General features: G+C 48.0%; 5 protein-coding genes and 1 long non-coding RNA gene across 22 annotated transcripts in view; 4 read left to right on the top strand and 2 right to left on the bottom strand.

Moving 5' to 3' along the window:
* Nucleotides 1-2,228, top strand: part of JAGN1 (jagunal homolog 1) — a 3,467-nt gene extending 1,239 nt beyond the window's left edge. The window contains exon 2 of the mRNA XM_066245627.1: nucleotides 1,294-2,228. Coding sequence (XP_066101724.1) covers nucleotides 1,294-1,756 — 463 coding nt within the window. The 3' untranslated portion in view covers nucleotides 1,757-2,228. The remainder of the gene's footprint in view (nucleotides 1-1,293) is intronic.
* An 11,076-nt stretch (nucleotides 2,229-13,304) lies between these two features.
* On the top strand, nucleotides 13,305-30,589 carry IL17RE (interleukin 17 receptor E). 3 transcript variants are annotated; one of them, XM_066245544.1, is made up of 16 exons: nucleotides 13,305-13,523; nucleotides 13,870-13,885; nucleotides 14,454-14,576; nucleotides 17,024-17,121; nucleotides 17,374-17,533; nucleotides 17,627-17,766; nucleotides 20,875-20,943; nucleotides 21,826-21,892; nucleotides 22,876-23,051; nucleotides 23,133-23,180; nucleotides 23,262-23,307; nucleotides 23,483-23,631; nucleotides 27,917-27,979; nucleotides 28,765-28,816; nucleotides 28,895-28,993; nucleotides 29,457-30,160. In XM_066245544.1, exons 1-16 carry the CDS (start codon nucleotides 13,392-13,394, stop codon nucleotides 30,011-30,013), a joined length of 1,995 nt encoding a protein of 664 aa, XP_066101641.1. In that variant the 5' UTR covers nucleotides 13,305-13,391; the 3' UTR covers nucleotides 30,014-30,160. The 3 variants fall into 3 exon arrangements, with proteins under 3 accessions (XP_066101641.1, XP_066101639.1, XP_066101640.1); XM_066245542.1 differs by lacking the exon at nucleotides 28,765-28,816 and having other exon boundaries at nucleotides 28,905-28,993; nucleotides 29,457-30,589; XM_066245543.1 differs by lacking the exons at nucleotides 20,875-20,943; nucleotides 28,765-28,816 and having other exon boundaries at nucleotides 28,905-28,993; nucleotides 29,457-30,589.
* A 1,346-nt stretch (nucleotides 30,590-31,935) lies between these two features.
* Nucleotides 31,936-44,178, top strand: IL17RC (interleukin 17 receptor C). Of its 12 annotated transcripts, none has more exons than XM_066245552.1 (20): nucleotides 31,936-32,297; nucleotides 32,587-32,608; nucleotides 32,804-32,925; nucleotides 33,223-33,297; nucleotides 33,422-33,496; nucleotides 34,344-34,455; nucleotides 34,789-34,833; nucleotides 35,191-35,331; nucleotides 36,785-36,924; nucleotides 37,130-37,189; nucleotides 39,400-39,454; nucleotides 39,539-39,720; nucleotides 39,824-39,874; nucleotides 40,829-40,874; nucleotides 41,025-41,146; nucleotides 41,427-41,486; nucleotides 42,010-42,058; nucleotides 43,190-43,288; nucleotides 43,390-43,428; nucleotides 43,522-44,178. In XM_066245552.1, the coding sequence occupies exons 1-20, from the start codon at nucleotides 32,193-32,195 to the stop codon at nucleotides 44,148-44,150; spliced, it is 2,229 nt and encodes a 742-aa protein (XP_066101649.1). In that variant the 5' UTR covers nucleotides 31,936-32,192; the 3' UTR covers nucleotides 44,151-44,178. The 12 variants fall into 12 exon arrangements, with proteins under 12 accessions (XP_066101649.1, XP_066101645.1, XP_066101656.1 ...); XM_066245548.1 differs by having other exon boundaries at nucleotides 32,804-32,956; nucleotides 33,387-33,496; XM_066245559.1 differs by lacking the exon at nucleotides 32,804-32,925.
* LOC136314527 (uncharacterized) lies at nucleotides 42,323-43,510 on the bottom strand. The gene is made up of 2 exons (XR_010727329.1): nucleotides 43,361-43,510; nucleotides 42,323-42,755 (listed from the first exon to the last, which is right to left on the bottom strand). It is a non-coding gene; the product is annotated as an uncharacterized lncRNA (long non-coding RNA).
* Nucleotides 44,179-44,239: 61 nt separating the features above from the next.
* Nucleotides 44,240-54,755, top strand: CRELD1 (cysteine rich with EGF like domains 1). 3 transcript variants are annotated; one of them, XM_066245561.1, is made up of 11 exons: nucleotides 44,240-44,441; nucleotides 44,916-45,108; nucleotides 45,348-45,430; nucleotides 49,630-49,740; nucleotides 50,045-50,136; nucleotides 51,349-51,525; nucleotides 51,609-51,704; nucleotides 52,720-52,803; nucleotides 52,952-53,047; nucleotides 53,261-53,395; nucleotides 54,103-54,755. In XM_066245561.1, exons 2-11 carry the CDS (start codon nucleotides 44,935-44,937, stop codon nucleotides 54,315-54,317), a joined length of 1,263 nt encoding a protein of 420 aa, XP_066101658.1. In that variant the 5' UTR covers nucleotides 44,240-44,441; nucleotides 44,916-44,934; the 3' UTR covers nucleotides 54,318-54,755. The 3 variants fall into 3 exon arrangements, with proteins under 3 accessions (XP_066101658.1, XP_066101660.1, XP_066101659.1); XM_066245562.1 differs by lacking the exon at nucleotides 44,240-44,441 and adding an exon at nucleotides 44,514-44,734; XM_066245563.1 differs by lacking the exon at nucleotides 51,349-51,525.
* Nucleotides 54,756-55,273: 518 nt separating this feature from the next.
* On the bottom strand, nucleotides 55,274-64,216 carry PRRT3 (proline rich transmembrane protein 3). Of its 2 annotated transcripts, none has more exons than XM_066245546.1 (5): nucleotides 64,097-64,216; nucleotides 63,622-63,687; nucleotides 58,922-59,998; nucleotides 58,554-58,709; nucleotides 55,274-57,966 (listed from the first exon to the last, which is right to left on the bottom strand). In XM_066245546.1, the coding sequence occupies exons 3-5, from the start codon at nucleotides 59,940-59,942 to the stop codon at nucleotides 56,207-56,209; spliced, it is 2,937 nt and encodes a 978-aa protein (XP_066101643.1). In that variant the 5' UTR covers nucleotides 59,943-59,998; nucleotides 63,622-63,687; nucleotides 64,097-64,216; the 3' UTR covers nucleotides 55,274-56,206. The 2 variants fall into 2 exon arrangements, with proteins under 2 accessions (XP_066101643.1, XP_066101642.1); XM_066245545.1 differs by having other exon boundaries at nucleotides 63,622-63,776; nucleotides 64,097-64,183.
* Between the last annotated feature and the right edge of the window lie 381 nt (nucleotides 64,217-64,597).

Below are 64,597 nucleotides of genomic sequence, written 5' to 3'. Positions count from 1 at the left end.
TGACCAGGGGGCCACAGCAGATCAAGTGAACCCCTGCCCCTCCGCTCAAGCCAGCGACCCTGGGCTCAAGCTGGCAAGCCCTGCTCAAACCAGATGAGCCTGTGCTCAAGCTGGTGACCTCACGGTTTCAAACCCGGGTCCTCCGCATCCCAGTCCAATGCTCTATCCACTGTGCCACCGCCCGGTCAGGCATAATGAACACTTCTATTTATTTATTTATTTTTAATTTTAAAAAATTTTTATTTATTTATTTTTTAGAGAGGAGAGAGAGAGAAAGGGGGAGGAGCAGGAAGCATCAACTCTCTTATGTGCCTTGACCAGGCAAGCCCAGGGTTTTGAACCAGCGACCTCAGCATTCCAGGTCGATGCTTTATCCACTGTGCCACCACAGGTCAGGTCATAATGAACATTTTTAAAATAAAAACTTAAAAAATACTTTCTTTCCTTAAACCCACTCCCAGAATGTTTTTTGCATCTTTCTCTCCAGAGTTTTAAAGAATGACAAGCTCTTTGGACCCTCACTTCATTGTTATCCTTAAGACCCCTGAGTAAGGGTACCTCACAACCCAAAGAGGTATTTTTGTGCATGCCCAGAGCAGAAACTGCCCTCCAGAATGTGAAGAGGATACTTTTAGGACCTGAGAGAGTTAGAAGAGTAAGAAACAACGTCCTTCCTTCAGATGAAACAGCCTACCCTAGCTGGAGAAGTATGAGCATCCTGAGCTTGTTTCCTCACTGCCAAAACCTCCTTCCTCCAGGCTATTCTCCCAGCGTGCAGTCAGAGTCATCTTTCGAAACACAGCTCTGGGTTACTCTCCTGCCTTTAAACTGACTCTTCATAGTCATTGCAACTTTATATCCTGCTATTCCTCCTGCTATTCCCTTACTCCCTACGATATATTCCTGCCATACCACTGCCTTTCCTGGAACACAAATGCCTATGTCTTTTTGCTTGCATGCAATTATCACTGTTTGGAATGCCCATCTCCTTTACCCCCTCAGAGCCTAGCTTAAATATCACCCTCTAAATAGCCTTCTCATAGGTCCCATCCCAAACAGAAGTGATTACTGCTTCCTGTGATCCCATGTGTCTTGCAACATATATTTACTAGAGCTCTTCCAGGTTGTTTTCTGTTTATTTCTATTTATTTTTCTTCTGTTCCTTGTGCCCAGCCTCTGATCAGGAACTATATTTTATTCACATGATTTCCATTGTCCAGTATACTTGCCTGGGATGTAGTTGGTCAGAAAATTTTAAATGAAAGGTACATCTTCCTTTGCTCTGCCCCACAGTGTGACCCTCAAGTATGAAATCAAGAAGCTGATCTACGTGCATCTGGTCATATGGCTGCTGCTGATTGCCAAGATGAGTGTGGGACATCTGAGGCTCTTGTCGCACGACCAGGTGGCCATGCCCTATCAGTGGGAGTACCCATATTTGCTGAGCATTGTGCCCTCTCTCTTGGGCCTCCTCTCCTTCCCCCGCAACAACATTAGCTACTTGGTGCTCTCCATGATCAGCATGGGGCTCTTTTCCATCGCTCCCCTCATTTATGGCAGCATGGAAATGTTCCCTGCTGCACAGCAGCTCTATCGCCATGGCAAGGCCTACCGCTTCCTCTTTGGTTTTTCTGCTGTCTCCGTCATGTACTTGGTGTTGGTGCTGGTGGTACAAGTGCATGCCTGGCAGTTATACTACAGCAAGAAGCTCCTAGACTCTTGGTTCACCAGCACACAGGAGAAGAAGCGTAAATGAAGCTTGCCTGATGGACTGATCTCTGAGATGAAGCCTGGCCCTCCCATCTAGAGCAGTGAGAGGGCAGAGGAGCTGTTCTAAAAATCTTGGCAGACATGATGTTGGCAGCTAGTGCAAAATAGGCCCAACTTCTGGAAAGCTGCTACTATTGTCATCAGCTGAGGTGACAAAACTGTATTTAACTTATTGCTGGTTGGCTGGAACTGGGTGAAGGACAGCTATAAAACAAACTTCAGCTAATTTAAGTCGAAGCCCTTCAGGATTTTTCTTTTAAGACTGAAACTGTATTCTCTGTATTTCCATCCATTACCCCTTAGCCAACAAGACTGAAAGAGATGATGAGTAAGCCATGTTATACTTCAATCTCTGGGTTGTTGGGCAGATAACATTTAGGAAGCTGCTTCCCCTGCAGGCTGTGGTCTCTACTGTGAAACATTTTAAAGAGAACCTCAATAAAGTTATAACTGCCCTATCCACCCTGTGCCTTGTGTTTGGGATTTAACAGTGTGAATGGTGCATTGCTTGAGTGACCTTTAGACACGAGGGATAAGTGGAAGCTCCCTGAGAATCCTGGTAGTGGCCATAGAGAAGTGAACTGCATGTAAGGAACTTAAATCATAGTGGACACCCTGTAGCTGATTGGCAGGAACTATCATGGGCCATACATTTCATCTCTCTACCTATAAAATGGTGGGTTTTGTTTTTGTTTTTGTTTTTTTTTAAGCAAGAGAGATGGAGGGACAGACAGGAAGGGAGAGAGATGAGAAGCATCTACTCATAGTTGTGGCACCTTAGTTGTTAATTGATTGCTTTCTTATATGTGCCTTGACCAGGCAGCTGCAGCTGAGCCAATGACGTTAGGCTCAAGCCAGTGACCTTTGGGATCAAGCCAGTGACCATAGGGTCATGTCTGTGATCTCACACTCAACTGGTGACCTCGGGGTTTCAAACCCAGGTCCTCAGCATCCCAGGCTGACACTCTATCCACTGTGCCACCACCTGACCAGGCTAAAATGGTTTATTCTTATTTATCTGGCTTGGGTCGTGTAGTCTTCTTTTAGTTGTATAGTCACGTCTATTATTTATTGTTAACAGAGTGTCAGTTATGTGTCTGATTCAGTAGTCCCTCTTATCTGTGGGGGATGTGTTCCAAATGCTCAGTGGATGCCTGAAGCCACAGATAGTGCCAAACTATATATACTATCTTTTTTTCTATACATACATACCTATTATAAAGTTTAATTTATAAATTAGGCATAGTAATTTATTAGCAACGATAATAAAATAGAATAACAATATAATGTGGCCCTGGCCAGTTGGCTCAGTGATAGAGTGTCAGCCCAGCATGTGGGTGTCCTGGGTTTGATTCCCAGTCAGGGCATGCAGGAGAAGCACCCATCTGCTTCTTCACCCCTTCTCCTCTTGCTTCTCTCTTTCTCTTCTCCTCACCTCCTGTAGCCATGGCTCAGGGCGAGTTGGCCCCGGCTCTGAGAATGGCTCCATGACCTCTGCCTCAGGCACTAAAAAAGGGCTCCAATTGCAACTGAGTAAGGGCCCCAGATGGGCAGAGCATTGCCTGGTAGGAGGACTTGCCAGGTGGGTCCCAACAAGGGTCAGGGTCGTGGCCTCCCCTCCTCTCACTAAATAAATAAAAGAGTAACAATATAATGTAATAAAAGTTATATTGATGTCTCAGTGTGAGATTTTATCATGCTACTCAATAGTGCACAATTTAAACTTGAATTATTTCTGGAATTTTCCATTTAATATTTTTGGATTGTGGTCGACTGTAGGTAACTGAATCCACAGAAAGTAAAACTGGATAAGGGAAGGCTACTGTATTGCAGTATCCAAAAGAATTTTAAAAGTATCCCTGCATACAAAATGTGCAATCTAGGTGAAACATGATAGAAGTGTGAAACAACTAATGGACACAATATTTGATGGTGTGGAGCAGATAAGTTAAAGAGGTAAAAAAAAGCTCTGGCCGGTTGGCTCAGCGGTAGTGTCAGCGGGGCGTGTAGATGTCCCAGGTTTGATTCACAGCCAGGACACACAGGAGAGACCATCTGCTTCTCCACCCTTCTTCCCCCCTCTCCTTTCTGTTTCTCTCTTCCCCTCCTGCAGCCAAGGCTCCATTGGAGCAAAGTTGGCCGAGTGCACTGAGGATGGCTCCATGGCCTCTGCCTCTAGCCTCTGCTAGAATGGCTCCAGTTGCAACAAAGCAATGGCCCAGATGGGCAGAGCATCGCCTCCTAGTGGACTTGCTGGGTGGATCCTGGTCAGGCATATATGTAGGAGTCTGTTTCTCTGCCTCCCTGCTTCTCACTTCAGAAAAATACAAAAAATAAAAAAAGCCCTGGCCAGTTAGCTGAGTTAGTTGGATTATCATCCTGATACACTAAGATTGTGGGTTCATTCCTGGTCAGAGATATACATGAATCAACCCATGGATGCATAAATGGGTAGAACAACAGCTTGATGCTTCTCTCCTTTCCTTTCTCCCTCTCTAAAAAAAAACCAAACAGGTAAAAAAGAGATTTGTGAACTAAAACTTTCACACCTAAAAGTGACACACAGTAAATACTCCATGAAAGAGTGTGTCCCTTTACTATTACCATTTGATGTTCTTGTCTCTGGGTGAATGATGCGCAGATCTCTTAACTGCAGATCTCTGCCCTCTCCAGAGTTATAGTCATTCTTTTCTATAAACATTATGAACTCAGTCACTATTAGGTATACTCGCAGTACTTTCTAACTGCAAAATCTCTAGATGTCCTGATTATATCAAACTCACTGTATCTCAAACTTAATTAACACTTTGCCTTCTACCTCATACTCATTCCTTTTCCTGCACCCCTGTGTGTGAGTATATACCAAGAGCACAGCTCTGGATCATTAAGTTCATATTCCATACCATTGTTATTTTTTTTAAATTATAAACTAAAGTTTATTTAGGAAGTCACAGAGGTGGTATGAAGCAAGCTAGCTGGGCTGCATAGGCTCAGGAAACAAGTTACAGAGGCAAAAGAAGGGCCCTTGGCACTTGTGAAAGAGAAAGGCAAAGGTAATGTGCCTGGGGAAAGAGGAGGGGAAAGGGAAAGGGAAAGGGAAAGGGAAAGGGAAAGGGAAAGGGAAAGGCGAGGCATGCTCCAGAGATGGAAAGCATCAGTGCCATTATTATTTTTTTAATTATTTTTATTTAGAAATTAAATTTAATGGGGTAACATTGATCCATAAGAACACAGATTTCAGGTACACATCTCTATAGTATTTGAACTGTTGATGTATTGTGTGCCTATCACCCAAAGTCAAATCATTTTCCATAGCCATATATTTGTTCTTTACTCCCTTCCCCCTCATCACCCTCCCCCTGGTAACACTTCACTTTTGTCTGTGTCCACGAGTCTCAGTTCTATATCCCATCTATGTGTGAAATCATATAGTTCTTAGCTTTTTCTAATTTTTTTTTACATGGTACAAAGTAAGCGTCCAACATTTTATTCCTTTGCACATGGATTACCAATTTTCTGAGTACCATTTGTTGAAAAGACTGTCTTTTCTCCACTGACTGGTTTTAGCGACTGTCAAAATCATTTGACCATATATGTGAGGATTTGTTTCTAGGTTCTTTAGTTTCTCTAATTAATTTTTAAACCACCAAAATTCCTAATCTTTTTCAGAGATTTCCGAAGTGTGGTCTCAATGCAGCTGAAAGGTTGAAACTGGGGGGTTGGCCCACTGGGGAAGGGGAAAAGCCTATTTTCAGTCTTGGCAACTGGCAGGTCGGTATAAACCCCCCCACTAGGTCAGACCTAGAGAGAATTCCAGCTGGACTGCCTTATCCCATACAAGATAGCTGACAGGCTAACCCCCTTCCCAGGTCTATGAGTGGGCACTGGGGAGAGCCGAACTGAAACACAAGGCTGGTATGTTCCAAATGGAAAATTTATTTAAAACACCTGGGGCAGGCAGACTGAAACAGACCAAAGCCCTGTCGGAGGCCAGGGAGGGATTGAGCAGGGTTTATACAGGTTAGTCAGGGGTCTTGGAAAAAGTGACTGTCGTCACTGCCTCTGTAGGTACAAGGCGATATTTCTTAGTATATGGATTGGAGTGGCACCACAGCTCCTCCAAATTGCTTACATTCCGATTCAACTGTCTGTTATCAGCATCAGTTGTAAAAGGAAAACCTGGGCTATTTCCAAGGTACCCCCCCACACACACACACGGATTTGTATTGCCCTCAGGATGGTGGCTGATCTATCGGCAGCAGTCCTGCATTATCATCTCCAAGTATTCTCACTGCACACTATCTTAGTCAGCAGAACTTCTTATTGACAGGGGGAACTCAAGAGTTAGAAATTTAGCTTTAGTAAAGTAGCTTTTCCTTATAGTCAATAGGATTAATGATTAATGTAAGTAAAAGCTTTATTTCAAAAGCTGGATACACGAATAGGCCTATGTAACCTCATGAAGCTGCAAGCAACCCACCTTTGTGCCACAGGCCAAGGAGATCGACAAATACTGTACAATGGTATCTAATCCCCTGATTCTCCAAGGATGGAAGGCCCACTGACAAGATAAGATACTGGTCAGCAGATGAAGAAATGCTTTAAGATCCCTGGACTGCAACTTTATCTAATTAACTTCTCCCTAAAATCCAAACCCCTTACCTATTTTTTTCTTCTCCTTATAAAAAAGTTGGCTGAGACAAGGCGTTAAGATGGGTTTTTGAGTACAAAACCTCCATCTTCTCAGATTGCCAGCCATTTGAATAAAGCGCCCACAAAGATTCAATTCTTGTCTCTACTTATTTGGCTGAGTGGTGACAGGCAGCACAAATGCGGATATTTTTCCAGTTCTGTCATTTAATTCACATGTTGGTTTCATGTTTTCCCAGTTTGCTTAAAATTTTCCCTTTTCTACTTTTCTACTTCTTTATTGCTTACCCTTTGAATGTATTTCACAGAGGAAAGAACTAGACCAGGGATTTTCAACCAGCGTACTGGAAGAACATGTAAAACATGCAATTCCTGACTATTTAATCAGGGATACTAACCTCTTTTCCCTTAGACTGTCAAATAAAAATAAGACAACAGCCAACACAACAATAGCTGTCTGATGTGACTATTCTGTCTTGAACCATAGGTATATATAGGTCATATAATAGAGTTGCATCTTATCGGTCACATCACATAATAAGTTTGTATCTGATTAGTTAATTCTTGGTAACCAAAATACTCATATACAAGCATAGGTACTTGGGTTTTTTTAAAAAAAGATTTTATTTATTGCCTGACTGATGGTGGTGCAGTGGATAAAGCATTGACCTGGGACACTGAGGACCTTGGTTAGAAACCCCCAGGTCATCAGCTTGAGTGCATGCTTATCTGGCTTGAGTGCTGGCCTGCTTGACCGAGTCATTGCCAGTTAAGTGTGAGATCATCAAAGTGATCCCAAGATTCCTGGCTTGAGCCCAAAGTTGCTGGCTTGAGCAAGGGGGTCACTGGCTCGACTGGAACACCACAGTCAAGGCATGTATGAGAAGCAATCAATGAACAACTAAAGTGACACAACTATGAGTTAATGCTTCTCATCTCTTTCCCTTTCTGTCTCTCTGCCTCTCTCTGCCTCTCCCTCAGCAATAAATAAATAAATAAATAAATAAATAAATAAATAAATTAGAGATTTTATTTACTGATTTTAGAGAGGAGAGAGAGAGATTTAGAAAGGGCTGAGGAGGAGCAGGAAACATCAACTTGTAGTAGTTGCTTCTTGTATGTGCCTTGGGCCAGGGTTTCAAACCAGCGACCTGAGCATTCCAGGTCGATGCTTTATCCACTGCACCACCACAGGGTAGGTACCTGACTTTTTTTTTTTTTAGTGAGAGAGAGAGAGAGAGAGAGACAGAGACAGACAGACAGACAGACAGACAGACATACAGGGACAGACAGACATGAAGGGAGAGAGATGAGAAGCTTCAACTTGTAGTTGCGGCACCTTACTTGTTCATTGATTGCTTTCTCATGTGCCTTGACCTGGGGGCTTCAGCTGAGTTAGTGACACTTTGCTCAAGCCAGTGACCTTGAGCTCAATCTAGTGACCTTGGGCTTCAAGACAGCAACCTTTGGGCTCAAGCCAGTGACCTTTGGGCTTAAGCCAGTAATCATGGGGTCATGTATGATTCCATGCACAAGCTGGAGAGCCTGTACTCAAGCTGGTGAACTTCAGGTTACAAATGTGGGTCCTCAGTGTCCCAGGTCAATGCTTTATCCACTGTGCCACCACCTGATTAGGCAGTACCTGATTTTTTAAAGAAGTCTCTTTGGAGCAAAAAGAGTAGGTAATTACTATTATTTTCAAAAGTCAATCAAAATTATACTTATTTTTTTGGTCAGATCAGCAAAATATATATTCTTTGCTATGCCTCGGAATTTTAGTAATTAGTCTGTGTATCATGAGATGAAAGGGTTGAAAATTGCTGAATTAGACAAAGGCAGGGGTTGAATTTGGAGAGCAGAGAGGGGCAGATGGAAATGTGTGGGTAATGGGGTTTGAGCACCAGGTACATATTGCTAATTTTCAAATTGGGATGCAAATAATATTAGTTATTTTTATTTTTATTTTTCTTAAGTAAGAAGCAGGGAGGCAGAGAGACAGACTCCCACATGCGCCTTACCAGGATCCACCCAGTCAGCCCCCTAGGGGGCGATGCTTTGCCCAACTGGGGCCATTTCTCTGTTGATCATCAACCAAGCTACTTTAGCGCCTAAGGTGAGGCCATAGAGCCATCCTCAGTGCCAGAGGCCAAATATGCTCAAAGTAAGCCATGGCTATGGGAGGAAGAGAGATAGAGAGAGACAGAAAGAGAAAGGGAAGGGGGAGGGGTGGAGAAGCTGATGGTCGCTTCTCCTGTGTGCCCTGACAGGGAATCAAACCTGGGACTTCCACATGCTAGGCCAACGCTCTACCACTGAGCCAACTAGCCAGGGCCAGTTTTTAATTTTTTTAGGTAAGGATTTCTTTGATTATTAGAATGGCACTTTGCATTTTTGAAGTATTTTTGAAGACCTATTATGAAAATTACTGTCATGCCAAAAATGTGCCATTTGGTTTATTTTAGTTTCTGGCTTGTTAGGTTGTGGGGTTGTACTTTTCTGGGCTTTTCCAATAATTTTTTCCTGCCTCAGTGTTGTAGTGTTCCCTGAGCATTTAGTGGGAAGAGCTCTGCATTTCGGTCAGAAGATTGGGATTACAGTACCAACATACCTTCTAATCACAGGGCTAAAATCAACCCTATTTCACAGGATTTTTTTAAAGATCAAATAAGATGAAGTATTATGAAAGTGCTTTGTGAACTATGTAACACTATACAAATGTAAGGAATGGTTATTATTCCCTGGTTTGCAGAACTAGAGAGTAGGTATTGGAAGGACCCTTAGCACTAGTCCATGAGAAAGGCAGCATGGTGTAGTGAAACACGTTCTGATATTAGACTGATTTCATTTGTAATTTTTTTTTTTAGATTTTATTTATTCCTTTTGGAGAGGGGAGAAAGAAAGAGACAGAGACAGAATGGGGGGGGAGTGCAGGAAGCATCAACTCCCATATGTGCCTTAACCAAGCAAGCCCAGGGTTTTGAACCAGTGACCCCAATGTTCCAGGTCGATGCTTTATCCATTGTACCACCACAGGCCAGGCTCATTTGGAATTCTAGCCAGGCATTTTACTACCTTTTGCCTTAAGCAAGATACTTTAGCCTCTTTTCTTTTATCTGACATATGGGGATCATAGTAGCTACCTCCCAGGGTTGTTGTGAAGATTAAATAAAATAAGGCATATGAACATTTATATAGTAGGTACTTAATAAATATTGCAGGCCCTGGCCGGTTGGCTCAGCGGTAGAGCGTCGGCCTAGCATGCGGAGGACCCCGGTTCAATTCCCGGCCAGGGCACACAGGAGAAGCACCCATTTGCTTCTCCACCCCTCCACCGTGCTTTCCTCTCTGTCTCTCTCTTCCCCTCCTGCAGCCAAGGCTCCATTGGAGCAAAGATGGCCCCGGCGCTGGGCATGGCTCTGTGGCCTCTGCCTCAGGCGCTAGAGTGGCTCTGGTCGCAACATGGCGACGCCCAGGATGGGCAGAGCATTGCCCCCTGGTGGGCAGAGCTTTGCCCCTGGTGGGCGTGCCAGGTGGATCCCGGTTGGGCGCATGCGGGAGTCTGTCTGACTGTCTCTCCCTGTTTCCAGCTTCAGAAAAATGAAAAAATAAATAAATAAATAAATAAATATTGCAATCCCTTTCCTTGATGAGCAATGTTGGCCTTCCCCTCCCAGATTAGGAGTTCCTACCTCTTCATGTAGGTATAATTTCTTGCCCCAGAATTATGGAGGTTGATCCCTTCTGGAAGAGCAGAAGTGAGGGAGAGATACTTGTCCACTCTTGGTGTACACTGGTCTAATCAATTGGATCTTCCTGCCCAGGGTGCCCTAACAGTAGGCACAGTTGTCCCAATAAACTCTAGGAAGAGCTTGGAAATGCTGTTGCATAGTCTGACTAGAGTCCATGAGCGGGTAAAGCACTGTCAAGAAAACAGCTGTGTAGGGCCCCCACAGTGTACTCTGTACCTGAGCATGCACAGCGGCCTGCCAAGACCTTTTGGGCTTGGTGCCCAACGAAAGGTTATTAGAGAGTATGGAGTCTAGGTCAGCTCGAACCACAGGTGAGACAGACCTCAGCTATCTTCCATCAGGACAGGGCCTCTGTGCTGTAGGCCTCCCACACACCTCTCTTGCCTTTACTCCAGTTGGCTGCCTCCTATTCAAGCTACAGAGTTACACCTCTCTTGTTGACACTTGCTAAACAATTCCTACTCTCCTAGAAATCTGACCACTGAGAATAAACTATCATAAAGACCTACTTTCCTTTGTTCTATCTAACTATTCCAGTTTCTTGCTCCACATTGTTAACCCAACTACATGCTAAACTTAATATTTCTTGTGAACTACAGGGCCCAGAAATCTTCTGGCATCCCACAGCTCTCCCTAAACAGTGTGTTTTGGCAGAAAGAGCCTGAAAAACATGGTGATGAGTCCCAGCTCTTCATTTTTGTGTGTGGACAAGTTACTTGATCTTCCTTGTGTTTCCTACTCTGTAAAATGGTTTAATAAGACTGACCTCAAGGGTAGCAGTGGCAAAGCACATGGACCAGAGCCTGATTGTAGAAGTTTAGCAAATGTTGATCTGATCCCCTCTCCTTCCCCAGAGTGTGCTGGAATTTGTCCACTGTGTATGCATGCGCGCATGTGTGTGTGTATGACAAAGAGAGACAGAGAGAAGGCAGATAGACAGATAGACAGGAAGGGAGAGAGATGAGAAGCATCAATTCTTTGTTGCGGCTTCTTAGTCTCCTTAGTTGTTCATTGATTGCTTTCTCATATGTGCCTTGACTGGGGTAAGGTGCTGTAGCCAGTGACCTTGGGCTTCAAGCCAGTGATCTTTGTGCTTAAGCCAAGAACTATGGGGTCATGTCTATGATGCCATGTTCATGCCAGCGACCCCATACTCAAGCTGATGAGCCTGTGCTCAAGTTGGTGAGCCTGCGTTAAAGCCAGCGACCTCGGGGTTTCAAACCTGGGTCCTCCACGTTCCAGTCCAACACTCTATGCACTGTGCCGCCACCTGGTCAGGCTGTCCACTGTGCTTTTTATCTTAAATCCTTTTTAAAACAGGCTCCACAATAAGTAAACCAGCAGGACAATAATTAAAGGCAGAACTTCTCTCACCTCATCTCCCTTCCTTTCTCTTTCTTACCTTTACTCCTTTTCCTTTCTACATGTTCCTTTTTATCTCTTCCTGTTTTTTCAAATGTTGTGTGTATATATTTGTCTCCATTTATTTTCTGCTTCTCCTACAACATCTTAGCCAGGATCAGGGAGCAATTAATCAAATATTTTTACTGTGAGAGTCAGATCAGAAGATATAAAGAATCGAGAAAAGGGAAATATTAAAGAAGAAAACCAAGTTTCTCACTCTATGCCCCAGAAAAATGCATTATCTATGTAGATCTAAATCACTGTGAGCTAGGTAACAATTTAGAAGAAAGACTTCCCTAAGCAATCGTTAGTATGGCCAGACCACCCTTTTCTCCCTTCACATCTTACTGATTTGTTTGCAATGTTGGGCTCCAAGGCCAAGGACAGTGTCAAGCAGACCCTTTGGGGTTCCCAGAGCAGAGGGACATGAGGCAGTGGGAGGAGAGACCATAAGAGAATTGAACTGTGAGAGGAAGGCAGAAGTGGAGCTCCCTGAGCTAGAGACATTGACTTCGACCAAATAACATTCCTTTCTGCTTATTTCTCTTTATGAAATGAAAACAGTAATTCCCACCTGTCTTACAAGTAGTTAGGAGGATCAATTATGAAAGTGCTTTGTGAAATGTGAAACAGATAAACTGCTACCATAATTTACATGCATTCAATTACAGAGCATCTCTTACATGACATCGACCCCTAGACATTGGGGAAGCTTAAAGAGTAAGAAAGGGTCTTTATCTTCGAAGGAACTAAAAATTTAGAGGGTATTTTTAGGATAATGGGTAGGAATGGGATCTTCAGACAGTGAATCTAAAGACTTAGAAACTAGGATGGCCTAAAGAAGGTGATGGTCAGTCTACTGCAAGGTGCAGAGTGACAGTAGCAATTTCAAAATGCCTTAACCCAGTAGGTGTGCCCCAAACTTTCTTTCCATTGTGTATGTCACCAAGGTGAGGGCTGAAGCAGCACAAATGCTCCATGAGCAGGAGGAAGCTGTGGGATGATGGGGAGGGTTCCAACAAAGACTGGAGCCTCGTCAGCATCATCAGAAACCACAGGAAACCAGGTCAGTGTGTGGGGCCCACTCCCTCAGCTCCAGGGCTCTGCTATGAGTTCTGTGGCTTCCGGAGCAGACTGTACTAATTATTGGATCCTTACAGCCAGAGACCCCTTTGGCACGGAGCCCTTTGTCCAGAAAGCTGGAAATGGCCAATGGGTAGAGAAAGCTGAGCCTGTAGTTCTGAGAGTCAGGCAGGTAGGGAACCAGGATGGGGCCATGTGAGGCTTATGTGCATCCTATAATGCTTTCTTGTTGTTCTGCCCAACTCTAAAATGGTGCATCTGTCACCTGTCTCTGGCATCCAAAGCAGAATAGTGCTTAATAACTTTAATTCTCTAAGTGAGGGCATGAAGCATGTGTCCAGAGGACATCAAGTCCAAGACTAGTTAATGGGTGGTTGGATCTAGAGGATGTTGCAGGAGTAGGAGGGGTTAAGAATCGGGTGCAGCCGATCATTTTCCTAACTCTGTGCTGACCCTTTTCCTGCTATTTCTCTGACAGAACAGGAGCCTCTTGCCCTACAGTTGAGAACAGTAGGGTTTTCTGGGGGGCAAGCTCAGTCCCTCTGCCTGGAAGAGAAGGAATGTGACCAGTCCTGCTTGTTAGTATCAAGGAGGAGCTTTGGGGCTGGGCGGGGCAGGGGCAGGCTGAGGCGAGGGCTCCTGCTGGCACTGTGCTCCCTGCTGTACTACAAAGCCGGGCCGCCCACCTTCAGGCTGTGAAGCCATGTTCTGGGTGCCCTGACCCAAAGGAAGCCCATGGTGTGCCCCAGACTGGCAGCCCTGCTCTTGCCTCTCCACCTGCTACTCACTGGCCTTTCCGCCTCTATTGGGATTGGCTGCCTCTGTCTGCCCCACTGGAACGCCTGCTGTCGGCTGGCCTCCCACATGGTAAGCTGCCCTTGCTAGGTGGGGATACCTGCCTGGCACAGGCTGGCAAAGCTCCCCACTCTCCTGTTGGTCCTTTTCTACCTCCCCAAGTCCCTGTGCTCTGTTGGCAGCTTCAGTGTGTTCTGGTCTACACAGTCTCAAAGGGGTAGCCAAGTTCCTGGTGGGCTGAGGGCCTGGGCAGGGTGGAACTGGGAAGAAAAGAGCCACAGTGGATATAGGCAGTTAGCTTCTGGACCTCAGAATTAGATAATTTGGAGCAAAGACCCCAGGGGGAATGCTCTTTATGGAAATCCTTACTATTTATACTTCTCTCCTTTTTTCCCCCTACTGGGCCCTGTGCCTTCAGGATGACAGTTTTACTGGTAAGTCTCATTCCCCGCCCTGCTCCTCTGCCCCACACCCCTTTTGTTTTAGATCCCCAGTGAACATTCCATTCTAGTTTTGGTTCCTAGCCTGAGAAGTAGCATAGTATCAAGGAAAAAGCAAAGAGTTTAGAATTAGTAGAAGCCTGGATTTGTATTACCATTCTGCCACATACTCCATGTGTGGCTGCAGTCAGTGCACTTAACCCCTCTTACTCTCAGTTTCTGAGGGCTCTATCAGCATAGTAGAAGTGATTGTATGATAAAGACTGTTGCCCCTGAGCTGTGGGAAGGATTAAATGGGAAACACGTGTAAATCTCCAGGCGCCACCCCGCTAACCATCAATAATAAAACAACCTTCATATTTTCCCACACATTATCTCACTTTATCTTGACCACAGCCCCACTTTGTAAATGATAAAGTTGAGGCTTAGTGGGTTCTATAGCTTGCCCAGGTCACACAGCCAAGATTTAAGTGTCAGAGCTCAGCCTCAAATCCAACTTGATTAAGGCAGGAGAGACCTCCTTGGCCCCTACCACTTAATTTTTTTAATTCATCTTTTGCAGAAACATCTCCCCATATTCCTTGCCATACCCGATTGGCCCTCTCCATCTCCCCAAAGCCTTGGGATGCTTGGCTCTGGAACTGCCCCTGCTGTCTGTGTCTGCACTTGGTGTCAACTCCTTCAGGTATGAGAAATGGCTCTTGGGCCATTCTCAGTGGGGATGTGAATTAGGGTCATTTCCAGGGGAGGGAGACTGAAGCAACTGAGACTTATAATAGAACATATTTGTTTTATTGTTGACCTCAACAGAGCCATAGGTCATCCTAAAATAGCACAGCATGACTGATATTCATGAGTTCATTTGTATCATTTTGTGAAGGTGTTTTTCCTTTCAGCTGGTACCAATCCTTAGAATTAAAATGTTGAGTTCTAGAAATTTACTATTATTACCTTCTATTTGCAAAGTAAGATTGTTCTTACTCAACTCTGTATTTTTATTGCCTAGCTCAGTGCCAATACATACTAAATGTCAATACACTGCTTAAGAATTAGCAGTTTGAAAAAAAAAAAGAATTAGCAGTTTGTAATTTTTCACTGTTATAAATGATGCCACAATGAACATCTTTAAAATGTCCTCAGAGCCCTGGCTGGGTAACTTAGTTGGTTAAAGTGTCATCCTGATACACCAAGGTTGCAAGTTCGATCCCTGGTCAAGGCACATACAAGAATGAACCAATGAATGCATAAATAGTGAAACAACACATCAATGTTTCTCTCTCTCTCTAAAAATCAATCAATAAAAAAATTTTTTTAAAGAAATTCTCTACTTTTTCTCTACTTAAGAAATTAATCCTGAGGCCACTCTACCAAATCCAGGAGACATATCAGCTCTACCTAATACATAGAAACAAACAAAAGGAAGCAGCAGATATGCAGACAGAAAGAAACATGTCCCAAATGAAAGAACAGGAAAAATCTCCAGAAAAGGAAATAGAGGCAAGCTAACTACCAGATACAGAGTTCAAAACAATGGCTATAAGGATGCTCAAGGAGCTAAGTGAGAACTTCAACAGCATAAAAAAGGACATAGAAACCACAAAAAAGAAACAGTCAGAAATGAAGAATACACTAACTAAAATAAAGAATAATTTGCCTGGCATGTGGTGGCACAGTGATAAAGCATCAGCCTGGAATGCTGAGGTCACCAGTTTGCAACCCCAGGCTTACCCAGTCAAGGCACATACAAGAAGCAACTATGAGTTGATGCTTCCCTCTCCTCCCCGACCCCATCTCTCTCTATCTCTCTCTCTCTCTCTCTCTCTCTCTCTCTGCTTTCTAAAATCAATCAATAAAATTTTTTAAAAAAAGAATAATTTACAGGAAATCAATAACAGAGTAGCCCTGGCTGATAGCTCAGTTGGTTAAAGCATCATCCTAATACACCAAGGCTGTGGGTTTGATCCCTGGTCAGGTCACATTCAGGAGTCAACCAATGAATGCATAACTAAGTAGAACAACAAAATTGATGTTTCTCTCTAAAATCAATTTAAAAATCCAATAGAGTAGATGAAGCTGAAAAACAAATCAGCAATTTGGAATATAAGGAAGCAAAAAACACCCAATCAGAACAACAAAAATAAAGAATCCAAAAAAAAAAAAATAGTGTAAGGAACCTCTGGGACAACTTTAAGCTAAGCAACATTTGCATCATGGGGATTCTGGAAAGAGAAGAGAGAAAGAAATTAAAAACCTACTTGAAAAAACAATGACAGAAAAATTTCCTAACCTGGTAAAGGAAATAGACATACAAGTCCAAGAAGCACAGAGTTCCAAACAAGATGAATCCAAAGAGGCCCACACCAAGACACATCATGATTAAAATGCCAAAGGTTAAAGACAAAGAAAGAATCTTAAAAGAAGCAACAGAAAAGCAGTTAGTTAACTGCAAGGGAGCTCCTGTTAACTGTCAGCTGATTTCACAACAGAAATTTTGCAGGCCAGAAGAGAATGACAAGAAATATACAAAAATAAATAAAAATAAAAGAAATTAATTATTTTTTATTGTATCACAACTTTCAGGACTAAAGAGGCTTGATGTCATTACCATTCTTGATCTAAAATGACTTACTATCTGGCCCTGGCCAACTGGCTTGGTGGTAGAGTGTTGGCTCACCATGTGGAAGTCCCAGGTTTGATTCCCAACCAGGGCACACAGGAGAAGTGCCCATCTGCTTCTCCATCCTCCCCCTCTCCTTTCTCTCTATCTCTCTCTCCCCCTCCTGCAGCCAAGGTCCATTAGAGTAAAGTTGGCCCAGGCACTAAGGATGGCTCCATGGCCTCCACCTCAGGCGCTAGAATGGCTCTGGTAGCAATAGAGCAATGCCCCAGATGGGCAGAGCACTGCCCCCTGGTGGGCATGCCAGGTAGATCCCAGTCGGGTACATGTGGGAGTCTGTCTCTCTGCCTCTCTGCTTCTCACTTCAGAAAAATACAAAAAAATAAAAATAATAAAAAATAATAAATAAATAAATAAATAAATAAAATTACTTACTATCCAACATTGGGCCACCATCTCCAGGTAGGGGAGAGTCAGTGAAGAGCTGGATATTTAATGTGTCCTTCCCTGTGCAGGCCTTCAGTGGGGCTGGTTCCACCACCTGATACAGAAATACAAAAAGTCTTACATGTTCCAGTTCTGTGGGAGACACAAGATGCCAGCATCTGTTCAGGTACTCTCCTTGCCAGTTCCAGCCCTTCCCTATGCCCCACAACCCTTTCCTTTCTGGCCTCTCATTTTGATCTCCAGCCATGTGAGAGATGGAAAGTGTGTAGATAAAGTAGACTATTCTTTTATTGTAGCGAGGGAAACTGAGGCCTACATGTTGAGCAACTTGCCTGTGGTATCCCAGGTTTCAGAGGAAGAAATAGAAGCTGGAGATCCTGATTCCTGGTTTAAGGCCAACCTTGCTTTCTGCCTACAGAGGAAACTGCTGGGTCGCTGTTGCCTGTCAGAAAAGGGCCATCACATCTCCACCCTCTCCCCAGACATCTCTCATGAGAGGTTGCGCTTCAGAAGGACTCAATCTTTGATTCCAGAGGCAGTGGAAGGCCTCCTAAGACAGGACTCACAAAGACATAAAGGTAAAGATTGGGTGTGGCTGGAGATGGGCAGTCAAGTAGTGGTGCCTTTGCTAAGGCCAAGAGACAAGGTCAACAAGTCCCCCTTCTCCCTAGGGCCTGAGTTCTACTTTGATTTGCTGCCTGAGGCACGGGCTATTCGAGTGAGCATCTCCCCAGGCCCTGAGGTCAACGTGCGTCTTTGTCACCAGTGGGCACTAGAGTGCGAAGAGCTGAGCAGTCCCTTTGATGCCCAGGTATGGAGTCCCATTTCCCTGTAAAAAGCTAGATCACACAGTGCTGGAGCAAAAACAGCTTACCCATTATACATACAGGGAGACCGAGGTCCAGGGAGGGAAGATAATTCTCCAAGACCCACAAGTCCAAAGTGCTTAGCATTAAGACTTCTTTGGATTAGACAGAAAATGCAGGGTGTTTTGTCTCCTAGTAGGAGAGGAGGGAAAAGGGCATGCAGAGTTCTGGAGCAGCCATGAATGATTAACAAAGAAATGAATATGGTATTTAACCCCAATAAGAGGAGCCTCAGTGAGATTCAAGTTGCATTAAGAAACTTTTTCAGTTCCTTTAAGAAATTGTTTTCCCTGCCTGACCAGTCGGTGGCACAGTGGATAGAGCATTGGCCTGGGATGCTGAGGACCCAGGTTCGAAACCTTGAGGTCTTTGGCTTGAGCGTGGGACCATAAACATGACTCCATGGTCACTGGCTTGAGCCCAAATGTCGCTGGCTTGAGCAAGGGGTCACTGGCTCAGCTGGAGCCCACCGATTAAGGCAAATATGAGAAAGCAATCAGTGAACAACTACGGTGCTCCAACTATGAGCTGATGCTTCTCATCTCTCCCTTCTTGTCTGTCTATCCCTGTCTGCCTGTCTCTTTCTTTTTCTTTTTTCTTTTTTTTTTTGCTAAAAAAAAAAGAAATTGTTCTCCCTGAGAAACTCAAAAAGTGATCACACCTTGTACCCTTTCATTTCTCTCTTTTTGTTGCCTTCTTCAGATAATCAGATGTCCCCCATTCTCTCAGCCCATGTCCTGATACCCCACCTTAACCTCGAGTTGTCACCGAAACCCTTGTTTACAGTTAGTACAATTTACAGGAACTGATGCTGCATACCTGAGCCTCTCAGCTCTTTTGTTTTGTTTTGTTTTTACAAATACAGAGAGAGTCAGAGAGATGGACAGATAGGGACAGACAGACAGGAAGGGAGAGAGATGAGAAGCATCAATTCTTTGTTGCAGCATCTTAGTTGTTCATTGATTGCTTGTTCATTGATTGCTTTCTCATATGTGCCTTGACTAGGAAGGCTACAGCAAAGCGAGTGACCCCTTGCTCAAGCCAGTGACCTTGGGCTCAAGCCAGCAACCATGGGGTCAGGTCTATGATCCCACGCTCAAGTCAGTGACCCAGTGCTCACGCCGGATGAGCCCGTGCCCAAGCCGGCAACCTCAGGATTTTGAACCTGGGTCCTCCACATCCCAGTCCAATGCTCTATCCACTGTGCCACCGCCTGGTCAGGTTCTTGGCACCTTTTATTTATAAGAGGGTGATAAACCTGACCTATGGTGGTACAGTGGATAAAGCACTGGCCTGGAATGCTGAGGTTACTGGTTTGAAACCCTGGGCTTGCCTGGTCGAGGCACATATGGGAGTTGATGCTTCCTGTTCCTCCCCTCTTCTCTCTTTCTCAAATCAATAAATAAAATATTTAAAAAAAATAAAATTAAATGGTGATGATACCCCCCAAGATCACTGTAATGCTAGCATTTAATTGAGTTACTGCTTTAGCACCTAGCACCCACCTGGTATACTGTGGGGCTCATTGAATATATATTCCTTTCCCTGTCTCCTCCCTTCCTTGACTCCACATACAGCCTGGTGCAAAAGTAGGTTTACAGTAATGAGTAGGTGAAACATATAGTTTGTTTTGTATTTATTTATTTATTTTTACTGAGAAAGAGATAGACAGGAACAGACAGAATGGGAGAGAGATGAGAAGCATCAACTTATCATTGTGGAACTTTAGTTGTTCATCAATTGCTTTCTCATATGTGCCTTGATGGGGGGCTCCAGCTGAGCCAGCGACCCCTTGCTCAAGCCAGTGACTTTGGGCTCAAGCCAGTGACCTTGGGCTTCAAGTCAGTGACCTTTGGGCTCAAGCCAGTGATCATGGGGTTATGTCTATGATCCCATACTCAAGCTGGTGACCCTGCGCTCAAACCAAATGAGTCCATTCAAGCCGGTGACCTTGGGGTTTCAAACATGGGTCCTCAGGGTTCCAGGTCGACGCTCTATCCACTGCACTACTGGTCAGGCATAGTTTATATTTTTAAAAAATATTGATTTGAAAGAGAGAGAGAGAGAGAGAGAGAGAGAGAAATAGATACTGATTTGTTGTTCCATTCATTCATACAGAACTTTGGCATATTGGGACAATGCTCTAAACAAGTAAGGCTAACAAGCTAGGGCTAGTTTATTCTTGTATAATTATTGTATTATTTTCCATACAAACAACTATAAACCTACTTTTGCCCCACCCTGTTTTGAGACACCTAGAGAAAATGTTCAGATTATAGAACAGTGCTCCTTTGGGAGAAAAGTTTTTTTTTTGTTTTTTGTTGTTGTTGTTTTAATTTTTTGAAGCTGGAAACGGGGAGAGACAGTCAGATAGACTCCCGCATGCGCCCGACTGGGATCCACCCGGCACACCCACCAGGGGCGACGCTCTGCCTACCAGGGGGCGATGCTCTGCCCCTCCCGGGCGTCTCGTCGCTCTGCCGCAACCAGAGCCACTATAGCGCCTGGGGCAGAGGCCAAGGAGCCATCCCCAGCGCCCGGGCCATCTTTGCTCCAATGGAGCCTTGGCTGCGGGAGGGGAAGAGAGAGACAGAGAGGAAGGAAGGGGTGGGGGTGGAGAAGCAAATGGGCGCTTCTCCTATGTGCCCTGGCCGGGAATCGAACCCGGGTTCCCCGCACGCCAGGCCGACGCTCTACCGCTGAGCCAACTGGCCAGGGCCTTGTTTTTTTTTTTTTTAATAAATTTTTTTTAAATTATACCTTGCATTTTTATTTTTATTTTATTTTATTTATTCATTTTTAGAGAGGAGCAAGAGAAACAGAGAGAGAGAAGGGGGAGGAGCTGGAAGCATCAACTCCCATATGTGCCTTGACTAGGCAAGCCCAGGGTTTTGAACCGGCGACCTCAGCATGGGAGAAAAGTTTTTGATGAAAAAATTGTTTCATATAAGAGAAAAGATAAGGTGTTGGCCAACGTCCTAGCTCCCTCCTGCCCTCATCCTGAGTTCCTATGCTCTTTCTCCTATGCTCTCCCTTTACTGCTTCATCAACAGAAAACTGTGTCTTGGGGCCACACTGTAGACCTGCCTTATGAATTCTTCCTGCCCTGTCTGTGCATAGAGGTGAGTAGAGGAAAAAGTGTGGTTGTCCATGGCCCCACTCATAGGCCCCCAGATAGTGCAGTTGGCCAAACTTATCTCCAGTAAGTCAGGTTTTAAAGGACTGGGTGTTAATGAGGTGCTTGAGGAGACAGGCGCCGGCTTGACTGAGCCACACACTGAGGCAGAGATGGAAGTGTCCAGCTGAACAGGAGACATTGTTAGGTGTGATACCAACCTCAGCTCCACCCAAACCCAGCTTTCCTTGGTTCAGACCTGGCTTCAATCCACAGAGTTGGAGTAGACAGCTGCCTTCACTGTGTGTACTGCTGAGTCACAGTGAGGGCAGATGGCCATTGCAAGGTTGCATATAGCCCCACTAACCCTCATGGTATTCCTTCTTTCCATAATTCTGAAGTCTAACATTAAGACTTCTTTGGATTAGATGGAAAAGGCAGAGGGCCTTGTCACCCAGGGGGAACCTAAAGGGAAGGGACAGGCAGAGACTTGGAACACTGAGCATCTGCCAGGGTAGAAATCCATTAGGCATTTGGGCAGCCCAGACAGAGGGGCCCACACAGGGCACTAGGTACTCTGGGAAATACTGAGAGTGGACTGAGATGTAGACCTCGCAATCTGCCTTTTCTGGGGCTAGGTTCTCCTCCCCAGGGACAAGAGGATACAGCCCCTCACTAACTGATCTCATTCTCATACTCTGGAGTTCCTCCCAGTGTCAGGCACCACTTACTCTTGCTTATGTGCTGCGTTGCTGCCGTCTTCAATGCCCCGCCCGCTCAGGCAGCTTGCACCGGGACAGGGTCAACCCAGATGAGTTTCAGTGATATAGGAAATGAGTGATATAGAAAAAGCCCTTCCTGTGACCACTCCACTCCCCTGTCCCCACAGGCATCGTACCTGCAAGAGGACACCGTGAGGCGCAAAAAATGTCCCTTTGAGAGCTGGCCTGAAGCCTGTGAGTGCTGCTCATATGCACTCTTGTGCACACACAGCCTCTCTCTGTCTCTTCCATACATGTACACACACATATGTGCACACACTTCACACCTGTGTTGGAGGAAGCCCCTAGAAGGCATGCAGGCATTTCCCCTGGAGTCAGTAGGAGAAAAGGGCTACCATTTCTACTGATCAGCCTGCCAATAAATCAGTGTCAAACATTATACTAGGTACTGTGGAAGGTTCAGGAATATGAGACCAGGAGGTAGTGTCCTGAGGAGGAACCAGAAGAGCTGGGCTCTCTCACATCCCAGCTCTGACATTTATTCTTCTCTGAGCCTCAGTTTCCTCACCTGTAAAATAATGATACTTGCCCTGCCTTACTTTCCAACTGTTTAAGAATCTTGACTTCAATGTGATTTGTGAAAGAGGTTGGTGACATCTAAAGTCCACACATACTGTCCACACATACCTTATTGTCCCCACGCTGAAGAGACAAAACACTCAAACACGACAAATGAATAGCACAAAGCAGACTACAATCCAGGGCAGGGTTGCTTGGAAGGACTAGCCTGTGGGGCATGAATTTAGGAAAGGGAGAAGCCAGTGAAGGCTGTGATTAGCAAGAGAAAGTCTCAGAAGTGGTGACACCTGAGCTGAGCTCAGAAAATGAGCGGGATTTAGGGAGGAGAGAAGGGAGGGGAAGGCATTCCTGGTTCTGAGAAAAATTTTAGCAAAGATATGAAGATTTCTAGTTTGGGGAGCAGCAAAGAGCTAGCCAGAATGGAGGTGCAGGAAGGAGAGGAGACAGTGAAATAGAAAAGGTAATAAAAGGGAGCTGGAAAAGGCATGCTCATCGTTTGGGTTCCTAGACAGGCAGGAACTGTGCTGGGCACCTTCACAAACATCGTCTCCTATGCCCTATGGATGGGGGTGACAAAATGAGGCCAAAGCAGGGTTCAGGCCTCCCTAGGCCTCACTCTGCCCCTGCTGTCTTCCCAGATGGCTCAGACTTTTGGAAGTCAGTGAACTTTACTGACTACAGCCACCATAGTCAGATGATCATGGCCCTGACACTCCGCTGTCCACTGAAGCTGGAGGCCTCCCTCTGCCAGAGACAAGGCTGGCACACCCTCTGCGAAGACTTCCCCAATGCCACAGCGCAAGAGTCAGAGGGGGTGAGACAGGCCTCCCCAGGACCTGGGTGGGCAGGGCTGGGGCCCAGGGCCCTGCTCCCTAACTTCTTTCTCCCACCACAGTGGTATGTTTTAGAGAAGGTGGACTTGCACCCCCAGCTCTGCTTTAAGGTACAAGGGTGGATGAGAGGGGGTGGTTGGGGTCTGGATGGTGCCTGGAGCTTGCTGACCTGCTATTCTTGGATTTCTCAGTTCTCTTATGGAAACAGCAGCCACGTGGAATGTCCCCATCAGACTGGTGAGCCAATAAGCAACCCTGGCTGGGAACCCCTCCCACCATTTCACTCTCACCCAACTGTGACCAAGCCAAACTCTAGCCCTGGTCTGACTTCTCTGTCAACTTCAGCCCAGCTCATATCATCTCCTGCAGAAAGGGTCCCTCACATGACACCCATTTTACAACTCCCTGGCAGCCCCATCCTGGACTGTGAGCATGGAAATCCAAGCCCAGCAGCTGATCCTTCACTTCTCCACAAAGATGCATGCCACCTTCAGTGCTGCTTGGAGCCACCCAGACTTGGGGCAGGACAGCCTAGTGCCACCTGTGTACAGCATCAGCCAGGTATGGCCTAGCCAGGCCTTGACTTCCACTAGGTCCTATTGCTCAGAACATAGCAGGGAGAGGCAAGGGAAAGTCCTGACTTACATCATCTGGTTATTTATTACTTGATTAAGCTTTGGTCAGATGGTTCCTCTGCCAGTCAGCCAGGGACTTTCATGGGGCAGTTTCTTTCTTTTCTTTTCTTTTCTTTTCTTTTCTTTTCTTTTCTTTTCTTTTCTTTTCTTTTCTTTTCTTTTTTCTTTTCTTTCCTTCCTTCCTTCCTTCCTTCCTTCCTTCCTTCCTTCCTTCCTTCCTTCCTTCCTTCCTTCCTTCTCTCCTTCCTTCCCTCCCTCCCTCTCTCTCTCTCTTTCTTTTCCTTCCTTCCTTCCTTCCTTCCTTCCTTCCTTCCTTCCTTCCTTCCTTCCTTCCTTCCTTCCCTCCCTCCCTCCCTCCCTCCCTCCCTCTCTCTCTCTCTTTCTTTTCTTTTCCTTCCTTCCTTCCTTCCTTCCTTCCTTCCTTCCTTCCTTCCTTCCTTCCTTCCTTCCTTCCTTCCCTCCCTCCCTCCCTCCCTCCCTTCCTTAACTTCCTTCCTTCCTTCTTTCCTCTCTTCTTTTTCTAGTGAGAGACATACACACACACACACACACACACACAGACACACAGAGACAGGAAGGGAGAAAGATGAGAAGCATCAACTTGTAGTTGTGGCACTTTAGTTGTTCATTGATTGTTTCTCATATGTGCTTGACAGGGGGCAGGGGGACTCCAGTTGAGCCAGTGACCCCTTGCTCAAGCCAGTGACCCTGGGCTTCAAACCAGCGACCTTTGAGCTCAAGCCAGCTATAGGGTCATGCCTCTGATCCCACACTCAAGTCGGTGACCCTGCACTCAAGCTGGTGAACCCATGCTCAAGCCAGCAACCTTGGAGTTTAGAACCTGGGTCTTCAGTGTACCCAGGTCGATGCTCTATCCACTGCACCACCAGTCAAGCAGGGAAGTTTCTAATTCTTTCACTTTCTGAACTTATAAGGTTAAACAGAGACAAAAGACTGGTCCTCTCACAATAGCCCAGAAGCTCAGTAGGTTTGAGCATTATTCTGATACACCAAGGTATGGGTTCAATCCCTGATCAGCGCACATACAAAGATCAAACAATGATTGCATATATAAGCAAAACAACACACTTCCATATGCACACACATTTTTATATATAGAGAGAATACACACACACACACACACACACACACACAGGCCCTGGCCAGTCAGCCTGGCATGCAGATATCCTGGGTTTGATCCCCCAGTCAGGGCAAACATGAGAAGCGACCATCTGCTTCTCTTTCCCTCCCTCTCCATCTTCTCTCTCTCTTCCCCTCTCACAGCCAGTGGCTCAATTTGTTCTAGCCCCAAGCACTGAGGATAGCTTGGTTGATTCTAGCATTGACCTCAGACATGGGTTGCTGGTTGGATCCAAGTTGGAGCACATTCAGGAGTCTGTTTATCTCCCCTTCTTTCACTTTAAAAAAAAGAAAAAAAATATATATGTAAATTAAAACAAAAACAAAAAGACTGTCCCTCTCATGTCTAGCTGTTCTCTGGCTCACTCAAACTGCTGCCACGTTTTATTTATACTGTTGCTCTCTCGAACTCAGCTGTTCTCTACCACCATTCTCCTGCCCACCTCCACCAGGCACTTGGCAGAACTTCTCTGATTTCCTTGGGAGACAGAGACACCAGTAGCTGCAGTGCTTTCTGTAGAATACTGTAAACTACTGACAGATTTAACTCTTATGTGAACTAAAAACAATTTGACTAGCAGACTTTCTTCTCTGTATCTGATATAAGAAACCACAATCAAATATATCTTCAAAACCATAGTCCCAAGCTGACTAAGCATGAGTAGCTCTTTGCTGTTCTTTTTCTTTTTCCCTCCCCTCCCCTCTCCTCCCTCCCTTCTTTCCTCCCTCCCTCCCTCCCTTCCTTCCCTTCCTTCTTTCTCTCTCTCTTTCTTTTTTTCTTTCCTTTTCTTTCTTTCTCTTTCTTTCCTCTTTGAGGAAGAGAGAGAGAAAGGGAGAGAGATGAGAAATATCAATTCATAGTTGCATCACTTAGTTCAGGAGTTGGGAACCTATGGCTCACGAGCCAGATGTGACTCTTTTGATGGCTGCATCTGGCTCACAGACAAATATTTAATTAAAAAAATAATAATGTTAAAAATATAAAACATTCTCATGTATTACAATCCATTCATTTCCTACCGCTCATGTTCATGGTTGCGGGTGGCTGGAGCCAATCACAGCTGTCCTCCGGGACAACGCCAAATTTTTATTGGATAATGCGTAACATACACGGGTTGTTGTATGGCTCTCACGGAATTACATTTTAAAATATATGGTGTTCATGGCTCTCTCAGCCAAAAAGGTTCCTGACCCCTGCCTTAGTTGTTCACTGATTGCTTCTCATACATGCCTTGACCAGGGGGTGGGGGGTTCCAGTGGAGCCAGTGACCCCTTACTAAAGCTGGCAACCTTGGGCTCAAGCCAGTGACCTTGGGCTTTAGGCCAGTAACCTTGAGATCATGTCCATAATCCAGCACTCAAGCTGGCAATCCCATGCTCAAGCTGGCAATCCTGTGCTCAAGCTGGTGAACCTGTGCTTAAAGCAGATGAGCCCATGCTCAAGCTAGTGACCTTGGCGTTTCTTTCTTTTTCTTTCTTTTTTTTCCAAGTGAGAGGAGGAGAGATAGAGAGACAGAATCTCACATGCACCCTGCCTGGGATCCACCTGGCAACACCCATCTGGGGCTGATTCTCTGCCCAGCTGGGGCCATGCTCGCAACTGAGCTATTTTTAGCACCTGAGGCTGAGGCTCCACAGAGCCATCCTCAGCATCTGGGGCTGATGCACTCAAACCAATTGAGCCATGGCTGAGGGAGAGAAAGAGAGAGAGAGAGAGAAAGGGAGAGAAAGAGAAAGAGAAGGCAGAGAGGCAGGGGTGGAGAAGCAGATGGCTGCTTCTCCTGTGTGCCCTGACCTGAAATCAAACCTGGGACATTCACGTGCTGGACCTCAGGGTTTCAAACCTGGGACCTCAGCGTCCCAGGTTAATGCTTTATCCACTGCACCACAACTGGTCAGGCTCACTGTTCTTTCTTAAATACTCATTTGCAGCTTACTTATTTGTTTTGTATTCTCTGAGGGCTCCCAGACAAACAGGTGGTAGCAAATGCTTAAAATTTAAGATCAAGTTGTGTGTGAAAACCTGAAATTGAGAGCTAAATCCATAGTCTCATTTGTTTCTGTGAACTTCAGAAAGACCATTTTCACTGAGTTCAGTCATGATTTGAGAGCCCCTGCATTGGCACTTGCTCACAGCTGACTGGACAATGGACTCTGGGACATAGTAGGGTAGGGAGTAGGGGATGGAGGGTGTTCCCAAAGGATGGAGATTCTGACCAGCCTCTTACCTAGCATCCAGAACATAGGGCAGAGCTACATCCTGCCTATAGACAGATGGCAATTATTCTGTCCAATTCAGAATGCATTTATTGAGTTCCTACTCTGAGCTGATCCTGTCATAGGCTCTGGGAGATACAAGAAAAGTACTTGTATATAACAGTCTCTGTCCCTAGGACGCCACAGTGTAATAATAGCTACTACTATTAAAAGAATACTCACTGCACTGTGTAGTATAGTGTTCACATGCATATTTCCATGTGATGCTCAATAACCTAATAAACCAAGGATTATTACCCTCCACAGACAAATGAAAAAAAACTGAGGCTCAGGGATCAATGTGCCAAATATCACACAGTTAGGAATCACAAAGGCAATAGTTAAGCCTGACTATTAGTTGTGATCTCCTGACTTCACAACTTACAAGCTTCCCAGTGGATAACCTACCCCTTCAGATACGCGGAACAGGAGGGGGGCAGTATATTATTAGCCTCCCAGTTTTGTGAGCTGCTGGAGGACAGAGACAACATCTGTGCCTGCCTTCTTTCCTCAGGGATAGGCACAGAGGCTGGGTTTCGTACAACACCCAGAGTATATCTGTTGACAAGTACCTATTGCCTCATTAATGTGTATCTATGCAGCAGTTCCAATCTGGGAATGATCAGTGGGATCTAGGAATGAAGCCAGGGAAGTCTTCTGGTCAGGTGTGGCACTTGGCCTTAGGCCGGGGGAGGATTTGGGTGGGGAGTGTGGGGGGTAGAAAGGAGGAACAGCTTGAGCAAAGGCTTAGAGGCCTGGACAGAGCCAGAAATGCTTCCATGCGAACATTTTGTTCTTTGTTCCAACAAACTCAGGGCTCAAACCTGGTGACGCTAGACCTCATCATCCCCTTCCTGAGGCCAGGGGGTTGTGTCCTGGTAAGGAATCCTGCCCTCCCTCTTTACATGCTCCCCTAGCACTACTCCACAGGTGGCATGTGGGGCAAATCCAGTCTACAAAAATATTTGGTTTGGACAGCATGGTGTTTGAAATTGGAATCTGTTGCCACCTTTTAAATATTGGGAGATGGGGTTGGGAGGCTGAGTGAAAAAGATAAGGGGATTAAGCAAAGAAAAAAAGACTTATAGACACAGACAACAGTGTGAGGATTGCAGCAGGGGAAGGGGGCGAGATGGAGGATAGAAGAGTGATAGATGCTGATGGAGGGAAACTTGACTTTGGGTGATGAACACAGAGTGCAATATACAGATGACATATTGTAGAATTATGCACCTGAAACTGTATAATTTTATTAACCAATATCATCCAATAAATTAAATAAAAAGTTAAAATAAATGTTTTCAGTAAGCATAAAAAATACTGGGAGATATCATATTTTAAAAAGCTGATTTCTGTCTTCTCTTGAAAAATCAGAAAACCTGTTGCTCTGTGTCTACATTCAGGCCTGGGGACAACAGGGTGGAGCTCAGTGGTGTCTGATTACTTCAGCCAAGGCCTGTGCCCTCCAGGTCCTCATGGACACCCTGGCCAACTTTGAGTGGACTCTTTGAGTTTCTCACTGTTGACCTGTTCTGTGCTGGATGAAGTCCCTATCCAGTCCCCCCCCCCCGGCCCCCCTTCACCATCCTCATGCCTCATTTTACTTCCCGTGGAGGAGGAGCTATACCATGGCTCACAGGGTGGGGTGGCTATGTGCCCTTAGGTGTGGAGGTCAGATGTCCAGTTTGCTTGGAAGCACCTCTTGTGTCCTGATGGTGAGTTCTTTGTGGGGAGGATTAAGAGGGAGGTTGGGCACTGGAGAGCCCAGCTTGGCCTCACCTTGCTTGACTCAGTCTCTCATAGACACCTGGGACTATTGATTCTGGCACTGCTGGCTCTCACCATCCTATTGGGAGTAGTTCTGGTCCTAACCCTCCGGCGCCCACTGTCAGGTAAGCTCACTAGGGGGTAATTTGGGGAGTTAGACTTGCCCAGCTCCTGGGCTAGTTATCCTCATCCATACCCTGCCCAGGCTCCCTATCCCAAGAGCCATGTACCTGGCGCTGCACCCAGCTCTCTGCTACCTAAGGGGGTGCGCCTCAGGCCCCGTGGTGGGCAGAAATGATTAAGGCAGGGCAAAGGTACCTCTGTGCAGGTGACTCAATGTACCAAGTCTCCAGGGAAAGAGGCGAGTGAAACCCAGCCTGCGCTGCACCTGTCAAGCCTGGCACCCTGGCCCTCACCCCTTTATCTAAGTAGCCCCAAACCACGGTATATACTAGAGGTGCCTTGAATACTCACCCCCAGCACAGATAAGGAACTGGGTGCACCCTATGAGGTAGCCATGAGGCCTAAGTAGGAAGAGCTGGGTTATCCCTTAACCTCCACTGTGTTCATCTGTTGCTTCCTCTCTAGGCCCCGGCGGAGCGCAGCCGGTGCTGCTTCTGCACGCAGCGGACTCAGAGGCGCAGCGGCGCCTCGTGGGAGCGCTTGCGGAACTGCTGAGGGCCACGCTGGGCAGCGGGCGCGACGTGATCGTGGACCTGTGGGAGGGAACGCGCGTGGCACGCGTCGGCCCGCTGCCGTGGCTGTGGGCGGCGCGGACGCAGGTGGTGCGGGAGCAGGGCACGGTGCTGCTGCTGTGGAGCAGCGCCAGTACCAGCCCCTTCTGTGGCGTGGACCCCAGCACCGCACTCCTGAGCGCCCTGCTCCGTACCGCCCCGCGCCCGCTTCTGCTGCTCGCTTACTTCAGTCGCCTCTGCGCCAAGGGCGACATTCCCCCGCCGCTGCGCGCCCTGCCGCGCTATCGCCTGCTGCGAGACCTGCCTCGCCTGCTGCGGGCGCTGGACGCCCGGCCTTCCATCCAAGCCACCGGCTGGGGCCGCCTCGGCTCTCGGCAGTGCCTGCAGAGTCGCCTGGAACTGTGCCGCCAGCTGGAACGCGAGGCAGCCAAACTTGCCCACCAAGGCTAAGCAGAGCTCCCTGGCAATCCGGAGGTCTGGGCCGCAGGCGTAGGGGCAATGGCTGGCATCCCAAAAGAGGCTCCTACCCTGGAATTCTCTGGCTGACTCCTGAGGACTACTGCCCAAAAGCCTTATTCCCTGCCATCCAGCCCTGGAGCAGAGAACCGGCTCACTCCTAGCCCTTGCACGCGTGTGTCTAACTTCTTCCTGATGTCTGCCTGCCTCTCAGAACCCCCAGCGAGGGAGTCTCTTTACTAAGGGCTCCTCTGACTCCAGTCCTGATGGGGGAGGAGTATCTTTCCAATTATTCTCTGAAAAATTCTAGAGAGTGATCTGCACATACCCTGTTTCTCCATGTATAAGACACACCTTTTCCGAAAATTTTGGGGTCTAAAAACTGGGTGCGTCTTATACAGTGTTTGTAGAAGTGTGGCATTTCAAATGCCATAGATGGAACTGAGGATGAGGCACTATATGAGGACAGTTGATTCATCATCAGACACAGATGAGGACAAGCTAATGGATGGGCATTTTGACAGTGATGTGGAGTTGAATTTTATGATGAATAAAACTTGATTTCAATAACTATGTAATACATTTTTTTTCTTCACATTTCAGGCCCCCAAATTAAGGTGCGCCTTATACATGGGGAAATACGGTACTCCTGTGCAGGCTGGAGAGACTAGGGCAGGGGTATGGGAGGCAAGAGCCCTGGCAGTTCTGAAGGGGGTTGGCTCCAGGGAAGTGGGAGATAATTCCCTTGGGGGCCAGGGATCCTCCTTTTCCAAGACCCAGGCCTTGCCCAGATGGGGAAGGAGGGAGAACTGAACCCAGGGAAAAAGGTTTTGGCCTTGGGTGGCCAGGGCAAAGGTGGGACTGTGGACACCAAGATGGAGAAAGATGAATAAAGGCAAACATGATGCCCTGGCCAGATTTCGGTTGGTTGGGCATAGTCCCAAAGCTCTAAAGTTGCCAGCTTGATGCCAGGTCAGGGCACATACAGGAACAGATTGATGTTCCTGTTTCTCTCTCCTTTCCTCTCTCAATAAAATCAATAAGTAAAATCTTAAAAAGAGAGAGAGAGAAGCAACTATGAGCTGATCTTTCCTGCTCCTCACCCTCCCCACACCTTAAAAAAAAAAGGTGAACATGATGGATAAACTAAGAAACACAGTGAGCATCTCTAGTGTACCCAGGACACTTAGTGGGGGGAAGGGTCAGCACAGCCCTGCCTGGGGGTTGTTATCCATCAGTTTGTGACTTAAACCCTCCATGTCCACACCCACATTCCCATCCAGCATGCAGTGCCACTGGAAAGGCAAAGGAGGACCTGGAAATCTTGATCCTCAATGTACTTCTTTCATAAGAAGAGAGGGGAAAGTTAAAAAAAAAAGTGGTGTGTGTCCATCAGCACACAGCCAGCCCATGGCAAAAGCACAAATGGGACCCCTGTCTGCCTGGCTCTGAACCTAGGCTCCTTCCCCCACCCCTACCACACTTCAGCATAGGGCTGGAAGTGGTGAAAAGCCCACTTTCTGGTGCCCCTTGTCCTTGCTATTAGAAAGCCTAAGTCCCTGAGGTTCAGGGAATCTGTGTGAAGGGACCCTGGGTGCCCGTAAGAGGGGATCCAGTGGACCCAAAGATCCCAGAGTCATGTGGGAAGGAAAAATGACCCAAGATTGCTCAAGCCCTGCATGCACTTCAGCCCTCTTCCTTAAGGACTCCTGGAGTGAGTAAGAGCTTCTTTACTCAGCCAGGAGGGCCTGGAGTGAGTAAGAGCTTCTTTACTCAGCCAGGAGGGCAGGCTGCTGCCTCCCATCTCCAAGGGCCCTCCCCCTAGATGTCAGCAGGGGAGGAGAAAAGGGAGGAGGAAAGGAGGAAAAGAAGGGTGGTGAGGCCACCACCCCAGTCCAAGGCTGCTGGCTTCCAGGCCTGGTGTTGGTGGGAGGGACAGAGTAGGGAGGGAACAGCCAGCTGCCTGCCAGGAGCCAAAAACGAAAGCACTTTGGCTGGGACTGAGACTGGAGTTAAGACTCCCAGGAGAGGGAGTGTGCTAGCTAAGAGCCCTGGGACCCTGGAGGCTGGGGAGAGATTCTGGTTTCTCCTACCCAAATGCTCTGGACTGAGTGGGAACAGAGGTGGGGGCAGGGCAGGGCTTGGGGTCTGGGTGCTACCTGGCACCTGGAAGATGCCTGTGCCCTGGTTCCTGCTGTCCTTGGCACTGGGCCCAAGCCCCATGGTCTTCTCTCTGGAGAGGATTGTGGGGCCTCAGAATGCTGCTCGCTGCTCTCCGGTGAGTCTGGGGTCCCAGGAGGGTTGGAGAAGGCTCAGGGTTCAGTCTGAGGCCCATCAGGGCCCTATTCTGGCTCCTGTTGCTGCTGCCACCAGAACTGCCTTGGCTGGTCTGTCTGGTACTGATGGAGTAAGAGGAGAATGGGGAGGGGGCAAGAGCTGGGTCTGTCTTCTTCTGGGAGGGGCTTGGAATAGGGAGTTCCAGAAAGAGGTAGGCAGGTGATTTCAGGTAAGAAAAGATGGTTAGATTTAGGACCATAAATTCTGACTCTCCTTTGCCTCCTTCCCAGGGCCTTTCCTGCCACCTCAGGGGTGAGTAGTTCTACTTTTAGAGAGCCAGGAACTTCCTAGCTTGGTGGAAGGGAGGGAAACTGTTGCAGTCCCATGCCCTCATGGCCCACCCTCCTCCCTGGAAGACCCCAAGCTCTTCGGGCCTCTGGGGATATCAGGTGCAACCAAACTCTGGGTTCAGGACACTTTCAGCTCCATTCTGTCCTTCACATACAGAAGGTGACATGCTCTGCATGCCTGGGAGCATTGTGTCTGCCCTAGAACCTGTGCTGGTGCCAACACGGCTACAGACAGAACTGGTGCTGAGGTGCCATCAGGAGACTGACTGTGACCTCTGTGTGAGTGTGGCTGTCCATTTGGCTGTTCATGGTAAGCATGTCATCCATGTGCACATGTGAATGTATCTGGGATGGGCATGAGGATCGGACAGTCTGTCAGGCAGCACTGGACATCCTCAGTGTTCTTCTGGAGAATACTGGCTGAAGGACCCCCAGATCAGTTTGGCCTTTCAATCTACCCCCCAGACCCCTAGCCTGGCCCCTGCTTCTCTCCATACCCTTTCTGGAAGGAAGCCAAACCCAAAGCCAGCCCAGAGCAGAAGGCCTGACCTGGGCCTTGTCCTTGGGTCCTTCCAGGGCACTGGGAAGAGCCTGGAGATAAGGAACAATTTGGAAGAGCAACTGATCCAGAACTTGAGGAGCGTAAGAATGGTGAGGAGAACCCTGCTGGCCCAACTGCCCCCTGCCAGGGCCTTGCCTGTGGCCCTGGGCCTGACCAAACCCTGCCCTGTTGCTCACAGCCTCTCTCCAGGCCCACGTCGTGCTCTCCTTCCAGGCCTACCCTACTTCCCGCTGTGTCCTGCTGGAGGTACAAGTGCTTGCTGCCCTTCTGCAGCCTGGTCAGCCTGTGGTATGTAAAATAATAATAATAATGATGACAACAACTTTCTGAATATGAAATATATTAAGTGCTTCCATATGCATCATCTCTTTAAGTCCTGACTCTGATCAGGGCTGTGATCAAATCCTTTCAGCCCTTTATGCCCCAGTTTTCTGTAAAGTGGGGATAAGAGTAAGTCCTACCTCATATGGATGTTGTGAGATTATATGTAGTGGCAACACCATGAACCAGCATTATTATTACCCCCATTTTCTAGATAGAGAAAGTAAGAGTTGGAGAGGGAAAGTCTTTGGGCTGGACCATCTCCTCGGGACTTCCTGCCATACCATGTCTGTCCCATGCATGCACTGTGGTGCAGGCTCTGGGGCTACTTCAGGAGTTGTCTCCACTTGGGCCAAATCACTCAGACCCTTTGACTTCCCTGCCGGTCCTCAGCTCCCAGCCAATATCTTCTGATCTGGAAAATCGTCAAGTGGGAGAACATCTGCTGGCCCACTCACAGGGCAATCGTGAGGACCACCGAGGCACTGGGTGTGAAAACCACTTCTGTGGGGAGGAGTGTTTGATCACGTTAGCTTTGGCTGAGTGATCCAGAACAGCTGGGGTTGGGGCAGGGACTCAAGTAGCTAGGGCCTATATCCCCGCCCTGCTGATACTCCTATTGAGGGCATGTGGTTTAGAATGGTGAGTCTCTGAAGCAAACTTCAAAGGTAGAATTTCAGGCCATACAGTGTGAATACAGTCACTGGTTGGGGAAAAGGGGAGGGAGGAAGTGGTCCATACAGAGAAGCCCACAGCTTTTGGCATGGATTCTGAGCCCTATACCACCAACCTTCTGCTACTCCTCTCCTGACAGGGCTCTGTAGTATTTGACTGCTTTGAGGCTGCTCTAGGGGCTGAGGTGCGAATTTGGTCCTACACTCAGCCCAGGTATCAGAAGGAACTCAACTTCACACAGCAGCTGCCTGGTAAGTGGCTCCAGAGCCTCTGTGGCCCCAAATCCTGGCCTCCCTATTCTCTCTCCCCTTTGGCCACTTCCCTTACGCTTTCACTCCCTTCCTAGCCCTATCCACTCAAACAGTGGTGTGAGCTCCCATCCTCCCCAGCTACAGTTCCTTGTGCCTCCTCTCCCCAAGTGACATGACTTTCCCACCCCTGGGGAAGGTGCTTCGGGCACTGGACAGATATGGGTGGTATTTAGGGGACAGAGAGCCCTTCGCAGAGCTCCCCATGAGTCAGGTTGCCCCCTTCTTTCCTTGGTCCCAGCCCCACCGGAGGATTTTTCTGTGATCTCTTCCCAGACTGCAGTGGGCTTGAAGTCCGGGACAGCATCCAGAGCTGCTCTGGTAGGGGCTAGGGCCAGTGGAGCTGGGAGGAGGGAGGGCCAGGGTCTGGAATATGAGAAACCCTTGGAGTTGACTTTAGGTCTGGGCTGCCACATCCCAGAAACTTTCAGAGCTCATTCATTCATTCATTCATTCATTCATTCATTCATTCATTCATCACATATGAACTACAATAGCTACTACTTTGTGCCAGGCACATGGGAACATAAAAGTGGATCTGTCACTCCCTATAACAAATATTTATTAATACCAGGGACATCTAGAGGCCCAAAACATTGTCAAGATTATGGTGCACCCTCCCCCATATATAAAATAAAAATAATACCTATTTTAAAAGATTTTATTTATTTATTTTAGAGAGGAGAGAGAGAAAGAGAGAGACAGGGGGAGAAACAGGAAACATCAACTCCCATATGTGCTTTGACCAGGCAAGCCCAGGGTTTCGAACCAGCAACCTCAGCATTCCAGGTCGACGCTTTATCCACTGCGCCATCACAGGTCAGGCTAATAAGAATAATATTAAACCATAAAATAAGGGCTAAGAAAATCAAGGTTCTGATCATTTTTTCATGCACTATTGAAATTTTTTATTTTCTTTTTTTATTGTAATATTACATACATACAGAAAAGTGTGTAAAATGCTCTGATTTTATTGCCCAGTTTCATTCATTTTTATATATGTATCCATTTGCATATCTACTACCCAGATTGAGATATACATAGTGTGATATTTTCTTTTTAGAGAGAGAGAGACAGACAGAGGGAAGAAGGGGAGGAGGACAGAGATGAGAAGCATCAACTCATAGTTGCATCACTTTAGTTGTTTATTGATTGCTTCTCATATGTGCCTTTACTGGGGGGCTCGATCCAAGCCAGTGACCCCTTGCTCAAGCCAGTGACCTTGGGATCATGTCAATGACCCAGCACTCAAGCTGGCATGCCTATATTCAAGCTCATGATTTTGGGGTTTTGAACTGGGTACTCACGTCCTGGGCTGGTGCTCAATCACTGTGATGTTTTTTTAATTCTAAAATGACTGTATTTCAACTTCATTTTCTTTTTGGTTTCTTTAATCTTAAGCTTGGCCTGACTGCTTCTGGTAATCCATTAAAGACTATTCAGCACCAGAACTTTGACGATATGCATTTTATGTCATCATTCATTCAGTTACACATTGATTCACTTATTCAACAGATGTTTATTAATGATTACTCTACCCAAGGTATAGCAATAGGCACTAAAGATAAAGCAATTAACAAAACTGACAAAAATCCCTGCTCTCACTGAGCTGATACTTTGGCTGGGAGTCAGGATCAGGGTGGAGGTGAGGGTGAAGGAGGAAACAGTAAACACATGAAGATGTGGAATAGACAATAGTTAGATGGTGATTAGTGCTAGGGGAAAAGTGCAGGAAAGGGGGATAGAGAGGTGGGGGGTTGTGGCTATCCAGAGGGTTCCATGCAGAGGGAACAGTGAGTGCAAAGGGCTTGAGGCAGGAGTATGTTGTGGTGTGTTTCAGTATCAGTAAGGAGGCAAGTGTATCTGCAGCTGATTAATTTGTGCTAGGAGATGGATTGGCAGCCAGATTGGATAGGGCCTGCAAGCCTTTGTAAGAACTCTCTTTTGCCTCTGGGTGTAATATGGGGGGCCATCAGAGGCTTCTGAGCACAGGAGAATGATTTATTTTACAGTGGCTACAGGATCCTTCTGGCTGCAGAGGGAAAAGCAAAGAGAGGGTGGGTCTCAAGATAATAATGTATTGGGGCCTACATGAGCTCAGTCCCTGGATGCTGGGACAAAGCCTGGTCTGAGGTGGGGATACTGGCTCCATCCCCCAGGAGCATCCCAGTCTAAGGGGTTTGAAGGGAACTGTGAAGGATCAGTCGGTGGATATGGCACAGGTTTGGGTGTGCGGAAGAAGTAAAGGAAGTCTCTCTTTGACTCCCCACAGCTCTGCCCTGGCTCAATGTGTCTACAGATGGTGAGGATGTACACTTGTTATTGGATGTCTCCGAGGAGCAGCACTTTGGCATCTCCCTGTACTGGAACCAGACCCAGGGCTCTAAAACACACCGGTGGCACAGAAACCTGGTGAGACCTCCCAGGTCCATTCCCACTCTAGGCTGATGCCCATGCTAAGGATACAGGGGACATGTGAAGAGGACACAGTGACCCACACCCAAAGCAAGGAACATTGGTGGGGGAACTGCTGCATGCCTGGTTTTCTCAACTTTGGCTTCCAGCCTTCCCTTCTTCCTTATCTTCTCCAACTTCCCTACTTTTATTTGTTCCACAGACTGGGCCACAGACCATTACCTTGAACCACACAGACCTGGTTCCCTGTCTCTGTATTCAGGTAAGAGCAGAGCTTAGTTGGATGCCAGAGGAGTTGGTGAGGGGGTGGCTCTAACTGTCTTGGTCTCATTATTTTCCATCCTCCTCTTTGAGGTAAAAAGTATGACTCCCTAGGGTAACTGGCCCCCCTTGACCTTTGCTGTCCAATGCCTTCTGCTTGTTGATCCTCTATCAACAGGACTCCCACTTATGCTTCATGGCCCAGTCAGATGCCACCTCCTCCTTGAAGTCTTCCTCTGCTCCTCTAATTCCTTCTTTGTGTTCCCTTGGAGGGTAGAGCATGTGCTATAAACTCAGACTGGTTTGAGTTTTGATTCTGGCCATTTGCTAGTTGTGTGACCTTAGGCAAGTCACTTTGCCTCTCTGAGCCTGTTTCCTATCTGAAATGGGAAGAATAACAGTAGCAGCCTCATAGGGCTATTATAAGGAAGTATGCCATACCTAGGCTTATATGTGCTGGCTCTTTCCTCTCCCTCTGATTGCACATTTAATTGGTCATCAGGTCCCATCTATTTGACCTCTAACATTAATGCTTCTCATCTTTTTCCTTTTCCTCTTCATCTCAGCCTAGTTTGGGCTTCTATCATCTTTCCTCTAGACTGTTTCAATAACTTCCTGTCTCACTTCCTTTCCCAGAACTCCCCTAGCATTCTGGGACCATATCTGTGACCCCCAACTGAACCGTTTCCACTGTCGTTCCTATGGGTCCACTTGATGGGAATTTTGTTCCTTCCAGATGGGGCTACTTATCAATTTACATCTACCTCTGTGCTTTTGCTTAGATGGTTCCCACTACCTGAGATGCCCCCGCTTCTTTTCCATATAACCAAGTCCTTCCAGCTCACGTTACCTCTTTCCCAAAGTTTCCCCCCACCTCCTGGCCTCTCCTATCTACACGTCTCCTTGCACTTCTGTCCTTCCTTGTCCATTTATTATTTCCTTTTTTATTTTGGCACCTGTCTCATTTCTTCTTGCATACAACAGATGTTTAATACATGAATGACCAATTTATTAATTTATATACACTTATCTTGTAACTTAATTTGTCATGTCCTTGAAGGCAAGATAATAATAACTAATTCAAACTGAGTAACTGCCCCAGAGACTTGACCAATGCCTGACACGTAGCAGGTACTGTTTTTTGTTGTGCTTTTTGTTTTCCATCTTTTTAAATAGGTACTCTTAATTAAAGGTTTGCTAACTAAGTTGATACATTATCTCTAGTGCTTAGCACAGGGCTAAGCACATAATAGGTACATTTTAAGTTTATTGAAAAAATAAATGAATGTGTCTTTAATACCTGGGACAGTGAGTGCCTAGCACACAGTAGGTTCTTACAGAGTAATTGTAGATTTAATTATCAAATGTCTCTAGTGCCTACCACAGTACTAAGACACATAGTAATACTCATTAAAATTTTGCTAAAGGCCTGACCTGTGGTGGCGCAGTGGGATAAAGCGTCGACCTGGAACACTGAGGTCGCCGGTTCGAAACCTTGGGCTTGCCTGGTCAAGGCACATATGGGAGTTGATGCTTCCTGCTCCTCCTCCTTCTCTCTCTCTCTGTCTCTCTCTCTCACTCCTCTCTCTCTAAAAAAATCAATCAATAAAAAAATATTTAAAAAATAAAATAAAATTTTGCTAACTAGGCCCTAGCCAGTTGGCTCAGTGGTAGAGCGTCGGCTTGGCATGCAGGAGTCCCAGGTTTGATTCCCGGCCAGGGCACACAGGAGAAGCGCCCATCTGCTTCTCCACCCCTCACCCTCTCCTTCCTCTCTATCTCTCTTTTCCCCTCCCGCAGCCAAGGCTCCATTGGAGCAAAGATGGACCAGGCGCTGAGGATGGTTCTGTGGCCTCTGCCTCAGGCGCTAGAATGGCTCTGGATGCAACAGAGCGGGGCCCCAGATGGGCAGAGCGTCACCCCCTGGTGGGCATGCAGGAGTCTGTCTGACTGCCTCCCCGTTTCCAGCTTCCGAAAAATGCAAAAAAAAAAAATTTTTTTTTGCTAAATAAAGATGTTGCCAGATGTTCACACAGGGTTTGCGGGGTGAATATGTGCATCTCTAGGGCCTTGCAAAGTATGAAAAGATCAGGCCAGTGTTTGTGAAATACTGGACAAATGAATGTGTTCCCAGTGCCTAGCAGAGGGCTTGTCATATGCTTCTGGAGGTTTGGTTGGAGTGATATAATCTGGTCCCTGTTTCCTTTCTAGGTGTGGCCTCTGGAGCCCGACTCCGTTAGAACGAGCATCTGCCCCTTTAAGAGTGGTGAGAGGATCCGCAAGGGCCAAGGTGGAAAAGGTGCAGGTGGATCCTTGCGGGGCTCACAGTGACCACGCCCTCTGCTTGCAGATCACCGCGCAAGACGCAACCTCTGGCGTGCTGCCCAGCTGCAGCTGCTGCCCCCACGGGGCTGGCGGCTAAACGCGCCATGCTCACTGCCTGCCGAGGCCACACTGTGCTGGCAGGCACCGAGCGGGGGCCCCTGTCAGCCGCTGGTTCCACCACTGTACCGAGAAAATGTCACTGTGAACGTAAGCGAGGCGGCGGGCAGCGCCCGGTATCGGGATGGGTGGTTGGGGAGAGCCAACCCAGGGGCTACCTTTAGTGACCCCACCCATTCCCCTCTTTCCACAGAAAGACCTTGAGTTCCCGTTGTTGAAAGGCCACCCCAACCTCTGTGTTCAGGTAAGAAGGAGGCGCCAGAGCGTTGTGTTGTGGGCAGGACCCCCCTCCATGATGTGCAGACCCTCAGACAAGGCACTGTCTTCTGGACCCACTTTATCCTTGGATCCCTGAAGCAAAATGGTTATGGGCTTCCACTTTAGTTGTTACACTATTTACATTAGCAGTGCTAAGGGATTCTGAACCAGTCACTTCACCTCTCTGAAGATCAATCTTATCTATTTAATGGGGATGATAATAGTAACTACTTTATAGAGTGGTTATGAAGATTAGAAAAGTGCTTGACAGTAGGGGCTGGCACAGACTAAATGCTCAACAAATGTTAGCTGCCTTTTACTATTGCTATCATTGTCCTATTTCCATACCTGTATAATGGGTTACTTTACAACTTCACTGGGTGATTATAAGCATAGTCATTCAAGATTTATTGAGCATCTACTATGTGCAAAGCACTGTTTTAGGCAGTTGGAATAGATATCAGTGAATAAAACCACTAAGAGTTTCTATCCATAGACAGCTTAAGTTCTAATGGAGAAATGCAAGGCAATAGATTTAATAATTATAGTATACAGTAATTTGTATATAAACACTATGGGGAAAGGTGAGGAATGATAAGAGAGGATTAAGTTGCAATTTCAAGTGAGTGGTCAGGTGAGGCCTCTGTGAGAGGGTAGTTAGATGGGAATGTATAAAGTGTCTTGTCAGACATGAAAAGAGTTAATTTAGGGTCATAAGCCCTGTTAGTACAGATGACCTCACAAAGCAGAGGCTGAGAAACATGGATTGACTCCTAACCACCCAGACTGGAACCCTGATCTTCCTAAGGTCAGGTCCAGAGTACAGACCCCCCCAACCCAACAGGCCTCCCCATACCTATCCCACCCCTTCTCTTCTCGGGTCTTTCTGGCCTTAGTTCTAGTTTTCTTTGTGCCCCTAACCTGGGCCCCTTCCAAGCAGGTGAGCAGTTGGGAGAAGCTGGAGCTGCAAGAGTGCTTGTGGTCTGGTGAGTGGGGCCTGCAGGAGGCTGGGGCAGGGCCATCACAGTAAAGGTGAACCCTGAAGTGCCAGCTCCTAGGGGTAAAGATCAGGCATGGGGGGCACATGGCAGATCCTATCAAGGTTGAGTCTCACAGTGGATTCTCATCCCTTTCAGACTTCCTAGGGCCCCTCAAGGATGATATACTGCTGGTGGAGACACGAGGCCCCCAGGACAACAGTTCACTCTGTGCCTTGGAACCCAGTGGCTGTACCCCACTCCTCAGCAGGGCCTCCACGGTGAGGGCTGGGGACCCTCTTCCATGTACCTCTCCAGCTCTATCTCACACCTGACCTCAAATTTTCCCTCTATTCAATTTTCCCCCCTCTGTGCCAGGCTCCATGCTGGTCTCTGGGAACATGGGGGTAATTCAGATGTGGGCCCTGTTCTCAATGGCCTGTCAGAAAGTCTCCCAGCTTCCTGTGTCCTCTCAGCCCTCAGATTCTGCCCAGCTGCTGCCTGGTAGTCTCCTAGGTGCAGTGCCCCTAGGTGACAGTCCCTTACCCCTTGGCTTGGCAGAGGGCAGCTCGCCTTGGAAAGCAGTTATTACAAGACTTGAAGTCAGGCCAGTGTATGAAGGTGAGTTAGGTGCCCAAGGGCAAAAGCCCCAAGTCTCTACCTTCAGCCTCTTTCACTTCTTCCTGTGCTTAACAAAGGGCACCAGGGAAACTCTTCACTCTTCCTAGGCAGAGGCCTGCTCACTATCCTTCTAGCACCCATCCACTATCTATCTGTGTTTTCTTTGTGTCCAGTCCTGTGGAAGCTAGGAGTTGAAAAAGCATAGTTCCTGTCCCCAAGCTGCTCGCTGTTGCCTAAAAACCCATAAACAGATAACAGCATTCACATTTGCTAAGTGCTGGTGCAAAGGAAGAACTTTAAGGAAGGGTCTCTTCATGTGGGTAGATCTTGCATGGAGGAAGGCACTGTCTACTAGGCAGTAGGCACAGCATAAGCAAAGGCAACAGTTTGTAGGAAATTAATGCGGGTGGGGAGAAATATGCCTTGTTGAGGCTGGGAATTTGGAGATCAGGCTGGTGAAAACTTGGTAAGTGCTGAAAAATAAGCTGAGAACTCTGGACTTGGTTTTGTTTGTATCTTTCAGCTATGGGATGATGACCTGGGAGCACTATGGGCCTGTCCCATGGACAAGTGTGAGTATTACAAGAACTGTCCTTCCTCTTCATAGCTAGCTCTCCAGGAGCTGGAATCTTGACAGGGACCACTCCTGGGGGCAGCACAAACAATTGCTTTGTCCTTCCCAGGCTCAGATATCAGAGGGTCATTCCTTCATTCATTCAGAAACTAGGATGAAAGCTTGCAGAACATCCCAGCATCACCAAGTTATAATGTCCAACTATAATGTCCAACTATAATGTGCACCCCCCAACCCAACTATAGAAGGCTAGAAAGACATAGCCCCAAATCACTTAACATTTAGTAAGTGTGAGCTACTGAACACTCCCTGTAAAGTAAGTGTCCAAAACCATGAGTGCATATAACTGGACCTGACCTCAGTGGGGAAACAGCTCAGGGGAAAGGTTTGAGCTGAACTCTGAAGGCTGAACTAGGTGACGGAGGTAGAGATACATTTTTGTGAAGATTGTGGGATGCTTTTTTGAGGAACTGCAAGGTGCTCAGTGGCTGGAATGTCTTGGGAAGCAGTCCCCAGTCATGCGATAATGATGGAAGGGCCATGTGTGGCCTTGGAAGCCAATGTAAAGAATTTGGAATTAAAAAAAAAAAAGAAAGAATTTGGAATTTACCTTAAGAGCAGCAGGAGCTTCCCAAAAGGCTATAATTGGATTTGTATATTCAAAAGATCTCTGGGGTTGCCATGTAGTGAATGAACTGGAGACAGAAAAGAGGTCAGGGATACCAGTTAGAAGGTTGTTGCAATAATCCAAGAGAGATTAAGAAGTCAAGCACCCAGCCACTCTAGGTTTAGGGGGCAATTAATATTGCTGACATTTGAGCACTTACTATGGCCTGGCATTGTAAGTGCTGCTTTATGTGTATTAATACATATATGTAGTTCTCATAACAACCCTATCGGTAGGTACTGTTATCCTAATTTTACCAATATGAAAAACTGAGGCAGGTAAGTCACTTCTCCAAGGTCACCCAAGTAGATGTATCTATGCTCATATACTGGTTCTAACACTATGTGCTGTAGACTTTGGGCAAGTCGCTTCATTTCTCTGAGCTTCAGTTATTCTCCTTCGTGAAGTGAAGTGAAAGTGTAAGGTCTAAAACTAGCCCATCTCCTCCCCTGGGTCTCTCAGATATCCACCAGCGCTGGGCCCTGGTGTGGCTGGCCTGCCTACTCTTAGTGGCAGTACTTTTCCTTCTCCTCCTCCTCCTCAAAAAGGACCATGTGAAAGGTGAGTCATTTCCGGCTCCCCATCCCCAGGGCCAGGACTGGGAGTTCCCTGAGAGGCAGTGGCTGAGCTCACCCTTTGCCTCCACCCCTCTGCCCCAACAGGGTGGTTGAGGCTCCTGAAGGAGGATGTCCGTTCAGGGGGTGAGTGGGAGCAAGCGCCGGGAGGGCGGCCGGCCCCAGTGGGCCGGACCTCGGGCCATCTCACGTCTCCTCTTCCCTTCTGTTCTCTGGCAGCGGCCCTCAGGGCCCGCGCGGCTCTGCTCCTCTACTCCGCCGACGACGCAGGCTTCGAGCGCCTAGTGGGAGCCCTGGCGTCTGCGTTGTGCCAGCTGCCGCTTCGCGTGGTCGTGGACTTGTGGAGTCGTCGTGAAGTGAGCGCGCAGGGGCCCCTGGCCTGGTTCCACGCGCAGCGACTCCAGACCCTTCAGGAGGGCGGCATGGTGGTCTTGCTCTTCTCTCCCGGGGCGGTGGCGCTGTGTCGCGAGTGGCTGCAGGACGGGGCGCCGCCGCCTGGGGAGCACAGCCCGCACGATGCCTTCGCGGCATCGCTCAGCTGCGTGTTGCCCGACTTCTTGCAGGGCCGGGCGCTCGGCCGCTACGTCGGGGCCTACTTTGACAGTCTGCTCTGCCCGGATGCTGTGCCAGCTCTGTTCCGCGCCGGGCCTGTCCTTGCCCTGCCCTCCCAGCTGCCTGACTTCCTGCGGGCCCTGCAGGGGCCTGACGCCCCCGGCCCGTGGCGGCTTGCGGACATGGCGGAGCAAGTGTCCCAGGCCCTTCAGCCTGCCCTGGACAGTTGCCTCCGGCCCCCGGGGACCGAAGAGACAGGTCTCGAGATGGGACCTGAGTTAGAGAACAGGACTTGAATAAAGGCAGACGCTATTTTTCTAACAACGTCTCTCCAATATTTTTCTGATTGAATGGCTAGCCTGGAACGCCGCCCGCAGCCCATGTACCCTTAACAGCCGGACAGGTGCAGCCCGGCATCGCCTCTGCTTGGCTAGTGCGGGATGACGCAATGGCACATGGCTCGCCACCATTGGCTGTAGCGTGAGCTCCGCCCTCCGGGCTGCGGAGCTGGCGGAGATTGCACGTCTTACGCATGCAGCAGCGAAGGTGGCGCTGAGAAGACTGAGTCGTCTGCGCCGGCGGGCTGGGTGGGTCATCTCTTCCTCCTACGCAATCTAGGCGGATCTAGATCCTCCTCTGCCTGTTTTTGGGCAGTGCCTTTGCAGCCTGCGGGCGCTGAACCTGGGCCCTTCTTTTCATATCCGGATCCGGGCTCCTCCCCTCAAGATCGTTCATCCGGCTTCTCCCCAGTATTTGGAATTTGACCCATTGTCCCTAATTCCACTAATCCTGCCCTTAATAATTCATATTCAGACCCTTATTTATAAACAATGGGCTGACACCCACCTGCATGCCGAGGGTCCAGGCTACCTACCCAACGGTAAAGAGGATAACTTATTCCCGTTTATTTCTCCACCATACCCCCTCCCCAGGCATACCCCAGTCCAGCCTCCTTTTCTTATAATAACAGATCTGGGTTTTCAGATTCGTGGCACCTCAGAACCGACCCTTTTTCTTACCTGGCTTCTCCAGCGAACCCTATCATTGCCCTCCATCTATAGGTCCCCAGCCTAGGAAAAGATGGCTCAACGACACTCGAGGGGCCTGATCCCAGCTCTGCTCTGGGGCTTGAGCCTCTTCTTCAGCCTCCCAGGCCCAGTTTGTCTCCAGCCCTCTCCGCCTCCCCAGTCTTCGCCCCCAACTAAGCCCCATCCGTGCCATACATGCCGGGGACTTGTCGACAGCTTCAACAAGGTGGGTGTACCAGCCTATTGGGAAGGGCCCAGTTATTATAGCAAGTGGTTGAGAGTGGGGAGATCTGTGATACAAGTCTGTATGGATTTCAAGTCCTAACCTGGTTACTTACTAGTTGTATAACCCTGGGCTGGTTGCCTCTCTGTGCCTGTTTCCTAATCAGTGAAATACTGAAGTGCCAGAATGAGCCAGGCATTGTACTTCTATGTTTAGATATTACTAGTTATCTCCATTTCCAGGGCCTCGAGAGAACCATCCGGGACAACTTTGGAGGTGGAAATACTGCCTGGGAGGAAGAGAAGTTGTCCAAATACAAAGACAGGTAAGGGGCTAGAAGGATAGGTTTGTATTGCTCACCTCCCAATCTCTGCTCTACCTGTGGGGACCTAGAGCATCTTAGGGAGTGCTTACTCATTCAACAAATATCACTGAATATCTACAGTACAGCAGTACACAAGGCAAGCAAAATCCCATTTTCAAGTGGCTTACATTCTTGAAGAGCAGACAAGTGGTAAATAAGGAAATAAATAATGTCATCAGGTGAATAACAGTAAAGCAGGGTGGACTGCAGAATGATGAGACCATGGTGTTCAAGGTCTGACATCTGTATAGAAACCTGAAGTGAAGAAGCAAACTACGTGACAGGGAAGAGGTGTAGACAGAGTGAGACTGAGCTTGGTGTATTTGAGAAGTGGCTGGAATGGAATGGTAAAGGGGGAAGGTAGAGGCCCAGACTGGGAAGGCCACAGTACGTTTAGAATTCATTCTGAATGTAGAAGGAAACCATTGGGAGGTTTTGAGCAGAGAAGTGATATGGTCTTATTTATACCTTTAAAAGATTACTCATATGGCTGTGTAGCAAACAGGCTATAGAAGACCAGGGTAGAAGAAGCAGAGAGACCAGCTGAGAGGCTAATGCATAATCAAGGCATGAAGATAGTATGGACTAGTGTTCTGTCTAGTGGTGAACATGGTGAGGAGGAGTCAAATTCTGGGTATAGCCTGACCAGGTGGTGGCGCAGTGGATAGAGCATCGGACTGGGCTGCGGAAGGACCCAGGTTCGAGACCCCGAGGTCGCCAGCTTGAGCGTGGGCTCATCTGGCTTGAGCAAAGAGCTCACCAGCTTGGACCCAAGGTCGCTGGCTCCAGCAGGGGGTTACTCGGTCTGCTGAAGGCCCGCGGTCAGGGCACATGTGAGAAAGCAATCAATGAACAACTAAGAAGTCGCAACACGCAAGGAGAAACTGATGATTGATGCTTCTCATCTCTCTCTGTTCCTGTCTGTCTGTCCCTGTCTATCTCTGCCTCTGTAAAAAAAAAAAAAAAAAAAATTAAAAAAAAAAAATTAAATTCTGGGTATATTTTGCAGATAGACTGATAGGACTTGATTGTGGATTTGTTATATGGTATAAGAGAAAAAGAGTAAAAGATGCTTATTAGGTTTTGGGCATGAGCAACTGGGTGAATTATGGGGCTATTTTCTGAGATGGATTAAACTAAGAAGGAGAATGATTAGGGATGGGGTGGAATCAGATTTTCTCTTTGAACATTTGGAGCTGAGATGTCCATTAAACCAGTGGTAGTCAACCTGGTTCCTACCGCCCACTAGTGGGCGTTCCAGCTTTCATGGTGGGCAGTTGCGGAGCAACCAAAGTATAAATAAAAAGATAGATTTAACTATAGTAAGTTGTTTTATAAAGATTTATTCTGCCAAACTTAGCGAAAATCCAACATAAAGTACTTGGTAAGTAATTATTATTATATGCTTTAACTTGCTGTAACTCTGCTTTATAAATTTTATAAAGTAAAGTTACTTCCTTACTTTATAAATCACCATTACTGTGGAACCAGTGGGCGGTTAGAAAAATTTACTACTAACAGAGATACAAAAGTCGTGGTAGGTATAAAAAGATTGACTACCCCTACATGACACAGTCAAGTTGAGTTAAATTTAGGACAAGATGAGATTATATTGAGAGGAAAGGTCTGAGCCCTATACCCTCCAGCTTTTCAAAGTCAAACTGAGGAGAAGGAGTAGCAAAAACTTGGAGTTAGGCAGACCTGGTTGTCAGTTCTCACTCTAGGTATTCTAGGGAGGGTCTCTTAACTTCTCTGAGCCTCAGTTTCCTCATCTGTAAAATGGGGATATTAATACATGCTTTGCCTATTTCATAGGGTTGTGGTAAAGATTAAATTGTGATGCCCATTAGAAATAAAAGCTTTTATTATGTAACATTGTTTATTTTCTCAATAGGCCTTAATTTCTTTATTTGGCAATGAGAGGATTGGCCAAGATAACCCTATGGGCACTTCAACCTTAAAATGGCTCCTGTTTTTTTGGTTGTTGTTGTTGTTTTAATTTTAATTTATTGTGTTAACATGGATTCAAGTGTCCCACTGAATATAACACCCTCACCCCCCCCACCGTGTCCCTATTTACACCCCCTTTGCCCCCCTCTCCCTTATTTTTGTTTTTTAAATAACCTCCTATATACCAGGCACTGTGTTAGACTCTTTAAATGCATAACATCATACATTACATGTGTGTGGATATATATATATTTAAAGTTTTTTTATTGAAGTAGAATACATAACATAAAATTTATCATTAAAGACATTTTGTACATTCAGTGTTTTGCTAGCATTACCACTAGTTCCAGAACATTTTCATCATCCCCCCAAAAAATTTTAGCCTGACCTGTGGTGGTGCAGTTGATAAAGCATCTACCTGGAATGCTGAGGTCGCAGGTTCGAAACCCTGAGCTTGCCTGGTTAAGGCATATTTGGGAATTGATGCTTCCTGCTCCTCCCACTTTCTCTCTCTCTCTCCTCTCTAAAATGAATAAATGAAATCTTAAAAAAAATTTTTTTAATCCATTAAGCAGTCACTCCTCAATCTCCTTCCCCTCAGCCCTTGATAACCACTAATTTGCTTCCTGTCTCTATGGATTTGCTAATTCTATTGGAATCCTACAATTTGTGGCCTTTTATGGTCGTCTTCTTTCACTCACCTAATGTTTTTTTTTTTTTTTAAACTTTATTTTTTTTTTAATTTTATTTTTTTATTTATTCATTTTTAGAGAGGAAGAGAGAAGATAGAGAGACAGAGAGAGAGAGAGAAGGGGGGAGGAGCTGGAAGCATCAACTCCCATATGTGCCTTGACCAGGCAAGCCCAGGGTTTCGAACTGGCGACCTCAGCATTTCCAGGTTGATGCTTTATCCACTGCGCCACCACAGGTCAGGCTCACCTAATGTTTTCAAGGTTTATCCATATTGTAGTATATACCAGTACTTCATTCCTTTTTAAGGCTTAATAATATTCTGTTGTATGGATATACATCATTTTGTTCATCTATTCATCATTTGGATTGTTTCTACCTTTTGGCTATTATGAATACTATTGCTAAGAACATTTGTGTATAAGCTTTTGTTTCAACACTTATTTCCATCCTTTGGGTATAAACCCAGGAGTGCAATTACTGAGTCATGTGGTGATTCCATGTTTAACTTATTGAGGAACTGCAGAACTGTTTTCCACCATGTCTGCACCATTTTTCATTCTTACCTATAATGTAAAAGGGTTCCAGTTTCTCCAAATTCTCACACTTTTTATCTGATATATATATTTTTAATTACATCTACCCATCAAGAGTATATATTTCATTGTACAGGTGCAGGAACTGAGGCATCGTACAACAAACCTTGTAGGGGAGGTAATGTCCCCATTTTACATATGAGAAAATAAGTTCAAGAAGGTCTGGCCCTGGCCAGTTGGCTCAGTGGTAGAGCGTCGGCCTGGTGTGCAGGAGTCCCGGGTTCGATTCCCGGCCAGGGCACACAGGAGAAGCGCCCATCTGCTTCTCCACCCCTCCCCCTCTCCTTCCTCTCTGTCTCTCTCTTCCCTTCCTGCAGCCAAGGCTCCACTGGAGCAAAGTTTGCCCGGGTGCTGAGGATGGCTCTGTGGCCTCTGCCTCAGGCGCTAGAATGGCTCTTATTGCGGCAGAGCAATGCCCCAAGATGGGCAGAGCATCGCCCTCTGGTGGGCATGCTGGGTGGATCCCAGTCGGGTGCATGCGGGAGTCTGTCTGACTGCCTCCCTGTTTCCAGCTTCGGAAAAATACAAAAAAAAAAAAAAAAAAAGGTCTGTCTGACTCTCAAAACCAGTATCCCTTGCCTGACCTGTGGTGGCGCAGTGGATAAAAGCGTGGACCTGGAAACTGAGGTTGTCGTTTCAAAACCCTGGGCTTGCCTGATCATGGCACATGGGGAGTTGATGCTTCCTGCTCCTCCCTACCCCGCCTTCTCTCTCCTCTCTCTAAAATGAATAAATAAAATCTAAAAAAGAGAAAGAAACCAGAAGCCAAACTTTATAAAAAACAGAAACAACAGTATCCCTCATTTTGCCCTATGGCCTTTCCTTTGACACTGCTATGGCATGAGGAGTGGTGGGAGATGAGACCTTTAGGAGGGTGGTGGGTTTAGGGGAATGTGTTCCCACCACCCCTGCCTGTCTGGCCAGTGAGACTCGTCTGGTAGAGGTACTTGAGAACGTGTGCAGCAAGTCGGACTTCGAGTGCCACCGCCTGCTGGAGCTGAGTGAGGAGTTGATGGAGAGCTGGTGGTTTCACAAGTGAGTGATGTGGGGGCTTTCCCAGGGTAGGGGCCATAGGCAGGGCCTGGTAGTAAAGTAGAGAGCTGCATGCTGAGGGCTGTGTCTTGGTTTGGCTCCTCCTTCTTAACCTACATCTGCTAAGGACTTGCTGAGTTTCAGTTTACCCCTCTGTAAAATGAGGAAAGGGTGTTGGTCAGGTGGCCTTATGGGTCATATACCCACGATGGGTTGTCTCACAGATTCTATGGGAGGTTGAAGGGTGGGCAGCACCTCTGACACTTGTCTAAGGCTCCCTCACTGTTCTACCACCTCCCTGCCTTAGGCAGCAGGAAGCCCCAGACCTCTTCCAGTGGCTCTGCTCAGATTCCCTGAAGCTCTGCTGCCCTTCAGGCACCTTTGGGCCCTCCTGCCTTCGTGAGTTATTCAAGTTCCTCTTGGGGGATGGAAGGGGACTTCTGAGGCCAGGACTCTAGTCCCGGCTCTGCCCCTAGTTGGCTGTGTGAGCTTAGGCTGCTCAGATAACTTCTCTGGACCTTACTTCTTACCTGCCTAATAAGGTGGGCGAGATGAGCAAATCACTGGGGAATGGCTCTAAAAAAAGAGATGGGGCTAGACTGAGTCAGATGCTGCTGTGGTTTTTAATCTTGTATTTGAGAGATGCCTCCACTCCCAATCCTCATTTCCCTTGCCTAGATCAGACCAGGCCCCATCCCTTATACTAAGGGGACCTTCTTACCCCTGGATGGCAAACTGCTGCTCACAAGCCACTTGCGGCTCTTTGGCCCCTTGAGTGTGGCTCTTCCAAAAAATACCACATGTGGGCGCTATCTCGATAAGGAATGTACCTACCTATGTAGTTAAAAAAATTTGGCTCTCTTGCCTGACCAGGCAGTGGTGCTGTGGATAGAGTGTCGGACTGGGATGCGGAAGACCCAGGTTCGAGACCCCGAGGTCACCAGCTTGAGCACGGGCTCATCTGGTTTGAGCAAAACTCACCAGCTTGGACCCAAGGTCGCTGGCTTGAGCAAGGGGTTACTCCATCTGCTGTAGCCCCCCAACCCCATCAAGGCACATGTGAGAAAGCAGTCAATGAACAACTAAGGTGCCGCAACAAAAAACTAATGATTGATGCTTCTCATCTCTCTCTGTTCCTGTGTGTCTGTCCCTTCTGTCCCTCTCTCTGATTCTCTCTCTGTCTCTGTTTAAAAAAAAAATGGCTCTCAAAAGAAATTTCAATCATTGTACTATTGATATTTGGCTCTGTTGACTGAGTTTGCCAACCACTAGCTAAGCAGGTGCTGTACTGAAGCCCCGATTGTCACCACCTTTTTCTACACACAGTCCTGAGTCAGGAGCTAAACTTACTACCAGCCCCTTTTAGAAAAATCTCTCCAGAAGCTTTACATAAAGAGTTAGTAACAAAGATGGTCAAGTCAATCTTTATAAAAGAGAAGATTTATAAATAACCTAATTTTCCACAGTGAAGTAGTTAAGTATTAATAAATTTGACAGTTTTATGACAAAATACTATGTTGCCATTAAAATTGTTTTCTCTCTAAAAATGTTAATGTTTTCTATTTACAAGATTTTAAAAATAATTTCACCTGATTTGGTGTCTGCCCACAGCCTGTCCTGGGGGCACAGAGAAGCCCTGCGGTGGCTACGGGCATTGTGAAGGGGAAGGGACTCGAGGGGGCAGCGGGCGCTGTGACTGCCAAGCCGGCTATGGGGGTGAGGCCTGTGGTCAGTGCGGCCTTGGCTACTTTGAGGCAGAGCGCAACGCCAGCCATCTGGTATGTTCGGGTAGGTAGCCAAAAGGAGAGACACTGGGCAGGGTCTGATGGGGTGCCTGCTTGCTTGTCCTCATTCTTTCCTATTCCACCCAGCTTGTTTTGGCCCCTGTGCCCGTTGCTCGGGACCTGAGGAATCAAACTGTTTACAGTGCAAGAAGGGCTGGGCTCTGCATCACCTCAAGTGTGTAGGTGAGTGGGGTTGTGCCTTGGGTCTGGGGAGGAGGGCAGGGGCCTAGGCTTGGTTCTCCATCAGTACCCACATCTCTGGGCTAGACCAACACAGTTCTCATTTTTATGGAGATCTCAGGCTGGTGGGGAAGGCAGAAAAGTAACCAGGCACTTATAGTTCAAACTGATCTTTGTACAGTGAGAGATGTCCCTAATCCAGGTTGGTAGAGGTAGGGAGTCAAGAAAGGCTTCTTCAAGGAGGTGTTACTTAGACCAAGTCTGGAAAATTGAGGAAGGGTTAGCCAGAGGAATGAGGACACTGAACTTTGGTCAGTAAACCTAGGTTTGAGACTTTGTTTGGTCTCAAGCCTAACCATTTATAAAGGTGAGAGTAATAGCTAAGCTGCTGTAACAAAAAGATCCCCAAAGTTTGGCTTAAAGAATTCAGAGGTTTAGCCTGACCTGTGGTAGCACAATGGATAAAACATCAACCTGGAACACTGAAGTCACTGGAAGAATTTAGAGGTTTGTTTTTTATCTTAAACCACAGTCTCAAAGCAAGTGGTATGGGTTGGGAAGCTCTACTTATCATAATTACTCAAAAGACCCAGATTTCTTCTTTCTTACCGTGCAGTCATGCCATTTGGTATTGTCTTTGTGGTTGAAGCGAAGTCATGGGCACCTCTGTGTTTCATAACCTGGCACTCAGGAAGTAAGACAGGGAAAAAAGTATATAGATGAGTCCAAGCCTGTTGTTTTAAAACAAAGCTAAAAGTGGAGCACATCACCTCTTTTTATATCCTGTTGGCCAGAATGCAACCACAAGGCCATTCTGAGGTGCAAGGCAGATTGAAAAAGGTATTCTCCGCCTGGGCGTCCTGGAGCCCAGCTGCGCCTCTACTTCTGTGTTGGTGGCCAGCCTGCAGTTGCTGCCACACCATATACACCTGGCAAGTCCATTCCCCAGCAATCCTGGCCTCAGCTTTCCTGTTAGTGAACTAGGGATTGAAATTCCCCACCTTGCTGGACTCTGCAGATATTGACGAGTGTGGTACAGAGCGAGCCAACTGTGGAGCTGACCAATTCTGCGTGAACACAGAGGGCTCCTATGAGTGCCGAGGTGAGTATCCACTCCTGTAGAGGAGGAGATGTGGGAAGGGTTAGGAGGAACTGCTCCACACCTGTTCACCCCAAACTTCTGTCTTCTCAGGCACCAGAATCCCCCTGGGCCTAGTGGCAGCTCTCAACCTTCTCTCTTTTTTCTCCAGACTGTGCCAAAGCTTGCTTGGGCTGCATGGGGGCAGGGCCAGGGCGCTGTAAGAAGTGTAGCCCTGGCTACCAGCAGGTGGGCTCCAAGTGTCTTGGTGAGTCTCCTGTCAATGGGGCATGGGTACCTTAGAATGCCTTGCCACCGTGAATTGAAAGGGGCTGGAATGTGGACATGGTAGGGGGAGGAATGGTAGAAGTTACCTGGGCAAGGGTAGAAGGGTGTCAGGATGTGAGCAAGATGGAATCAGGGGTACTGCATGTGGGACCCTGGCAGTCAGGCCTCTGATCCCTCCTAATCCTCCCTCAAGATGTAGACGAGTGTGAGACAGAGGTGTGTCCAGGAGAGAACGAGCAATGTGAGAACACCGAAGGCAGTTACCGTTGTGTCTGTGCCGAGGGCTACAAACAGATTGAGGGCATCTGTGTGAAGGAGCAGATCCCAGGTGAGCCCCCAACCTGGCCTCCAGCAAACCTTCTCCCCATCTGTCAGTCCTCATGAGGCTGTATTGAGACCTAAAGCCTACATCTGATCTCCGGAGTGGCTTTTGGTGGCCTCACACCTCCCTGGGGTAGAAAGAAGACTGGACTTTGCATCAAATTACTCTGCCTCCCCAAGCCTCTTTCCTCATCTGTCCAATGGGACAGTCATAGCAGTACACTATGGTGTGGTGAAATGGAGGACAGTCACAATGATGACAGTATTGATCACTTCTACAGCTCTTACCATGTGTCAGAAACTGTTCCAAGCATGTGGCATGTATTAACTTACTTACCCCTAAAACAAATCCAGTGCTGTAGGTATCTTTCTCATCCCCATTTAACATAGTGGAAACTAGGATGCAGAGAAATGAAGCAACTTGCCTAGGGCCATGGAGTCGAATCCAGGCTGTCTCGCTCTGGAGCTGGACTAGTATACATAACGTGCTCTGTCACACCTTGCTCACCATATAACCTTGGGCAAACCTCTTCACCTCTCTGAGCCTCAGTTTCCTATTTACTGAAACAGAGGTAATAACTGCCTCTCAGAGTTGTTCTCAGCAGTAAATGACATTGTTTGCTGGTATGCCCGGCAAACAACTGTCAGGATTGATTGTGTGCGTGGGAGACTCCAGGAAATGGAGGAATGACAGGTGTTTCTCTTATTCCTCAGAGTCAGCAGGCTTTTTCTCAGAGATGACAGAGGACGAGATGGTGGTACTGCAGCAGATGTTCTTCGGTGTCATCATCTGTGCACTGGCCACGTTGGCGGCCAAGGGCGACTTGGTCTTTACTGCTATCTTCATTGGGGCTGTGGCAGCCATGACTGGCTACTGGTTATCAGAACGCAGTGACCGTGTGTTGGAAGGTTTCATCAAGGGCAGATAATCTCTGCCACACTTTGAGGATCTCCTTCCACCAGGCTGCCCCCAGAAGTCAGGCCTCTCCTGCCTGGACACTCAAGGCAGCTTGCTTTACTTTCAAGTGGGATAAACAACCCCTACCCACCTACGGAGCAGCCTAGGCATCCAGGCCTGGGAAAGTGAGGCCCCTGGGGTGAGGAAGTAGCCCTAAAGGTGGATGCCATAAAATCTTGGCCTTGGGAGAACTGGGCAGGCTTCTCAGTGTGTAGAGTTTTAAAAGTGTCTTACGGTGGCTGCTAGTGAACTTTGGCCTCTGCCCAGGATGGGGGTGTCAGCCCATCACAGCCCCCTCCTGCCAGCCGCATGCTGCCAGCTCCTGCTCCAATTCACCTCCCATCCCCACCTCTCAGCCACTGATTTATTTATTCATCTCAGGAAATAAAGGTCTTGGAAAAGAGAGAAACTTCAGTCTTACTACCTGCCCCCAACCACCATGAGTTGGCCTAAACCAGTGGTCAGAAAACTGCGGTTCTTTGGCCCCTTGAGTGTGGCTCTTCCACAGAATACCATGTGCAGGCGCTACCTCAGTAAGGAATGTACCTACCTATATAGTTTAAATTTTTTGGCTCTCAAAAGAAATTTCAATCGTTGTATTGTTGATATTTGGCTCTGTTGACTAATGAGTTTGCCAACTAATGAGTAGCCTAAGCTACTGAGAGCTCCCCAACCCTTAGGGAAGTTTTCTAAAACCCTGGGAAACAGAGGGCCACCCTGGTAGAGAAGTAGAGGGAGCAGAGAGGAGAAGTATGACCCTGAAGTATTAGGAGACGGGAGAGGTGGAACTTTCTGGGTTCAGCATCCGCTGTTAACAGTATTTGGGCCAAAGGACCCTGGACAAATAGCTTTCATCTCTCTTCTTCTTCTTTTTTTTTTTTTTTTTTTTTTTTTGACAGAAAGGGACAGATATGGACAGACAGGGAGAAAGATGAGAAACATCAATTCTTCATTGTGGGGATCTTAGTTGTTCATTGCTTTTTCATATGTGCCTTGGCGGGGGAGGGGGGTGCTACAAGCAGAGTGAGTGACCCCTTGCTCAAGCCAGCGACCTTGGGGTCATGTCTATAATCTCATGCTCAAGTTGGTGAGCCCACACTCAAGCCAGGTGAGCCCGCAGTCAAGTGGGCAACCTCAGAGCTTCGAACCTGGGTCCTCTGCGTCCCAGTCTGATGCTTTATCCACTGCACCACTGCCTGGTCAGCTAACTTTCATGTCTTAACTTCACTCTTCTCATCTATTAAATGGGAATGATAATGCTTTCTCCTCAGGCTTATGAGACTTAAATAAGATGATGAATGTGAAGAGAGTATATACAACAAATAGTATATGTTCAATAAAATATTGGTAGCCTTATTTCTAAAGCTGTTAAGGGTCCAGTGCCCCTTCTTTTGGCAGTCCTCCTGTCCCCACCACATACTGGACTTGGAATTACTAGTTGGGGGTGCCTCCTACCTCTTCTCTGAACAGGATCCTGGTGTGCCCAGAGGGAGGCAATGAACCAAGTCCCAAGGGTTTATTTCTTTGGCACAAAGAGGACAGTCAGTCTAGACAAGCGAGCCTCAATCCTCCACAATTAGGAGTCTGGAGGGGTGTTTGGGGCACCTGGACCCCATGCCCCATACCTAAATCCATGCATGTCCACCCTGTATACCGCCTTTGTGTGAATTTCCTGCCGGAGAAAATAGAGATATTTAAAAAACAAAATACAGGGGTGGGTTCACTCCTGGCTGGCTGTGGGGGCAGCAGTCAGGTTGCAGCTCCCAGGATGCCAGTTTTTGAAATGCTCAACTGTCCCAATTGACCAGGTCATATGGCCACCAACAGCATGGCCCAGGTCCTGCAGCAGCACAGGGAGGCTCAGAGCTCAATGGTGTCGCTAGAGGCACTGCGGGAATCCCCTGGCTTGCAGCAAGGCTGGACCTCAGTCGTGGGTTCCCCAGGCCTGGTAGGAGCAGGGGCTGGGGCTGGGGCTGGCAGTAGTTGCACCGTGCTGGGCAGCTCATCTAGGGGCAGACTGTCCACCGATGACAGCCCGTGGCGCCAAGGGTTCCAGCTGATCTTGAGCGAGCCCCGGGAGAAGCTGTCCACAGAGCTACCAGAAGCCACCTGATCAGGCTCGTCCACCACGTGTGGTGGGACTGGCCCGCGCACACGCACATCGCTGAGCGACCAGCAGCGGCCTCGGAGGAGCGAAGAGCCCGCCTCATCGACCTCGGCGTCAGGGTGGCTGCCCCGACGCGGCCGCAGCGCGCCCCCAGGCGGCGGGGTGGCCAAGCCACGCAGGCCGCAGCGCCGGAACACGCTGTCCCTCACCAAGTGCTCTTTGAAGAGTGCCGCGTCAATGCTGCGGCTCAGGTTGATAGGAGAAGGGGGCCGCAGGTCCAGCTCACTCATCGACGGCGCTGGCTCCACGCTGCTACGGGAGAGTCCCGGGTCACCCCGGTGACAGCGGCCCAGGGACGCAGCCGAGCCCCAGGCACCCGAAGTGGGCGTAGCAGGCTGAACGCCCTCTGCGGGGTTGCGGATGAGGCTCTTACTGATGTCCAAACTGCCTGTGCCGACGCCAGTGGGCCCTGCATAGCAGTTGTTGGGTCGCTCCGGCACCTCGCTTTTGCCCGAGGGCGCGGGACATGCCAGACGCAGCAGCTTAGCCCAGCACGCATGCTCTGTGGGCGGCCTGGGCCGGACGGCGGCCATGGCAGCCAACGCCAAGGCGAGAGCCCAAGTAAGCTCCAACAGGCGCAGCCAGAAATGGACTCCCCACCAGGCCCATGAGAAGCGGCCCACGCGGCCAGGGCCTGGGTATAGCCAGAGCGCGGCCGCCAGTTGTAAGCCGCTGGCCAGCAGCCCCAGCGCACCAGCCACTGCCAGTAGCCGTGGGCCCGGGCTGACATCCCAGCCCCGCGGCCCATCCAGCAGGCGGCGACGGCACAGACAGAGCGTGCCCAGAGCGACGGCTGCCCCCCAGGCGCACGAGAAGCCCTGAGCCAGGAGGTTCAGTGCCGGCCTCGCTGACAGCAGGTCTGTAGTGAGTAACACCACGCCGTGCACCAACGCCACTACTCCCAACAGAAGCGGGTTCTGCAGCTTCTGTGGCAGCCCGGCACCCAGGCCGAGCAGGGTCAAGGCCGCTAGAGCAGTGAGCAGCAAGGGGAAGGGTAGGTTATAGAGCACCAGGCCGGCGCGTAAACCCAGCCGCGCCTGCGAGCCATACGGGTCCGCAAGCATGTAAGCAGATCGCAGCCCCGATGCTAGGAGCACCAGCACTGCCGCCACCAGTGCCAACCAGGGCCCTGTGTGGGCGGCTGCTAGAGAGCCCATTGCCAGCAACGCTGGCAGCAGAAAGAGCACCCCCACCCCATAGACGTGCAGTTCCCAGGAAAAGCTTAGCACCCTCCGAAGGGGACCCCAGCGCAGGGGAGGTGCGGTGGCGTTGGCCGGAGGGCTAGAGGCTGGGATTGATGCCATGGAGCTGGCTGAGGGCTCCGTAGCGGATGGCTGTCCCAGGGCGCGCTGCGTGGTGACCCGAATGAGGCCCCGGCGTGACGTCGACGGGGCCTGGACTGGGGGTGCTGGGGGATGGCTTTGGGGACGCCCCGGCCACTCCTCGGCTTCATCTGTAATAATAACAATATTAAAATACCCCTTGTAAAGTGCTTTTGATTTTCCATTATTCCCTAGTGTGATGGGCAAGTAATTTAACTTTTCCAAACACATCTGTAAATAGGGGATGATAGCAGAACCTACCTCACTGGACTGTGGTGAGGATCAAATGTTTAGCATAGTGCCCAGCACCCAATAAGTGTTAATGGATGCGTGCTATCATCTTTATTAATAATATGCCAGCAGTTCTCAACATGTTCTGCATATTAGAATCACCTGGAGACCAAGTGAATCAGAATTCCTTGGGAATTTTTTAAAAGCTCCTTGGGTGATTTGCCAGAATTGGAGAATCACTGCACTAAATACATCCATGTTACATTTAAGAACATTCTAGCCCCCAAAGGTCAAATGACTTCTCCCAGAGTACCTAGTGAGTATTAGTTTATTGTCACAAGTTGTTTGAAGGAGGTTCTAGCCAATTCCTTTAAGGAGGTGTTTATCTTCATTCACTCCCACCCTCCCATATGGACTTCATTCAGGTTCTTAGGTTCTTAGTTAGACAAAGTATCCGCTCTCCCCAGACCCCCAGCCATGTCCTCACCTGGCTGCAGGGCCCCCACAGGGCTCTCTGTTTGGTTAGTAGCTGGGCCAGGGTCCATGGGGCCAGGAATGAGGGACTTGGGGGTACCTGGGGCCTCCACTGCTCCTCTTACCCGCTGGGGAGAGATGGGGTCTGCTCCATTCATTGCTGCTATCTCTGAAATGACAAAAACAGTCATTACTTTGCCTGACACTCCTATGGTCCCCAAAGTCTAATTTCCCTAGGAGCAAAAGCACAATCACCACATCTGCCAGAATGAGGAAAATGAGACCCAGAGGGGCCAGAGGACACACACAAACTGAGACACCAAGCTGCCATGGAATACTGCCCCTCCCAGCCTTGCTTGGCTCCTTCACTTTGGTACCTACCTGACTTGGGCTGCCCATCAGGAGCCTCTGAGACTGGGGGATGTGAAGGTTGGGGTCCTGGTGAGCCCTGAACATCAGGGAAGTCAGCCTGCTTCAGTGAGGGACTTGGAAAACTAACTGCCCCAGTCTTCTCATCTCCAGCCTTCTTGGGGAGCTCAGCTGGCAGCTCCTTGGCAGGAGGGAGGCTTCTGGCCAATGCCAGGTCTGGCTGGGACCCAGGCTCCTGAGTGGATGCCACCTCAACTGGGGATACCAAGCCAGCCTCAGAGGCTGCTGGATCCTGCTGGGTGAAGAGGGGGCCTTGAGCTGTCTCCTGGAAGCCTTCCTCACCCCCACCCTTTTCTTCCAGCACTGGCTTCCTGATAGTGCCTGAGCTGGGTGCAAGAGTGTGGGGAGGACCCTGGTGGGCTGAGGAAGATGTCTCTGAGACCCTGTTCTTGGCTTTGGCAACCAGACCCTCATCTCTAAGTGGTTGCTGTCCCACTTGGCTTCCAGGCTCCCCTAGGGAGGGAGGTGCTGTGGGTACCCTGAGTTGGAGTTTGGGAGTTGTGGGGATGAATGTGAGATGGGGGGGCCCCATGGGATGGGGTGCTGGTGCATCTTGCTCCAGAGGCTCCTGTGAGACAGGAGTTCCTGTCCAGCCCTGAGAACTTGGCCCTTGAGCCACCTGGAAATCATATGTTACTGGGAGTCTTTCTCTCTGAGTCCCATGGGCTGCTTTAGGTCCATGCAGGGCTGGACCAAGGGGAGAATCTTCAATTCTCTCAGACACCTCTTCAGCAGGAACCTGGGGTACACTGGAGTTCCAAGGGCTCTCATCTCTGGACTTCTCCCAGAGGACGTCAAAGGCTTTGGGCTTTGTGCCAGCAGAGCCCTTGGGGAGGGCTCCCGGGATCAGATGTGGTTCTGAATCTTCCTGTAGACTGGGAAGGCCCCCACCCAGGGCAAGGCCAGCCTTCAAGGATGGCAGCAGCAATAGCAGCAGGAGGCCACATACATGGTCCAATGGACTGGGGCCCATGGTCCACTCTGATGCTCAGGCCTAGACCCTCAACTTCCAGTCCTCACTGAATGAGCCTAAAAAAAAATGGAGAAGGGGAATGACATATGAGGAATAGGGGCTCCTGTGCCTTCCCCAAGGGGGCTGGTAGAAAAGAACAAAGAGCAACATGAGGCAGGTCTCCCTCCCCCCCAACCCTTTTACCTCTTCCTGGTCTGTCTCTTTGTGCTACCCAGAGTGACCTTTTAAAACTGCATCTCTGGCCATGCCTCTTGCCCTGCTTCAAAACTTTCAGTGGCTCCCTATCACCCTCAGGAGAGACTTAACACTGTTTTCTGGCCTTCCAAGACCATACCAGGCAGCTCACTTACCCTTCAACACCTACTGGACTGCCTAATGCCCCATACCTTTGCTCTTGCCACTCCCTCTGCCTGGAATGCCCTCTCCCTTCTCCTTCACTTGCTGAAATCCTATTTGTGTGTGTGTGTGTGTGTGTGTGTGTGTGTGTGTGAGAGAGAGAGAGAGAAAGAGAGAGACAGACAGGACAGATGGGGACAAACAGGACGGGAGAGAGATGAGAAGTATCAATTCTTCATTGCGGCTCTTTAGTTGTTCATTGATTGCTTTCTCATATGTGCCTTGACCGCAGGCCTTCAGCAGACCAAGTAACCCCTTGCTCAAGCCAGCAACCTTGGTTCCAAGCTGGTGAGCTTTGCACAAACCAGATGAGCCCACGCTCAAGCTGGCAACCTTGAGGTCTCGAACCTGGGTCCTTCGCATCCCAGTCCGACGCTCTATCCACTGTGCCACCACCTGTTCAGGCTGAACTCCTATTCTTGAAGTCCTAGCTCAAATATCGGAGAGGTAGAGAGGAAGTGGAGGAATAGGACCCTGCATTTGAGGAGGGACCTGGGTTTGAATCCAAACTTTGACAGTTCCTGAGTGAGTTACTTTATGTCTTTGCTTTAGGATTTTCCCATCAGTAAAATAAGTGTAATAAGAATACCTTACTCTAAAGCAGGGGTCCCCAAACTACGGCCCACGGGCCGCATGTGGCCCCTGAGGCCATTTATTCGGCCCCTGCCGCACTTCCGGAAGGGGCACCTCTTTCATTGGTGGTCAGTGAGAGGAGCATAGTTCCCATTGAAATACTGGTCAGTTTGTTGATTTAAATTTACTTGTTCTTTATTTTAAATATTGTATTTGTTCCCGTTTTTTTTTTGTTTTTTTTTTTTTTACTTTAAAATAAGATATGTGCAGTGTGCATAGGGATTTGTTCATAGTTTTTTTTATAGTCCAGCCCTCCAATGGTCTGAGGGACAGTGAACTGGCCCCCTGTGTAAAAAGTTTGGGGACCCCTGCTCTAAAGGCTCTTATAAGACTTACATAACAAAACACATAATGGGTCAAGCCTATGATAGGAGCCTAAATATTAGAGCCCCTTTACTTTTCCCTTTGTCCAGAAAGCTTTCTTTTCCACCAGCCCCCCTTAACTATTTCAACAAATTACTGGAGCTTATACTATGTGGCAGGCCCTGGGGATAAAGCAGTGAACAGGATTGACAAGATGCCTGCACTCATGGAGCTGGGCAGCCTAGGTAAGGGACAATGAATGATGTTAAATAAGGTGAGCTACAGAGAAAAGAAAACAGGATTAAGAGGTAGAGGGATAGGGGCTACTTTACACAGAGGATGCTAGAAAAGCCTCTCTGAGGTGACATTTAAGCTGAATGCTGAATGAGAAAAAGGAGACAGCCATTCGAAGATATGGGGAAAATGTATTTGGTAGAGGGAACAGAAAGTGCAAAAGCCCTGATGCAGGAATGAGCTAGGAGAGTTCAAGAAATAGAAAGGCTGGATGGCTCGGTTGGTTAGCATCGTCCTGATACACAGAGGTTGTTAGTTCCATTTCCTCCGGTCATGGCACATACAGAAACATTGATGTGTCTGTCTCTTTCTCTCTTTCTCTCTCTCTCCCTTCCTTTCTCTAAAATCAATAAATTTTTTTAAATTAAAAAAAATTTAAGTTAAAAAGAGAAATAAGGCTAGTGTGGCTGGAGCTCAACAAATTAAGGAGAAAGTAGCAGAGAGAGATGAAATCAGGAAGGCAGGGCTAGATCACTAGGGGATCTAGCTACAATAAGTCACCTGGATTTTATTATAAGTATCTTAGGAAGCCAATGGAGATGTTAAGCATGGGAGTTTCATAATCTAATAAATGTTTTAAACGGGGGAGAGAGGCTAGTGCAGAAAGCCAGGTAAGCTATGACAGTGGCTTGTTTCAGCATAGACATTTCTTTCCCTAACACCCCCCTCCACCCCATTTGCATCACCCTGGGTATATACTGTAGTAATCTCTTGTCTCCTACACTGGCTTGGGGCTTCTCTAGGGCTGTATCTGCATCTTCCATTTCTTTTATTTTTTTTAATTAATTAATTTATTTTTTTTAATTTTTTTTACAGAGACAGAGAGTGAGTCAGAGAGAGGGATAAACAGGGACAGACAGACAGGAACAGAGAGAGATGAGAAGCATCAATCATTAGTTTTTCATTGCACGTTGCAACACCTTAGTTGTTCATTGATTGCTTTCTCATACTTGCCTTGACCGCAGGCCTTCAGCAGACCGAGTAACCCCTTGCTGGAGCCAGTGACCTTGGGTTCAAGCTGGTGAGCTTTTGGTCAAACCAGATGAGCCCACGCTCAAGCTGGCGACCTCGGGGTCTCGAACCTGGGTCGTCTGCATCCCAGTCCGACGCTCTATCCACTGCGCCACCGCCTGGTCAGGCTGCATCTTCCATTTCTTGTCTCCAGCCCCACAGTGTGTGAATGGCCCCGGCTATCTATTCCCTAAAGGTTCCTCTTCCTGAGAGTCTGTAGCTGAGCCAGGGAGGCAGGAAGGACCCCATAGCCAGAAGAGGAAGAGGACAGCGACTGAGAGCCCAGGCCTGGGTGTGTTTAGGGGTGGAGGTCCTGCTCCTTTCTTCTGGGAAACAGTCATGCCCAAATCTTCCTGGTTCCTAACCCTTGGTGGCCCACAGACACCTTGAGAATCCAGTGGAAATTCCAGGCTCTCTCCCCAGAAAAATACCCAGGTTCACCAAAAGTTGTGGACAATTTCAGGGAGTTCAAAGACCCTTTAAAGCCATCCCCCAGCCTGACCTGTGGTGGCGCAGTGGATAAAGCGTCGACCTGGAAATGCTGAGGTCGCCAGTTCGAAACCCTGGGCTTGCCTGGTCAAGGCACATCTGGGAGTTGATGCTTCCAGCTCCTCCCCCTTCTCTCTCTCTCTGTCTCTCTCTCTCTCTCTCCTCTCCAAAAATGAATAAATAAAATAATTTTAAAGCCATCCCCCAAACTGAGTTTAGACTCTGCCTTAAGTCCTTGTTGGTTCATTTCTCAGACATTCACCAATCCCCATGTTCTCTCTGCTCCTAGCCCAGGCTACGTGTGCTGGGGATCCAAACAGAAACCTGAGTTCCAGTGTCAGGAGTGGGGGTGAGCTGAGGGGAACTGACTGAAAATCCCTTAACACAGTTACTGGTTAGTAATAGTACTCCTGTGTTGAGCTCTTACCCAGTTAGGCTCCTGTGCTAAGCTTAACTGCATGTCATCTCATCCAACCCTCCCAACACAAGCAGGTGTATATATACCCATTTCACAGGGGAAGAAACCAAGGTTCAGAGAGGTTGAGCAACTCACCCAAGGTCACACAGCCATACTTGTGAAACCCGCCAGTGGTTCATTTTGCACAGGGGTTTGGAAAAGCTTTGAAGAGGAGGAGACAGCTGAGTTGGGTCTTCAATGATAAGCATATGCCATCTGCTCACCACCCCCAATCCAAGAGATGTGGGCATCTGCGGACAAGGAAGGGGTGGCCCCGTACTGGGTTCCAGCTGCTGGGTTTTTTCTCAGAGACGGGGGTGTTGGGGGATATCTCCTTGCCTCCGGGAGTGGGGAGAGGCCCGAGGACAGCGCAAGGCAGCCTCCAGAGCTGATCCATCTCAGGTTACCTCTCTTCCTCCTCCTCCCCTCCCCTGGCTCCTCGCCTTCCCGCAGTGTCCCGGGTGGGGTTGGGCTCTGATGCAAGCTCTGCTGCTCGCCCCGAGATGGGGGCTGCAGGCCCTGTTCCCTGCCCGGGCCCCGCCATTGCCGCCTCCCTCTACCAGCTCCTCACCTGGGCGTCGCGCAGGCAGCCCCCGCGTTCACCTTGCGCGTGTCCCAGCAGCTGCTCGCCCCGCCGCATCCTCCGAGATGCTCAGACTTGGCTAACAGAGCCTGGCGCTGCCGATCGTCGAGCCCGCCCACAGGAACGCCATCCTCACTTAACCCTTTCCCTGTAGGGATGGATTATTCTCCTAGTCCGGGTTTTCCCATTCTCTGAGATTCTCAGGGTTTAAGAGGGGACCGAGGTCACTTCCGAAGGATGTGGTAATCCCTTCCATAGCATTGCTCAAAATGAGGCAGCCAATCTCTGTTTGCATACCTTAGGGGACAGAGAGCTCACCTCTTTATGCTCCATACTTATATCCTTATAGGAATACATACATATCTATAGGTAAATCCTACCTATAGCTTGATACGTATCCTTCGGACCTTTTCCAATGCACAATCACATATACATTTTAAATATGAGATAATACTGTACATATTGTTCTATAACTTACTTTCTCCCTTC

The sequence above is a fragment of the Saccopteryx bilineata genome, chromosome 10, assembly GCF_036850765.1.
Source record: "Saccopteryx bilineata isolate mSacBil1 chromosome 10, mSacBil1_pri_phased_curated, whole genome shotgun sequence".
Classification (NCBI taxonomy): Eukaryota; Metazoa; Chordata; class Mammalia; order Chiroptera; family Emballonuridae; genus Saccopteryx; species Saccopteryx bilineata.
Note: the sequence above shows the minus strand (reverse complement) of the source record. Positions and strands in the feature narration are given on the sequence as shown.

Excerpts from the sequence above, each read along its gene's own strand:
- CRELD1 (XM_066245561.1), top strand. The coding sequence starts at position 44,935 with ATGGCTCAACGACACTCGAGGGGCCTGATCCCAGCTCTGCTCTGGGGC. Across the intron at positions 49,741-50,044 it reads GAGAGCTGGTGGTTTCACAA|GCAGCAGGAAGCCCCAGACC; the intron begins GTGAGTGATGTG and ends TCCCTGCCTTAG. Across the intron at positions 50,137-51,348 it reads CTTTGGGCCCTCCTGCCTTC|CCTGTCCTGGGGGCACAGAG; the intron begins GTGAGTTATTCA and ends GTCTGCCCACAG.
- PRRT3 (XM_066245546.1), bottom strand. The coding sequence starts at position 59,942 with ATGGGCCCCAGTCCATTGGACCATGTATGTGGCCTCCTGCTGCTATTG. Across the intron at positions 58,710-58,921 it reads TGATGGGCAGCCCAAGTCAG|AGATAGCAGCAATGAATGGA; the intron begins GTAGGTACCAAA and ends TTGTCATTTCAG. Across the intron at positions 57,967-58,553 it reads TGTGGGGGCCCTGCAGCCAG|ATGAAGCCGAGGAGTGGCCG; the intron begins GTGAGGACATGG and ends TTATTATTACAG.
- IL17RC (XM_066245548.1), top strand. The coding sequence starts at position 32,193 with ATGCCTGTGCCCTGGTTCCTGCTGTCCTTGGCACTGGGCCCAAGCCCC. Across the intron at positions 33,497-34,343 it reads TGCAGCCTGGTCAGCCTGTG|GGCTCTGTAGTATTTGACTG; the intron begins GTATGTAAAATA and ends CTCTCCTGACAG. Across the intron at positions 39,721-39,823 it reads GAGAAAATGTCACTGTGAAC|AAAGACCTTGAGTTCCCGTT; the intron begins GTAAGCGAGGCG and ends CTCTTTCCACAG.
- IL17RE (XM_066245542.1), top strand. The coding sequence starts at position 13,392 with ATGGTGTGCCCCAGACTGGCAGCCCTGCTCTTGCCTCTCCACCTGCTA. Across the intron at positions 17,122-17,373 it reads AGATGCCAGCATCTGTTCAG|AGGAAACTGCTGGGTCGCTG; the intron begins GTACTCTCCTTG and ends TTCTGCCTACAG. Across the intron at positions 20,944-21,825 it reads TGCCCTGTCTGTGCATAGAG|GCATCGTACCTGCAAGAGGA; the intron begins GTGAGTAGAGGA and ends CTGTCCCCACAG.